Source organism: Mobula hypostoma, chromosome 18 (genome assembly GCF_963921235.1).
Source record: "Mobula hypostoma chromosome 18, sMobHyp1.1, whole genome shotgun sequence".
NCBI classification, from domain to species: domain Eukaryota; kingdom Metazoa; phylum Chordata; class Chondrichthyes; order Myliobatiformes; family Myliobatidae; genus Mobula; species Mobula hypostoma.
The window spans coordinates 42,556,147-42,628,235 of record NC_086114.1 but is presented as its reverse complement, the minus strand read 5'-3'; the positions used below and the strand labels follow the sequence as shown (position 1 = coordinate 42,628,235).

The window sequence follows — 72,089 nt, the reverse complement described above, 5'->3', positions numbered from 1 at the left end:
ACATTATAGAATGTCTCTCTGGTGCTTCCCGCTCCCTCCCCTCTCCCTTCCCCTTTTCCCAACCGTGATTCCCCTCTCCCTGTCCCCTTCCCACTCTCAGTCCACAAATCAGAATCAGGTTTATCATCACTCACCTATGTCATGAAATTAGGGTTTTTTTGCAGCAGTACTGTGCAATACATAAAGTTACTACAGTACTGTGCAATACATAAAGTTACTACAGTACTGTGCAAGAGTCTTTGACACCCTAGCTATATTGGTGGCATCCGTTAGTCTCGCGAGACCATGGATCTGCGCCTGGAGTGTCTTGCTTCAGTCTGTGTTAGAGCAGCGTCTGTTGTGGCTGTAGAGGCCCACACGGGAGTGACGGTCTCGGTTGCAGCGACAGCACTTGAAGGCACTGTCCTACAGTGTTGTCTTGGTGCTGTTTTCTCAGTGAGTGCGCTTTTCTTCAGCAACAAGCCTCAGCTTTTCTTCTCTTCTTTTTAGACCTCTGTGTAGTTCCAGCCTCCAGCGAGAGCAATGGCTTGCGATGTCCTCCCACCTCTCGACGTTCATGTTCAGTGACTTCATGTCTCTCTTGCAGAAATCTTTGAAACGAAGATGGGGCCGCCCTTGTGCTCTCTTGCCGGAGGCCAGTTCCCCGTACAGCTGGTCTTTTGGGATCCTCCCGTCTGACATGCGGTGTACGTGGCCCAGCCAGCAGAGACGGCGTTGTTGGAGCAGGGTGAAGAGGCTGGGTATCTGGGCGTGGGCCAGGACCTCATTGTTGGTGACTCGGTCAGTCCACGTGATGTCCAGGATGTGTCTCAGGCTGCGAAGGTGGAAGGCGTTGAGACGCCGTTCTTGTCTGAGGTAGAGGGTCCAGACCTCGCTGCCGTAAAGCAGTGTGCTGAGGACGCAGGCCCTGTAGACTGCAACTTTGGTGTGCGTCGTCAGCTTTCTGTTCTCCCAGGCTCTCTTTGTCAGCCGGGCGAATGTTGAGGCTGCTCGTCCGATCCGTCTGTTGATCTCGGGGTCTAGGGAGAGGCTGTCCGTGATGGTGGAGCCAGGGTATGTAAACTCGTGAACTACCTCCAGCTCGTAGTTGTTGATGGTAATGGCCAGGGGGTGCTCAACGCCTTGGCCCAACACGTTGGTCTTCTTCAGGCTGATGGTCAAGCTGAAGTCCTGGCAGGCTCTTGAGAAGCTGTCCATGAGGCGTTGCAGTTGCTCTTCAGAGTGTGTTGCCAGTGCCGTGTTGTCTACAAACAACATGTTCGGCACAACTTTGTGGGTCGAAGATCCTGTATTGTCCTGTAGGCTTTCTATGTTTCTAACATGTCCTTGATGAGTACTGATGATATATACACACATCCCTAAGACTTTTACACAGTTCTGTACATAAAATGACACTAGGTGACTGACAGGAAATGATAAAGTGACAAAGCGACTCTTGGCAAGAGGAAATCTCCTCGGTAGCGGCCGAGCAGATGAAAACCCAGTAGGACAATGTGTCAGTGTGGGTTAGAGGTACGGAGTGCAGTCGTAAGGTGGCAGTGTATCGGGGGGGGGGGAATGGAGGGTGCTGAGGGGCTGTGGAGGTGAGTGGCTGATGTGGATGTAGTGGTGGGGTGGGCTAGGTTAATGGACGGAGGTGTTAATCGGTCTGACAGCTTGGGGGAAGCAAGTGTTTTTGAGTCCGATAGTCTTGGTGTGGCTGCTTCTTCCTTGGTGGGAGTGGGGCAAGCGGTCCATGAGCAGGCTGGGTGGGATCCTTCATGATGTTATTAGCCTTTTTTTCTGGCACTTTACTATATATATATATATATCCTTGATGGTGGGTAGGCTGGTGCCAGTGATGTGCTGGACAGTTTTAAAGCCCTCCAGAGCAGATTCTGTACACACAGAGATACAGTTTTAAAGCCCTCCAGTGCAGTTTCTGTACACACAGTGATACAGCATGTTAGGATGTTACAAGTCAAAGATGAACTGCAATTACTGTCACCTGTACACCAAAGGGTCAAAATTTGGAGGGAAGTGTGTGGTTAACGGGGACACGCTAGGCTACAAAGCATGGCTGTGCTTTTGGTGTAAGATCTGGTCAAACCTCCTCAGATAGTACTGCTATCTCACAGTCCCCTGCATGGTGGCGTCATGTTGGCTTTTCAAGGCTGCTGCAGCGGTTGGGAGATGCAGAAAAGTGCGAACAAACCCCTTGACTAATGAGATGTCTTTACTGGAATGAACGGTGATTTGTATCGGAATAATTCATTCAAATAACATCCTTAAACACACACTGGGTTTTGGAGCTAATCATGTCTGCTCATCTGCCTTGCACTGGTCCCTAATTTATTCTTACATTAGAGCCGGCATTTGTGTTATGACAATAGCATTAGTCTTAGTCATCGTGCTACACGTATTATACAGCCCTACACAAATAATATGCAAAACGCACGTTGACTGATTGGTTTTCAGGAATTTACACTCAGTGTATCTAATAAAGTGGTCAGTAAGTCCATGTTCACAGTCTTCTGCTGCTGTAGCCCATCCACTTCAAGGTGTCACATGTTGTGCATTCAGAGGTGCCCATCTGCACACCGCTGTTGTAACGCGTGGTTATCTGAGTTACTGTCACCTTCCTGTCTGCTTGAGCAGTCTGGCCATTCTCCCCTGACATCTCTCATTAACAAAGGGTTTGCACCCAGAGCCGCCGCTCACTGGATGTTTTTTTTTGTTTCTCGTACCATTCTCTGTAAATTCTAGAAAGTAGTGTCCATGAAAATCCTAGGAGATCAGCAGTTTCTGAGATACTCAAACCACCCCATCTGGCACCAACAATCACGCCATGGTCAAAGTCACTTAGATCACATTTCTTCCTCATTCTGATGTTTGGTCTGAACAACAACTGAACCTCTTGACCGTGTCTGCATGCTTTTATACATTGGGTTGCTGCCAAATGATTGGCTGATCAGATATTTGCATTAACAAGAGGGTGTACATGAGTGCCTAATAAAGTAGCCACCAAATGTATTTTCTTGACATCAAGTCTTGACTCTGCTGGCTATGGCTGACAATATCAAGGTCCTTGAACGTGGATTTTTGCAACTCCAGTGTCTTTATTGTTCAGACAAACGTTCTCCACAACCTTGGAGCTTCAGGGGCTTTGGATTCAGTCTGGCCGTCTGTGCAAGTACTGGGAGATCTTGGGAGCAGGGGGCAAAGGGCTGCGTGATCAAGGAGTGAGCTGCACCAGGGAGCACACTCTGCTGATGCATAAGGCAGGCCCAGGCCAAGCAGTGGTTCTGCAAGGATCATGGATTCCACATAATTTGTCATCTGCCCTGTTGTTTTGTCATCAACCATTGGTGCAGCCTTCTCCCCGGCACACTGACTCTCTCCTCACCCTCACTGCCCCACACACGGAATCTCCCTCCTCTCTCCCAGAAACTGACTCCTCCCCCAACCACCAACTCTCCCCTCCCCTACTCTCCCCACAAACAGGAACCTGGAACACCGTCACACATGGAATCTCTCCTCCAGTACTCCCCCCGCCCCCCAGTGACTGACTCTCCTCTTCCACACACAGACTCACTGCTCCTCTCCTCTCTCCCGGTCACTGACTCCCACCATTCATTGATTCTCCCCTCGCCCACTCACCCCATTCACTGACTCCCCCCTTGCCCGCATTCCCCGAGTCACCAACTCTCTCCTTGCTTACTCTCCCCAGTCACTGTCTCACCTCGCCCACTCTCCCCAATCACTGACTCTCCCCTTGCTTACTCTCCCCATTCACCATCTCCCCTCACCCACTCTCCCCCAGTCACTGTCTCCCCTCGCTCACTCTCCCCAATCACTGACTCCCCCCTTGCCTATGCTTCCCAAACACAATCTCCGCTCTCCTTTTCTCCCCAAGTCACCGACTCTCCCCTTGCTTACTCTCCCCGTCACTAAGTCTCCCCTCGCTCACTCTTCCCCAGTCACCGTCTCCCCTCGCCCACTCTCCCCCATTCACTGTCTCCCCTCACCCACTCTCCCCCAGTCACTGTCTCCCCTTACCCACTCTCCCCTCGCTTACTCCCCCCAGTCACCATCTCCCCTCGCCCACTCTCCCCCATTCACTGTCTCCCCTCGCCCACTCTCCCCCAGTCACTGTCCCCCCTTACCCACTCTCCCCTCGCTTACTCCCCCAAGTCACCATCTCCCCTCGCCCACTCTCCCCAGTCACTGACTCTCCCCTTGCTCACGTTCCCCCGGTCCTTTCCCCTTTTCTCCCTCAATCACCTCCTCTCCCCAAATCATTGAGTGTCCCCATGAGTTTCTCTCCCTCACACCCACTCCAACTCTCTCATTCACACACACCGACCCTCTCTCATGTTCTCAGTCCCACACAATGCCCCCCAATTCATACTGCCCCACATTGTCACTCTCTCTCTCTCACTCACACGCATTCTTCTGCATCCCACCGACTCTCTCATTTTCTCTCTCTCTCTCTCTCACTCCAGTTTTCTCACTTTCTCCCACACTAAGTCTGTGAGTCCCATCACGTGGTAGTGAAAAGAGAGAGAAAGGCAGTGGACGGAGGGAGGAAGGAGTGGGAGAGGAGGGGGCGGCCCACCAGGAGGAACAGACACTGGGGCAATAGAACATGCTCTTGTGATAGAAAACCGTGTAGGGTCGTGCCTTCCCCAGCCGGGGTGAAGCAATTCCCCAGAAGATCGATGCCTCTGTACCAGTGGTGCTGAGGAGGAGACAGTCGAGAGCCCTGTTACTAGGTGTGACCAACAATTTGCCCTACACTAGTCACGTTGATGCAACAGCCAAGAAGGCAAATCTAAGCCTCCAAATCCTCAGAAGGCGAAAGAAATTCCACGTCCTGAATGACCTATTTTCACAGTAAGCATCCTACCCAGTGCATCGCAGGTTGTGATGGCAACTGCTCTCGCAAGACCACAGGGACTTGTCGAGAGTTGTAGATGCAGCCTCTCCTCCGCTGAGACACAAGAGGCTGCAAGTGCTGGAATCTGAAGGAACACACAAAGCACTGGAAGAACTCAGGAGGTCAGGCAGCATCTGTGGAAGGAAATGGATGGCCGACGCTTCAGATCAAGACTCATTCATTGATCACATACACATACGGTGGAATGTGTCGTTTGCATTAACAGCCGACACACCTAAGAATGTGCAGGGGGCAGCTTGCAAGTGTCACCACACATTCCTGGGCCAACGTATCCTGCCCACCACAATCAGCAGAACTATACAAGCAACGGCAACGAAAGAAGCCCCTTTTCTCCATCCCACCCACCTTTTCAATGTTCTCTCTTCGCTTTAAGTAGAACCTCACTCCAGGGGCATAACTGAACAGTGGATTCCCCTTTGACTATTCCAACTCCGGATGCCGTTACGGAGAAAGTCCACTGAGATTACAGTAACAGCAAGTGACCTGGCAGAAGACTTCCATTGGCCTGTCTATCAATGTGAAAAATTTGACACTAATCTGGTTGACGGGAAGGCAGCAAAGTAGGGAACGTGGATAGGAGGAATTCTCAAAATGGTGATGGAGTCAAAGTGTCATAGAGTCATAAGTTACAGAAACAGGCAGTTCAGCCCATCAAGTCAGTGCTGACTATACACGCCAACCCTATTTTATTCTCACCAAATTGCCATCAACTCCCTCGTCAGTCGACTTTTCAGGCCAAGACCCTTCATCGCATCTGGAAAGGGAGGGGTCAGAAATCAGAACAGGAAGGTGGGTTTGAGGGAAAGGAATACTAGCTGGCAGGTGATCGGTGAGTGGGGGAGGTGGGTGTGTGAGAGAGGGGGGAATGAAGTAAGAAGCTGGGAGGTGATAGATGGAAGGAATATGATAGGAGAGAACAGTGGACCATGGAATAAAGGGAAAGGAGGAGGGGAACCGGTGGAAGGTGATGGAGCAGGGAGGGGAAGAGAAGGGATGAGAGGGCCAACAGAATAGGGGATACAAAGTTTCCTGAAACTGGTGAAATCAAGCTGTTAAACGTTGCAGGTTTAGAACCACTGGCCAACAGTGCCACAGGGAGAAGGGGTGTACAGGGTCATAGGGTGGAACTGAGGGGGTTGATACACGTGGGAGTGACATGCTTGGGTTGTCAAAGGTATCTTGATCACTCTACCTCAGACTCCAAGGAGCCCTGTGTCCCATGGACTCTCCCAATGGGCTCACTTATTTCTGGGGTGACACAGTGAGCTGTTGTCTCACTGCACCAGTGACTGGGGTTCAATCCTGATCTCGGGTTCTTCCAGCGAGCAGAGGGGTTTCCTCTTCTTTTCCTCATCCACCATAAAGACATACGGATTGATAGTTTACTAGAGATGCCAATAGTAAACTGTCCCTAAAGCAACACACATTCTGCTAGATGAATTCAGCAAGTCAAGCAGCATTCGTGGAAGGAAAGGGATTATCTATGTTTCAGAAAAAAATCCTGCAACAGGACTCTTCAAAACATCTACACTACTGTGTCTGCTTAATAAAACTAGGATTGGTGGAAATTAATGCTTGCATTTCCACAGACTAACTCATTGATAGCTATATTTTTATGCTTGTTCATACTTGATGGAAGAAATTTGCAAATGATTACACCACATTGTGCACGAGTTATTGTGAGTGAGTGAGGCTTTCATCGGTCCGAGTTGATCATGCATATTGCATCCTAGAAGACTCAAAGCTCAAGCCAGGGCAGTACAACATGGAGAGCAAGCTGTCGCCCACGTGGAAGCTCCCCCTCTCCAACCATCTGATGAAATCCAAGGAACAGCAGAGACCGATACAGTTTGGCACCTGCAGCATCGCAGGAGTTGCCAGTCTGCGTTGAACTCAATGTAGGACTGCCTTAGGGATTCCAGCTCCAGATTTTTCTTAAGGTTTACTCCCGAAGTCTTACCCTTGAGTGGGTATTGCCTGAAGGCAGCAGCAGTTTGTAATCAAAGTTTTCCTTCTCCTAGATAAGCTGCCAACCCTGGCTGATGAGCCCCATCTGCCCAAAGCGACAGATTTTAAGGCACCAGTAACCCACCTTTGCCCCTTCTCCTATCAGTTGAACTGGTTCCACTATATTGGAACAATGAAGATTTCAAATTCTAAGTTTTGTTTTAATTTTCACTGTTGATCAAAAGCTTAGAAGGAAAAATTTAAATGCATTTTAAACCCTAAAACTGAAGATTTTAAAACATGGAATGAGCTGCAGACTGAGGGAATAGATACACTCAGTGGCCACTTTATTAGGTACATCTGCACAGCTGCTTAATAATGCAAATTCTAATCGGCCAGTCGTGCATAAAGGCATGCAGACATGGTCAGGAGGTTCGGTTGTTGCTCAGACCAGACGTTACAATGGAGAAGAAATATGATTTATGTGACTTTGACTGTGGAATAATCGAAGGTGCCAGGCTGTGTTGTTTGAGTATCTCAGAAACTGCTGGGCTCCTGGGACTTCCATGCACAAACTTCTACAGAGTTGACAGAAAATGGTGCAAGAAAACATCCAGCGAGCAGCAGCTCAGAGGGCCAAAACGCTTTGTTAATGAGAGAACTCAGAGAAGGAACAACATGTCGCACCTTAAAGTGGGTGGGCTACAGCAGAAGACCACAAACATACACTCAAGTGGCCACTTTTTATTAGCTTCAGGAGGTAGCTAATAAAGTGACCACTGAATGGATTTTAATGTACTTAAGACATGAGCTGCTTAATTTAATTGTTTTTCCAAGTCTGGGATCATGAAGGTCAGAGTTGTGTTTCATTCTCTAATTATCCTGCTCATATGGAAAATATTTCCTTGGCCTTTTAACTAGATTATAAGTCTGCTTGTAATGTGTAAAAACAAGTCCATTTAACTCACTGATAAAGCCTGCACCAGTTAGACAAGTAAAGAGATATCTTTTATTCACAGCCATCAATAAATGCAGGCTCTTGCTCTTTCTAAATGCCTGTCGATATCGCTCAGCGATTATATCAATGGGCAACATTCTTCATTGATGTTTATCCATTATTGCCCTTGTGGGACTGCAGTTTTGGTCCCTGTGCCGTCTCGACAAATGAGTGTTCAAAATGACCTTAGTTGTCAGACAAGACTGACCTTGGAAAGACAGAGAAGTACTTGTTGACCTTGTGGCATCAATAATCTGAAAGCTTGTGATGCCGTGCTTGTGCAATTACAACTCCAGCCCCTGGAGGGCAGCAGTGTGCTGCCACCACACTAGAAAGGCCTGCAGTACAATTCGATATTCCAGCATGCTCCAGGACAACACTGGTGCTGAACGGGGGGGGGGGGGGGTATTCAGTATTCCCGATTTTTGGATATTAATATCTGAACATGCTTTGCATTTCTTTTTAAATATGTCACACAGTATATATAAAGTTTCCAGTAAGCCGGGTGAATTTCAGAGGAGAGTGGAAACCAGGTTAGTTTCAGAGAGAGGAAATGGGGACCCCAGTGAGTTTCAGGAGACAGTGAGAACGGGGCCCCCAGCAAGTTTTGGGAGACCGTGAGAATGGGGGGGGGTGGGGGGAGAGACCCCAGTGAGTATCAGGAGACAGTGAGAACGGGGACCACGGCGAGTTTCAGGAGACAGTGAGAACAGGGTTCCCAGTGAGTTTCAGGAGACAGTGAGAATAGGGACCACAGCAAGTTTCAGGAGACAGTGAGAACAGTTATCCCGGCAAGTTTCAGGAGACAGTGAGAACAGGGACCCCAGTGAGTTTCAGGACAGTGAGAACGGGTACCTCAGCGAGTTTCAAGAGACTGTGAGAACAGGGACCCCAGCGAGTTTCAGGCGACAGTGAGAACGGGCGGGGGGGGTTCCAAGTGAGTTTCAGGACACAGTGAGAACGGGGTCCCCAGTGAGTATCAGGAGACAGTGAGAAGGGGGTCCCCAGCGAGTTTCAGGAGACAGTGGCCCCAGTGAATTTCAGAGTGTGTGGGAATGTGGATCCCAATGATTTTCAGTGGACAATGGGAACTGCGGCCCCAGGGAGTGTCAGGGGAGAGTTGGCATGAGGACCCCAGCGAGTTTCAGGAGAGTGGGAGAAAGAACCCTGGTGAGCTTCACGGACAGTGGGAAGGGGGGCCCTGGGGTGAGACACAAGATCATAAGACATAGTAGCAGAATTAGGCCTTTCAGCCCATCGAGTCTGCTCTGCTATTCCACCAGGGATGACTTATTATCCCTCGCAGCCCCAGTCTCCTGGCTTCTCCCCATAACCTTTGACGTCCTGACTAATCATGAACCTATCAACCTCTGCTTTAAATATACACAGTGGCCTGTCCTCCACAACCATTTGTGGCGATGAGTTTCAGAGGGCGGTGGGCAACATCACTACATGTCGTTTTGTTTGTGTGAGAGAATGCAAGATGCAGATGGTGCTCCAAATTCAAGCCCTAATCCAAAAATTCACAGGCGACATTTCAAAAAATTCTCCACAAAAAAAATTAACGTTATAGAAGATCAAACGTGAAATTCTGTAGATGCTGGAACTCTTGATCAACACACATAAATAAAAAAAGCTGGAGGAACTCAGCAGGTCTGATGCTGCCTGACCTGCTGTGATTTTCCAGCGATGTGTGTGTTGTTCACCATCATGGAAGAGTCATCTTCAATGCCTTTTTAGATAGGGGCAAGTTTGTGAGGATTTACTCAGTGACTAAGCTTTCTATAACTTTACATTAAGGTTGAAGTTGTACTTTCTTTTTAGAAGGATCACCATTCCCTATATCTTAATCAATTTCTTGCACAGCTCTCTGAATTTGTTTATGTATAAACCATTGGGCCTTGACTTTGAGTTTAGTCAGAATCATGTGTAAAGGGACTGAAATTTTAGTTTTTGGAACACTTTGGGTCTCTTGCTTCCATAAGCTTTCATCAGAACTCAGATGTCTGAGTTTAAGGTGGTTTCAGATCAAGCAGAAATACTGACCATCCCATTTCTGAGAATCACCACCGTTATCGCTGCTTATCATTTCTTCACCATTCCTTTCCTATCGGCTCCTCTCCTGTCTTGCCGCTCTTTGAAACAATGACACCCCTAATTTCCTCCAATTCCAATGCCAGTTCACCACCCCAGAAATATTATCTCCCAACAGATGCCTCCTGGTCTGCTGAGGACTTCCAAGATTTCTTTCCCATTAATTCAGTAACAGAAACTGAGAAGCTTCAAGCAGATAGCGCGTCCCTTTTACAGCTCAGGGCATCAGAGTTCAGAGTTCAGAGTTCAGTTCCAGTATCTTCTGCAAGAAGCTTATGCGTCCTTCCACAAACAAGTTGGTTTGGTCCAAGTGTTCAACTTTCCTCCAAAGGGGAACCAATTAGTAGGTTAATTAGTCATTGGAAAATTGTCTTGTGATTAGGCTAGGGATAAATAGAAGGGTTGCTGGGCAGTATGGCTATTAGGGCCAGAAGGAACTGTTCCACGCTGAAACTCTAAATAAAAATAAAAACAAAAGCTGAAATAAGCTTCCAATCACTAAAATCCTGAATATTTTATGTGAGTCAAAATGAACACTAGAGGGCGCCAGTGCTCCCTAATTCAGTCAGGCGGCAAGTTTGAAAGTCTCTCTAAAGATTTGGCATTGTTAAAGCAACATACATCAAAGTTGCTGGTGAACGCAGCAGGCCAGGCAGCATCTATAGGAAGAGGCGCAGTCGACGTTTCAGGCCGAGACCCTTCGTCAGGACTAACTGAAGGAAGAGTGAGTAAGGGATTTGAAAGCTGGAGGGGGAGGGGGAGATGCAAAATGATAGGAGAAGACAGGAGGGGGAGGGATGGAGCCGAGAGCTGGACAGGTGATAGGCAAAAGGGGATACGAGAGGATCATGGGACAGGAGGTCCGGGAAGAAAGACGGGGGGGGGTGTGACCCAGAGGATGGGCAAGAGGTATATTCAGAGGGACAGAGGGAGAAAAAGGAGAGTGAGAGAAAGAATGTGTGCATAAAAATGAGTAACAGCTGGGGTACGAGGGGGAGGTGGGGCCTAGCGGAAGTTAGAGAAGTCAATGTTCATGCCATCAGGTTGGAGGCTACCCAGACGGAATATAAGGTGTTGTTCCTCCAACCTGAGTGTGGCTTCATCTTTACAGTAGAGGAGGCCTTGGATAGACATGTCAGAATGGGAATGGGATGTGGAATTAAAATGTGTGGCCACTGGGAGATCCTGCTTTCTCTGGCGGACAGAGCGTAGATGTTCAGCAAAGCGGTCTCCCAGTCTGCGTCGGGTCTCACCAATATATAAAAGGCCACATCGGGAGCACCGGACGCAGTATATCACCCCAGTCGACTCACAGGTGAAGTGATGCCTCACCTGGAAGGACTGTTTGGGGCCCTGAATGGTGGTAAGGGAGGAAGTGTAAGGGCATGTGTAGCACTTGTTCCGCTTACACGGATAAGTGCCAGGAGGGAGATCAGTGGGGAGGGATGGGGGGGACGAATGGACAAGGGAGTTGTGTAGGGAGCGATCCCTGCGGAATGCAGGGGGGGGGGAGGGAAAGATGTGCTTAGTGGTGGGATCCCGTTGGAGGTGGCGGAAGTTACGGAGAATAATATGTTGGACCCGGAGGCTGGTGGGGTGATAGGTGAGGACCAGGGGAACCCTATTCCTAGTGGGGTGGTGGGAGGATGGAGTGAGAGCAGATGTACGTGAAATGGGGGAGATGCGTTTAAGAGCAGAGTTGATAGTGGAGGAAGGGAAGCCCCTTTCTTTAAAAAATGAAGACATCTCCCTCGTCCTAGAATGAAAAGCCTCATCCTGAGAGCAGATGTGGCGGAGACGGAGGAATTGCGAGAAGGGGATGGCATTTTTGCAAGAGACAGGGTGAGAAGAGGAATAGTCCAGATAGCTGTGAGAGTCAGTAGGCTTATAGTAGACATCAGTGGATAAGCTGTCTCCAGAGACAGAGACAGAAAGATCTAGAAAGGGGAGGGAGGTGTCGGAAATGGACCAGGTAAACTTGAGGGCAGGGTGAAAGTTGGAGGCAAAGTTAATAAAGTCAACGAGTTCTGCATGCGTGCAGGAAGCAGTGCCAATGCAGTCGTCGATGTAGTGAAGGAAAAGTGGGGGACAGATACCAGAATAGGCACGGAACATAGATTGTTCCACAAACCCAACAAAAAGGCAGGCATAGCTAGGACCCATACGGGTGCCCATAGCTACACCTTTAGTTTGGAGGAAATGGGAGGAGCAAAAAGGAGAAATTATTAAGAGTAAGGACTAATTCCGCTAGACGGAGCAGAGTGGTGGTAGAGGGGAACTGATTAGGTCTGGAATCCAAAAAGAAGCGTAGAGCTTTGAGACCTTCCTGATGGGGGATGGAAGTATATAAGGACTGGACATCCATGGTGAAAATAAAGCGGTGGGGGCCAGGGAACTTAAAATCATCGAAAAGTTTAAGAGCGTGAGAAGTGTCACGAACATAGGTCGGAAGGGATTGAACAAGGGGTGATAAAACAGTGTCGAGGTATGCAGAAACGAGTTCGGTGGGGCAGGAGCAAGCTGAGACAATAGGTCGGCCAGGACAGGCAGGTTTGTGGATCTTGGGTAGGAGGTAGAAACGGGAAGTGCGGGGTGTGGGAACTATAAGGTTGGTAGCAGTGGATGGGAGATCCCCTGAGCGGATAAAGTCGTTGATAGTGTGGGAGACAATGGCCTGGTGCTCCTTAGTGGGGTCACGATCGAGGGGTAAATAAGAGGAGGTATCCGCAAGTTGTCGCTGTGCCTCGGCAAGGTAGAGGTCAGTACGCCAGACTACAACAGCACCCCCTTTATCAGCGGGTTTAATAATAATGTTAGGATTAGTGCGGAGGGAGTGGAGAGCAGAGCGTTCCGAAGGAGTGAGGTTGGAATGGGGACAAGGTGCGGTGAAGTCGAGACGGTTGATGTCCCTTCGGCAGTTAGCAATAAAGAGATCCAGAGCAGGCAGAAGACCAGAGCGGGGCGTCCATGAAGAAGAGGAGGGTTGAAGACGGGAGAAGGGGTCAGCGGTGGGGGTGGAAGAGTCCTTGCCGAAGAAGTAGGCTCGGAGACGGAGACGGCGGAAGAAAAGTTCCGCATCGTGGCGAACACGGAACTCGCTGAGGTGTGGGCGAAGGGGGACAAACGTGAGGCCCTTACTGAGAACAGAGCGTTCTGCCTCCGACAGTTGAAGGTCGGAGGGGATGGTAAAGACCCGGCACGGATGAGAGCTGGGATCAGAGGGGGGAGGGGGGAGGCTGGGGGTGTCAGTGGAGAGGGGATGGTTGGGGTGAGAGGAAGATGGAGCCTCTGAGGGCCCAGGAGCTGACGGTGGGATCTGAGGGAGACGGGATTGCAGAGTATTGGTGGGGGAAGGGGAGACGGGAGTCACAACAGCAGCACATAAAGACCCGGCCTGGAGTTCAAGGCTGGAGTTGCAGTTGGTGGTTGCGTAATCACTTCGAATGTGTCCATGGTCGTTGCTGGAGTCCGGGCCCTGAACATGTCCCGAGGTGTTGGAGCCGCCGAGATCAACGGCAGGGGCCGCAATCTGAAGTTCATGCCTGCTAGCGTCGGGGCCGGCAGGCTCTGGAGTCCGCAGATGCAAGATCTTGCGATCCTTGCCCAACATGACAAAGTCAAAAAAACGGCGATTGCAGGCGTGGATCCGACGGAGGATGAAATAACGGGTAGGACCATTACAGACGGCGAAGAAAGTGTCCCGAAGGTGTGGAAGGGTCTGGGATAGGGACACCAAGTACCTCCTCATGGCGGAGAGCGTCGCCTTCAGAGCTTGACGGGAGAAGCGGCGAGAGGCAGAGTCAATAAAATGTGAGTACCTGGGATCCTCAGAAGGTCCAAATTGAGAGGCTTGGAAACGAATCCTAACACCAACTGGAGTAAGTTGGCGACGGAGGCACGTTCCAAGAAAGGATACATGGCTGTGATAGCGAGTTTGAGTCAAAGTGTGGTCGAAAAGTTGAAGAGCCGAAGAAATTACAGATGGGGAGCAGTGAGAGATGGTTTCACTGAACTCCCGTCGAATAGAGGATCTAAACTTCTTCGGTGTAGGCATCACCGGAAGAGGCTTCGCAGTAGTGAATTTAAACGCAAACAACAGGAATTCTGCAGATGCTGGAAATTCAAGCAACACACATCAAAGTTGCTGGTGAACGCAGCAGGCCAGGCAGCATCTATAGGAAGAGGCGCAGTCGAGTTTCGGGTCTCGGCCTGAAACGTCGACTGCGCCTCTTCCTATAGATGCTGCCTGACCTGCTGCGTTCACCAGCAACTTTGATGTGTGTTGCTTGAATTTCCAGCATCTGCAGAATTCCTGTTGTTTGCTATTCTAATCCCAAATTGTTCTTCCCATTTTACCATCAAATCCCTCCAGAGTCAATTGCTCCCATCACTACACTCGCCCACAGACTGGGGAACACTACTGTGGATAATTATTTTCTCAACCCACAGAAAGCATCTGAGAATCAGGTTTACCACTATCGTATATGATGTGATATTAATAAGGAACTTGTAAGAGTCAGTATAGAATCCTGTCTCATCTTTCTTTGATCTATGTTTGCAACAGGTAGCAGTCAATATGTTAAGTCCCAACTGGTGAAAGATCAGTATTCCATATCCTGATTTGATACATGTATGAAGTTTGGTATGACTTTTCATTAGAAGTGGAAAAATTTAGAAATCAAGCTTGCTTAAAATCACAGGGAGGGAAGAGAGAGAGGGGTCGGTGTGGAGAGGGGGCAGATTACACTTCTGGCTTGAGGGTCAGTGCACATGATTCGGATCAACAACCTTTCACGACAGGCTCCACTTCTCCTGCATCAGTAGCATGTCTTTCTTCTCTTCCTTTCCTTCGAGCATGTCTGCACTCTCATCATCCTGCTTCTCCCTCCGCAGGTGCCGCCTGACCTAATGGGCATCCCCAGCATTTTGGATACAGCCATTTCATGAGCACCACTGCACGGTCCATCCGAATTGACGGCAAAATTGACCAGTTTAGAGTGGTTGAGCTCACTGCCAGCTGTGGGGAGAGCAGAAACAATCAACATTTTTAAGAGGCATTTAGACAAACACTTAAGTAGGCATGGCAAAGGAGGAAACCGTCCTCATGGAGGCAGATAGGAACTGTAGATGTGCAAAATTGCTAGCATGGATACGATGGGTCAAAGGGCCTATTTCTCTGAAGCCCAAATACTCCATCAGACATAGGAGCAGATATAGGCCATTCAGCCCATCAAGTCTGCTCCACCATTCTATCATGGCTGATCCTTAATCACACTCAACACCATACACTTGCCTTCTTTTCATATCCTTTAGTGCTCTGACCAATCAGGAAATAATTAATTTCTGTCTTAAATAAAAGCACAAACTTGGCCTCCACCAGTTTGTGGCAGACCATTCCCCAGATTTACTCCTCTCTGGCTAAAAATATTCCTCCTTACTTCCATTCTAAAAGATCACCCCTCAATTTTAAGACTATGCCCTCTAGTTCTGGATACCCCCACCAGAGGAAACATCCTCTCCACAGCCACCCTACCTTGTCCTTTCAACATTTGGTAAATTTCAATGAGATCCACCCCTCCAGACATTCTTCTAAATTCCAGTGAGTACAGGCCCAAAGCTGCCAAACACTCCTGATATGTTAACCCCTTCATTCCCAGAATCATCTTCATGAACTTCCTCTGGACCCGCTCCAATGACAACACATCCTTTCTGAGATATGGGGTCAAAAACTGTTGGCAATACTCCAAGTGCGGCCTGACTGGTGTCTTATAAAGGCTCAGCATTACCTCCTTGTTTTTATATTCTATTCCCTTTGAAATGATTGCATTTGCCTTCTTTACCACAGACTCAACCTGTAAATTAACCTTCTGGGAGTCTTGCACGAGGACTCCTAAGTCCCTCTGCACCTCTGATGTTTGAACCTTCTCCCCATTTAGGTAATAGTCTGCATTATCGTTCATTTTACCAAAATGCATTATCATAGCTTTCAGTACGCTGAATGAACTCAGCAGGTCGGGCAGCATAAGTTAGAAACGATGAGTCGATGTTTCGGGCCGGAACCCTTCGACAGGACTGAAGAATGAAAGATGGGGAAGGATCTGAAGAATGCTTGTAGCTTCAGTTGAAAAACCAGTAATTTGAAAGACAAGAGGGTGGGGGAGGGGAAGCATTTATGTCATAGCCCTGAAAACAATGGGTAGTAGAAGGAGGAGGTGGAACCATGAGGGAGCTGGGGAGGGGGTAGAGTGAAATAGAGATAGAGGAAGGGAGGGGGAAGGGGCTGGAGACTACCTAGACGGTAGATGAGGTGTTGCTCCTCCAACCTGAGTTTAGCCTCATCATGGCAGTAGAGGAGGCCATGTATGGACATATCTGAATGGGAATGGGAAGCAGAGTTGAAGTGGGTGGCTACTGGGAGATACTGTCTGTTGTGGCGGATGGAGTGGAGGTGCTCGATGAAGCGGTCCCCCAATCTGCGTCGGGTTTCACCGATGTAGAGGAGGCCGCACCGGGAGCTCCGGATGCAATAGATGACCCCAACAGACTCACAAGTGAAGTGTTGCCTCACTTGGAAGGACTGTTTGGGGCCCTGAATGGTGGCAAGAGAGGAGCTGTAGGGACAAGTGGAGCACTTACGCTTACAGGGATAAGTGCCAGGTGGGAGATCCGTGGGGATAGACGTGCAGATAAGAGAGTCGCAGAGGGACCGATCCCTGCGGAAAGCGGAGAGGGAAAGATGTGCTTAGTGGTGGGGTCCTATTGAAGGTGGCGGAAGTTGCGGAGGATAATGTGTTGGATGCGGAGGCTGGTGGGGTGGTAGGTGAGGACAAGGGGAACTCTGTCTCTGTTGTGGTTGCCGGAGGCTGGGGTGAGGGCCGAAGTGCGGGAAATGGAGGAGATGCGGGTGAGGGCATCATTGATGACAGCAGAAGGGAAAACACGATCCTTAAAGAAAGAGGACATTTGAGCTGTCCTGGAACGGAAAGCCTCATCCTGGGAGCAGATGTGGCAGAGACAGAGGAACTGGGAATAGGGAATGGCATTTTTGCATGTGGCGGGGTGGGAAGAGGTATAGTCGAGGTAGTTATGAGAGTCAGTGGGCTTGTAGAAGATATCAATGGACAGTCTGTCTCCAGAGATGGAGACCGAGACATCGAGAAAGGAGAGAGAAGTGTCCGAGATAGAGCAAGTGAATTTGACGGCTGGGTGGAAGTTTGAAGTAAAGTCGATGAAATTGACGAGCTCAGCATGGGTGCAGGAAGCAGCACCGATGTAGTCGTCAATGTACTGAAGGAAAAGTTGGGGAGCAGTACCAAAATAGGTTTGGAGCACAGACTGTTCCACATAACCAATGAAGAGGCAGGTGTAGCTGGGTCCCATGCGAGTTCCCACAGCTACACCCTTAGTCTGAAAAAAGTGGGAAGAGCCAAAAGAGAAGTTATTAAGTGTGAGAACCAGTTCCGCCAATCGGAGGAGGGTAGCGGTGGTGGGGAACTGGTGAGGTCTATTATCCAGGAAGTAGCGGAGGGCTTTGAGGCCTTCTTGATGGGGAATGGAGGTGTATAAGGATTGGACATCCATAGTGAAAATGAAGCGGTTGGGACCGGGGAACTGGAAGTTATTGAAGAGGTGGAGGGCATGGGATGTATCGCGGATGTAGGTGGGGAGGGACTGAACTATGGGTGACAAAATGGAGTCCAGGTAGGCAGATACAGGTTCGGTGGGACAGGAGCAGGCAGAAACTATGGGTCTACCGGGACAGTCAGGCTTGTGTATCTTGGGGAGGAGGTAAAACTGAGCGGTGCGGGGTGTGGGAATAATGAGTTTAGCGGCTGAGGATGGAGGGTCTCCGGAGTTGATAAGGGCTGTGATGGTGCGGGAGACAATGGTTTGATGCTTTTTGGTGGGGTCCTGTTCCAGTGGTAAGTAACAGGTGTCAGAGAGCTGCCGTTTGGCCTCAGTGATGTAGAGGTCCGTCCGCCAGACTACTACGGCACCACCTTTGTCAGCAGGTTTGATGGTGAGGTTGGGATTAGTGCGGAGAGAGTGGAGGGCAGTGCGTTCAGAGGGAGTGAGGTTAGAACAGGAGAGAGGAGTGGTAAAGTTGAGACGGTTGATGTCTCGGCAACAGTTGGAGATGGTCTTTCAACTGAAGCTACAAGCATTCTTCAAATCCTTCCCCAGCTTTCATTCTTCAGTCTTGACGAAGGGTTCCGGCCTGAAACGTCAACTCATCGTTTCTAACTGATGCTGCCCGACCTGCTGAGTTCATCCAGTGTACTGAAAGTGTTGCTTTGATCACAGCATCTACAGATTATTTTGTGTTTATTATCATAGCTTACGCAGCCCTGTATTCCATCTGCCACTTTTTCCCCCGTTCTTCTACTTTGTCCAAGTCCTGCCGTAGTTGCATTGCTTCCTCAGCACTACCTACCCCTCCACCTATCTTCATATCAGATGCAAACCTTGCCACAAAGCCATCAATTCCATTATCTAAATCATTGACAAACAATGTAAAAAGCAATGGTCCCAATACTGACACGAGGAACACCACTAGTTACCAGCAGCCAACCAGAAAGGACTCCTTTATTCCCACTTGCTACCTCCTGCCTGTCAGCCATTCCGCTATCCATGCCAGTATCTTTCCTGTAACGCCATAAGATGTTATTTTGTTAAGCAGCCTCGTGTGTGACACCTTATCAAACGCCTTCTAAAAATCCAAGGAAGTGACATCCACTGCCTCTCCTTTGTTCACCCTGCTTGTTACATCCTCGAAGAATTCTAACAGATTTATCAGGCAAGATTTACCTTGACAGAAACCATGCTGACTGTGCCTTATTTTATCATTAGTCTCCAAGTATCTCAAAACCTCATCCTTAATAATAGACTCCAACACTTTCCCAACCACTGAGGTTAGGCTAACTGGCCTATAATTTCCTTTCTTTTGCCTTCCTCCCTTCTTAAAGAGTAGAGTGATATTTGCAATCTTCCAGCCCTCCAGGACCATGCCAGAATCTGGTCATTTTGAAAGATTGCACAACTCGTGTTGCCACTGCAGCACAGCAGTTGGCACAATTCTTTACAGCATCGATGATCAGATCAGAATTCAATTCACGGAGCTCGTATGTTCTCCCCATGACCACGCGAGTTTCCTCTGGGTGCTCCAGTTTGCTCCCACATTCCATAGACGTACGGATTAGGGTTAGTAAGTTGAGGGCATGCTTTGTTGGCACCAGAAGCACGGTGACAGTTGCAGGCTGCCCCCAGCACGTCCTCAGACTGTTGGTCATTGATGTAAATAATGTGTTACACCCTTTTTATGTATGGTACATGTGTGGGCACGTGGCCAAGTGGTAGAGGCATTGGACTAGCTACCTGAAGGTTGTGAGTTCGAGCCCCAGCTGAGGGAATGTGTTGTGTTCTTGAGCAAGGCACTTAATCACACATTGCTCTGTGATGACACTGGTACCAAGCTGTATGGGTCCTAATGCCCTTCCCTTGGACAACATCGGTGTCGTGGAGAGGGGAGACTTGCAGCATGGGCAACTGCTGGTCTTCCATACAACCTTGCCCAGGCCTGCGCCCTGGAGGGTGAAGACTTTCCAGGCACAGATCCATGGTCTCACAAGACTAACGGATGCCTTTACTTACATGTGAGAAATAAAGCTAACCCTAAAGATCTTAAATCTGGCATTTTGACATCCTCTGCAGGTAGAAGTGTTTCCTTCCTCAACTGTTGAAAGTGTGACTCAAGGACAGCACAGTGCTATAGACAGTGGAGTTGTCACCTTACAGCTCCAATAATCTGGGTTCAATCCCACTCCCAATGCTGTGTGGAGTTTGCCAGCAGGTTGGAGCATTGGCCATGATGATGAGGGAGGAGGTCGTTTTGGAAGGATTAGGTGCCAACGTTCAGGGATATTCAATATTCAGGAGGGATAGACATGAAGGAAGGGGAGGTGGGGTGGCGTTGCTGGTTAAAGAAGAGATTAACGCAATAGAAAATAAGGACATAAACCGGGAAGATGTGCAATCGATATGGGTAGAGCTGCGTAACACTAAGGGGCAGAAGATGCTGGTGGGAGTTGTGTACAGGCCACCTAACAGTAGTAGTGAGGTCGGAGATGGTATTAAACAGGAAATTAGAAATGTGTGCAATAAAGGAACAGCAGTTATAATGGGTGACTTCAATCTACATGTAGATTGGGTGAACCAAATTGGTAAAGGTGCTGAGGAAGAGGATTTCTTGGAACGTATGCGGGATGGTTTTTTGAACCAACATGTCGAGGAACCGACTAGACAGCAGGCTATTCTGGAGTGGGTTTTGAGCAATGAGGAAGGGTTAATTAGCGATCTTGTCGTGAGAGGCCCCTTGGGTAGGAGTGACCATAATATGGTGGAATTCTTCATTAAGATGGAGAGTGACATAGTTAATTCAGAAACAAAGGTTCTGAACTTAAAGAGGGGTAACTTTGAAGGTATGAAACGTGAATTAGCTAAGATAGACTGGCAAATGACACTTAAAGGATTGACGGTGGATATGCAATGGCAGGCATTTAAAGGTTGCATGGATGAACTACAACAATTGTTCATCCCAGTTTGGCAAAAGAATAAATCAAGGAAGGTAGTGCACCCGTGGCTAACAAGAGAAATTAGGGATAGTATCAATTCCAAAGAAGTAGCATACAAATTAGCCAGAGAAAGTGGCTCACCTGAGGACTGGGAGAAATTCAGAGTTCAGCAGAGGAGGTCAAAGGGCTTAATTAGGAAAGGGAAAAAAAGATTATGAGAGAAAACTGGCAGGGAACATAAAAACGGACTGTAAAAGCTTTTATAGATATGTAAAAAGGAAAAGACTGGTAAAGACAAATGTAGGTCCCCTGCAGACAGAAACAGGTGAATTGATTATGGGGAGCAAGGACATGGCAGACCAATTGAATAATTACTTTGGTTCTGTCTTCACTAAGGAGGACATAAATAACCGTACAGAAATAGTAGGGGACAGAGGGTCCAGTGAGATGGAGGAACTGAGCGAAATACATGTTAGTAGGGAAGTGGTGTTAGGTAAATTGAAGGGATTGAAGGCAGATAAATCCCCAGGACCAGATGGTCTGCATCCTAGAGTGCTTAAGGAAGTAGCCCAAGAAATAGTGGATGCATTGGTGATAATTTTTCAAAACTCGTTAGATTCTGGACTAGTTCCTGAGGATTGGAGGGTGGCTAATGTAACCCCACTTTTTAAAAAAGGAGGGAGAGAAACCAGGGAATTATAGACCGGTTAGCCTAACGTCGGTGGTGGGGAAACTGCTGGAGTCAGTTATCAAGGATACGATAACAGCACATTCGGAAAGCAGTGAAATCATCGGACAAAGTCAGCATGGATTTGTGAAAGGAAAATCATGTCTGACAAATCTCATAGAATTTTTTGAGGATGTAACTAGTAGAGTGGATAGGGGAGAACCAGTGGATGTGGTATATTTGGATTTTCAAAAGGCTTTTGACAAGGTCCCACACAGGAGATTAGTGTGCAAACTTAAAGCACACGGTATTGGGGGTAAGGTATTGGTGTGGGTGGAGAATTGGTTAGCAGACAGGAAGCAAAGAGTGGGAATAAACGGGACCTTTTCAGAATGGCAGGCGGTGACTAGTGGGGTACCGCAAGGCTCAGTGCTGGGACCCCAGTCGTTTACAATATATATTAATGACTTGGATGAGGGAATTAAATGCAGCATCTCCAAGTTTGCGGATGACACGAAGCTGGGTGGCAGTGTTAGCTGTGAGGAGGATGCTAAGAGGATGCAGGGTGACTTGGATAGGTTGGGTGAGTGGGCAAATTCATGGCAGATGCAATTTAATGCGGATAAATGTGAAGTTATCCACTTTGGTGGCAAAAATAGGAAAACAGATTATTATCTGAATGGTGGCCGATTAGGAAAAGGGGAGGTGCAACGAGACCTGGGTGTCATTATACACCAGTCATTGAAAGTGGGCATGCAGGTACAGCAGACGGTGAAAAAGGCGAATGGTATGCTGGCATTTATAGCGAGAGGATTCGCGTACAGGAGCAGGGAGGTACTACTGCAGTTGTACAAGGCCTTGGTGAGACCACACCTGGAGTATTGTGTGCAGTTTTGGTCCCCTAATCTAAGGAAAGACATCCTTGCCATAGATGGAGTACAAAGAAGGTTCACCAGATTGATTCCTGGGATGGCAGGACTTTCATATGAAGAAAGACTGGATGAACTGGGCTTGTACTCGTTGGAATTTAGAAGATTGAGGGGGGATCTGATTGAAACGTATAAAATCCTAAAGGGATTGGATAGGCTAGATGCAGGAAGATTGTTCCCGATGTTAGGGAAGTCCAGAACGAGGGGCCACAGTTTGAGGATAGAGGGGAAGCCTTTTAGGACCGAGATTAGGAAAAACTTCTTCACACAGAGAGTGGTGAATCTGTGGAATTCTCTGCCACAGGAAACAGTTGAGGCCAGTTCATTGGCTATATTTAAGAGGGAGTTAGATATGGCCCTTGTGGCTACGGGGGTCAGGGGGTATGGAGGGAAGGCTGGGGTGGGGTTCTGAGTTGGATGATCAGCCATGATCATAATAAATGGCGGTGCAGGCTCGAAGGGCCGAATGGCCTACTCCTGCACCTATTTTCTATGTTTCTATGTAAAATAGATTGGAGTCTGTGAGAGAGTGGGTTCAATGTGAACCCATGCAGGTCTCCCTCATGTGCTCCAGCTCCCCACACCACCTCAACATTCATCACCAGTTGGGGCAGTGAGTTCAGGGGTCAGGAAGTCACGTTGCAGCTGTATGGAGCGTTGGTCACACCACGTTTGAAAGTGTGTACTTCTGGTCTCCCCATCTAGTGGGGGCGTTGCAAAGGATACACAAGCTGTTTGCCAAGACACTGCCTGGATTTGAGGGCATGAGCACCAAGGAGAGGCTGGAGAAACTTGGACCGTCTTCTCTGGAACGGAGGCCGAGGGGAGAACCTGATAGAAGTTTGTAAAATTATGACAGGCACAAGATGGGCTGCACGATAGTTTAACACTTTACAGTGACGGCAATCTCGGGTCAATTCCCGCCACTGTTAAGAGGCTTGTACGTTCTCCCTGTAACCACGTGGGTTTCCTCCCGGTGTTCTGTTCCCTCCTACACTCCAAAGACACATGGATTAATAAGGATTAACAAGTTTGAGGATGAAATGTTGGTGGTGGTACTTGCGGGCTTCCCCCAGCACACCGTCTCACTGTTGACACAAACAACGTATCTGACTTTCTGCTTCAATATACATGTGACAAATAAAGCTAATCTTTATCTGGATAGGGTCAACAGAGTCCACTTCCACAGGACAAACGTGTCAGTTACTAGACGGCATAGCTTTATGGTGAGAGGGAGATGTTTAAGGAGGTGAGGACAGGCTTTGTTTCGAATATAGAGCATGGTAGGTGCCTGGAATAGGGGTACAAGTGGAAGTAGATGAAATAGCAGCATTTTGAGAGGGTTTATATGAGTATGCAGCGATGTGGATCATGGGCAGGTAGGAGGGAATTAGTTTGAACTGGGATGGTATTTGACACAGACATAGTAGGCCATAGAGCCTATTCATGTGCTGTACTGTTTATTCCCAAAGATGTGGGTTTAGGTTAATTGGCCACTGTAAATTGCCCCTAGAATGCAGACCCCGGTAGTGTGGGGAGAATAGGATTAGAATGGCCTGTTTCTGTGCTGTATGTACCATATTCAGACCACGGCCCTTTGCCCTAAAATTCCCACTCAGTGCCCTCAAAACTTTGATCCAAGTCACTCAACGTACCAAATACAGGAGTGAACACTAGAAACCTTCAGGGGTTTAAACAATGGCCCACTTGCTGTTTTCCATTTCACACACCCACTCTCCTCCAAGGAAGATGCACAGACACCAACCACAGGTTAGAAGTTGTCCCATTAGTTCAGAGGGACACTCTGGGCTGATATCGAACCCACCATTGCAGAGTACAGAGAGACCCTAACCTCAAAGACCGAAGCATTAAACCTCAGAATTTAACATGCTGCGCAGAAACTGTTAACTTTAAACAAACACAGAACAAGGTGACCTCCTTTAAAGCATTCTTTATTTTAATCTGCCATACCAATAACATACAAAAAATAAATGCAATTTAATAAAATGTAGTTAAGTCTATGTATTGCACAGACAAAATATTTAGTTTTTTATGCTCTGCAAGCATTTGCCTACATGGCAAAACTTCAAATGTTTCAGAACTCAGTTAGCCCAGTGCATTTTTTGCAATCCAGAGTTTCCAAACAGCACAACATAAAAGTATAACATTCAATTCCTAAATACACCCACATCAATGTTCACAGAAATTCCATGGTTTAGAGTAGTCTAGGGAATTTAGACTTCTAGGTATCCAAAAATCTTGTTTAACATCCCTTTACATTTCATCGACCCTGACCTACAATTCAAAGAGCAAGAACATGAGAATGCCATTTTGCTTTAAAACTGAATCGCAGTAATTACAGGCTTTATAAGTAACAGCATTACAAACTATGACCTTGCTACTTTTCCTATTAATTACTTCTACTTGGGTTCAAGTCCCATAACCCAAGATGTGCTCAGGTACTTTAGAATGAACTTGATCCACAACTCTCTTGAAGGTCCACCACACAGATGTTTGTACAGCATTGATACTAACAGACCGATCACAGGCAAAACTGGTCTAATTAGAGGTACTCTCTGCCTAGGCTAAACACATTTATCCAGCAGCAAAATGATATCAGATCCAATCTCGTCACCCCTCTCCTCCCCACTCTCAAAGTTAAATCCAGTTACAATACCATAACCTCTTTTTGATGCGCCAAACAGCGCATACAAGGATGTTAACAGGCTGTCGGCTTACCAGAATACTACATAGCTTGCCTTTCCATTCTCCAAAATGATACACTAGTTCAGCTGAAACCAAGTGTTGAAGACAATTGCGTATGAAGGGCAGCTCTGCACCAAAACAGCTCACAAACAACCTCAGCGAAAAGCAACTGCTCAAAGCTTTTAAAGCACATCTGCCAAATCATAGCACGTTTTTAATAGGACGGTGTGTGAAGTCTGGAGATTGCGGCATTCAATGTGTGACCAGGGTTGTAGTTCTACTGCATACAGACAAGTTTCAACAGATGAGCTAATTTACAACCACACTAACGCCAGTTGTAAATGGGGTTTGATTGTTTATTTTCCTTTACTGTTTAGCTCTTTGGTCTGCTCACAATTTGCACAATTCTCCACAGTGCTGTCAATTACTCAATGCACCTTGTAGTATTCACCATAATAAATAACGAGACAGTTTCCTACAACTAAACATTGATGAACAGAAAACCTGCCTTTTGATCATTGTCTTTAATTAACCCCATCAGTAACCTTTGCCAATGTACACAATAGCTAGTGTAGGAATGATAACAAGGGCAAGACAGCATTTCCAGCCTCTATGAGGGATTCCTGTCAATTTTCCAATGATTGAGATCATGATGGGTGATCGTGGAATTCGAGATGCAGTCAATGAGAATCCTAGACACAAGCTGATGAGCCAGCGTCATGATTTGTTATGTCCAAGATGCCACACACTGCCTCGTACTTTATGCACAAACACCAAGTTAAGAAAAATACTTCCAATCTGATTCACTGTTAATCAGATCCAATACAGTGCTTTGACTAAAACAGAAGGGGAAATCCAAAACATAAAGGAATCTTCAGGACTCACATTGGCAAAATAAATCTGGATGGTAGAAGAGTCAAACAAAAGTGAACTCAAATCTATTTATAATTTTAGTTATATTGAGTGCATTTTACTCTACCTAATGTTCTATGGGATCCCACCTGGACTTCACAGCAGAGAGAAGCTGGGAGATTTTCATTCAGCTGCACCTCTAGATGGCAGCACTGATCACCTTTCTGAATGCTGCAGCCCATCTTCTAATCATGGCAACTGATGGATACAAGTGCCCAGAAACTAAAATGAATCAATTATCTAATTTAATCTAATCATGCATTTAACCTTCAATTCATACTCACATTCCAAGAGATTCAACCTCAGTGTACAAGATCATAGACACGTCTTTAAGAAACTTCTCCAATCCTGAAATTTCAAGATAAAAACTTTCTACACAAGTAAATGATTCTCCAAGCATGTCTTCAATTTACTGCTCAGAACAGATAACACTCCCCTCTGTATGTTGTCCTCCTATTATAGACAGAAGCACATGAACTGTGTAAATATGAGAGCTAAGCAATTCTTTGGTGGGCTGTTTTATGAAGATATTAACCCACTCCTTTTAAAAGCTTATTAAAATGGGTCATATATGATTGCACATAGGTGTTTTCATCTTTCATACGCTAATATCCATGGTAAGATCCCAGAGACTATGCGATGCAGAATCCTTTTTACCTCCCCCCACCCCCCCCACCAGTTTAAACAAAGCTTTCAGTCAACTATTTGCTACTTAAAAAGAGTAAAAGAACAATGCGACTGGAAGCCATGACACAGGAACGTCAAGTCTGCATTGCTGATTAAGACAGAATTTTGGTGACTGAAATGAAAACCATAAGGGAAATTAGTGTTTCAGCCAAGCTGAACTGACAGCATATTAGAACAAAAAGTCTAAACTTCACATCATTGCATATATTAAACAAATTAAGCAACCCAACTGGAAAAGCAAACATTATATATATATATATATATATATACAGTAAAATGTCACATCAAACAAGCACTTAAAATGCAAACCACTAGAGTGATAATAAATGTTTTAGTGTTTCTGTGCAGAGTGGACCACCTGGTACTCAGAATAAGGGACTGAACAATACTTCAGACGTTGCCCTAATCCCTGATAACATGAAATAGTCTGAATTATCATTCAGCGTTTTAACTGACATTTTAATCAAAACGGCATTGTTTAAAGTGAATGATCTGGATAAAGGACTAACAATCAAGAGATAGTATCAAGTCAGGTGTTGCATAGATGGAGATCACTGTACAGACTGTTAGAGCCGGGTTAAAAATAAACTGCCCAATTTCAACTCAAACTCACAGAACTTCATGTAAACATTGAATAACAACTCCCAGTGATGAGAATCAGTGCATTAGACTATCACTGCCTTCATAACAAGCATCCACTATTCAGATGCTCAGGATAGCTCAAACAGGTTCATTTTGGTTGCAGTGGGATTGTAAAAGCCGAACTGAACTCTCAACCATTTCAAGTATTGCATCTAGCTCTTTAATTCCACTATGGACGGAGTGAAGCCTGGTTGCGGAAGGAGGAGGGTTGGGTATGGGGTTTGCAACCCCATCCCATTAAAAACCTCAAGCTACTGAAACAGCAACAAAAACTCCTAAGACCTCATCCCCAAGAGAGGAAGGATCTTCACCTACAAGACAGGGGACTCTGGCAAGCTGCTGTTAGCAGCCTATGCTCCAGTAGGAGTGACGGATTAAGTAAGGTATTTAAGTACTAAACACATTATAAAGAGGCTTCCTTCTGAATCCATTAAATACCCATTTGTTACAGAATAGAATAAACTGAGGTAAATATCTTATTCTGGTCCACTGCATTTGTTATAGCCTTGGCTGTAGCCTTGAGAATTAGTGGAAGGTTTTATTAGAAACATTCGACTATTCACCTGAACACAAGTGCAATCAGAACAGTGATTTCCACCTTTACTTTGCTCGGGTATTTTTTAAAATGGCAATATGTTGATGCCCAAAACCATTCAACATGATGATGACACTTCTGAAAAAGACAGTGATACCCGGACAGTAAAGCATCATATGATCCATCAGCAGTACCTGCTGCTAAAATCCTCTGCACTTTAGTTTCCTTCCCCATTTTGTGCTCTGCACAAAGACACCCAACCAGGTGTGACAAGCCAAGTTGCCTCCTGGCCACCCCCCACAAATTGCATGGATCCTCTTTCAAAGCCACATTGCATTAGGGACACAGAATCAGTAACGTATTGAACCAGGCCCTGTGAATAAGCTCTTCACAGTGCAGTTATTTATAAAGAACCCAGCTTCTAAGTCTCCAAAAACAAAGCAACTATCTTATGCACATTTTGGATGCTAGGTTTCGTACCAGAACTCTGGCAAGCCTTCCTACACAAATTGAACATTCCCCTGGTGCTGGCTCATCCAACTTACATGCTTAAGAGTGTCAAATGTTAAATATTCCATAGACAAAGGAAAATACAGATTTAAGCTACTTGCCATTCAGGTTCAATTCAGCATTCCTATTACTGCCCAAACTTAGCAAATGCTCAAAACCTTGGAGTTAATTTCTTGCCAAACAGACACTATTTGTGGAATTCTTGCCGACAGGTTCAACTGATGACTAACAGAATTTCAGTCTTCACAATTCTTCCTTTCCAAGTCACCCAGCAAGTTCAGTTTTCACATACAGGATGAAAAAGTGCAGTCCATTAACGTGCAAATAGTTTGTACAGAATCACTGGGTCTGTTAAAAGCTGTCAGGTGCATAACAGAGGTTAACTTCTTAAGGTGATGCACAGACCTGTCTTGTGAATAAAACCTAGCATGTTAATTGCATTTATGCAAAACTTTGGTCTATTTCCACTGTCCTTTAGTTTGGGGAAAGGGTGGCAGGGGGAAAAAAAAATCAGTAGTTAGCCATAGCAATGTCAGTAAATGTTGAATCATTGCCTTTCGACTAGGTAACTGGCAAAATCAATAGATAATCTTGGAAAAATTTAGTGAGCTTTATATCCGGACACTCAAACAGGCAAGATTCAGATGATACAAAATGAAGGGGAACAGACTAAATTTGGTGTAAAAAGATGAACAATTACAATCCACACATTAGGTTTTTCAAATCGTATATACAAATATGGTTTCCCAGTTCAAAATATATATACATTCGTATAGTCAGGTATACAATGCTTTCAAAAATTCAATTGTCCAAAGCAAGTTTTGCCTTTGATATGGTGTGGTTGGGCCATGACTACTGGACAGTACAAGAACTTTCTGTCTGACAACAAGCACAGGTTGATGAGGTAACAGGCTTCGGAGGAATTAGGTCAAGATCTTCATCATCCGGTATTTCATCTAGGTGGTAGCCGTCTTTCAGGAGCTGACGGTTCAGGTCCTGATTTACTTGCTGCTGAAATAAAAAGTAGTTTTTTTTTATTTTCCCAGCACAGAAAAAAAACAGATCAACCATTTAGTCCTCCACTCATGCAGGGAATACCTAATAAAATAAACAAGCAAGCTTTCAGCATAACCCTGTAATGTGAAGGCCACTCCGAATATCTTAATTCTACATTTAATTGCATCACTATGGTTTTAAGATTATGAACCAAAACGGTCAGCTCTGCAACAGTTGATGGACCAAATGGCCTCCTTAGTGGCATAAATATGGAAGTATACAAGGAGTGAAACAGGTGACAAGTACACTCAGTGGCCGCTTTAATAGGTGCAGGAGAGGAGCCTGGTGTGGTCTCCTGCTGCTGTAACCCATCCACTCCAATGTTTAATGTGTTGTGCATTCAGAGATGCTCATCTACACATCACTGATGTAATGTATAGTTATGAGTTACTGTCACCCTCCTGTAAGCTTGAAACAGTCTGGTCATTCTCCTCTGACCTCTCTCATTAACAAGGTATTTTCACCTACAAATCTGTCGCTCACTGATTTTCTTTTTTGTTTTTCGCACCATTCTCTACACTGTAGAGAGTGCTGTGCTTGTAAATCCCAACTCAAACCATCCCATCTGGCATTAACAACCATTCCACAGCCAAAGTCACTTAGATCACATTTCTTCCTCATTCTGAACAACTGAACCTCTTGACCATGTTTGCATGCTTTTACACATTGAGCTGCTGTCAATGATTGGCTGATTAGATACTTGCATTAACGAGGTGTACAGAAGTATCTAATAAAGTGGCCAATGAGTGTCTACAAGCCAGGACATTGGAACTTTCTGATGACCTCTCCCATTCCCAAGGCTTTTTTAAAAACCACAGAACCCTCGTGTCGAAACAGTTGGATTTCTCACACTGCACTCTCCAAATACAACCAATTCCCAGGGTCACAAATCTTCACGCAACAATTTGATCCAAAACCCTTTCTACCTTCCTTTTACATTCTTGCCACGGGATCTCATTCCCACTCCAAGCAACAAAATCCCACTCCTGAAGCCAAAAGAGTGAAACATGTCTGGTGGAAACAATGGGCTCAGAACCAAGTGTGGCTGACTCACTGAATGAATGCTTCAATGTGTGTGCTTTGAAAGTGAAATAAACTACAATGTGTGAAGTGACTGGCAACCTAGAACAGGAATGAGAAAACACTTAAAACCCCAACTATACTGAGCAAGGATGGAAAAGCACTAAACACCTGGCCACTGCAGGACTGCTGGGTCCCATAATAAGTACCACACAAACACAAAAGGCAGGGAGGGTGCATAGGATGATAACCTTTAAACTTATTTTCATACAAGTCTTTATTCTTTACAATTGTTGATAGCTTTTTTTGTTGCAAGTTATGCCAAACCAATATACCACAGCAAATCCCTAATACATGCCAGCGTATATGGCAAGTTGGTCCTTTGATAATGGACCATGGATAGATGGCAAAAGCTCACAATTTCTGTTTTCTACTAAAAAAAAACTGACAAAATTTCAATGAAAATAATGAAAGTACAATTGACAAAATAAACAGAAACCACGTATGAAAGTTTGGTAGGAGAATCAACCATAGTTGAGAAGTGAAGGAAGAAAATTGCAGAGTTACAGAAGGGAGAGCTGAAGAAAGTGACGGAATTGCTGTAAAACACTGCACCAGGACAATGAACCAAATGGTTTTGTGCAGCAATGACAGAATTTTATACTGTAACTCTGAGGTCCTCATTCACCTTACCTCTGCTGATGAGTAGCCCGACGACGAATAATATTTGGATTCAAACTCGCCATCACTGGAAAACCCAAAGAAAACTGATTGTGATACATCAGATTTATTAAACATGCTTTTAGAAGAAATCAGCAAGTAGAAATATTTCTCATAAAGTCACTTATCATAAAATTTAAGTGGTTCTAATGGAAAAAAATCCATTTCTAACATAGACCATCACCCATGTCACCACCCTACATGTCATTATTAGCAGCTGATTAATGGAGCTGACCTCCATTCAGGCACCTGTTCCATTACAAATTACCTGGCCACAGCTGACAGTAATAGAAAACCAGCTCAATTTCTCAACCCTGTTCAAAATCAATACAAACATAAGCAAGCTGAGGTGGAAGGACTAGCTGCGCTTTCATTGTAAAAGCTTTCAAAGTCTACAGAGCACCTGTGGAACAGTAGTGCCCAAAACAGTGAGATAGCAGGGGGTGTAAAATCATACCATTACGGTAAAAAAAAAGCACTGCTTCAGGCTCAAGTTTGTTCCCACAAGCCAGCCTTTTTAAATTCTGCAATGACTTTGAACCACCTCACCTTCAGATTTTTAAAATAACTACTTCATCACTTCCAAATTTACCTCCTCGTCTCTATTCTATTCGCAGTCTTGGTGATACTGTCAAATTAAGAAAACCCGTGAAAACTTGAGTGCACAGCTGAAAGGTAAATGTTCAATTAAGAGTTAACCCTTACCTGTCAGACTCCAAGGAAACTAAAGATTCTTCTGGATGCTGCTTCAAAGCAGAATATCCTTTATTGAATTTTACTAACCTGTAAATGACAGACAATTTTCAGAACAAATAGAAAAATTCAACAAAATCTGTTGGCCTGCTTGAATCTTTTACTTTCATTGCTCAGTTATTACAGTTGCTTGCCAACTCCCAGGCTGGAAAAGCAACACCTTTTGCAACTTCATTCAGGTGAAGCACTGTCTATAATTGTGATTAGTTCCTACTGGAAAGATTTGCATTTATATCATGCCATAGATAGCCCTAAAACACTTCTATAATGTAGAAAACCTGACAGCCAATTTTGCACACAGCAAGCTCACACTGGTGACAACCACATCAGTCACAGAGTAAGAGGACATCTCCTTAGGACAGAGATGAGGATAAATTTCTTTAGAGGGTGGCTAAAAAAGGTGCCCTTAAACAGTAAAGCCTACAAAAAAGGTAGTGGATATAGCCCAGTCCATCACAGGTAAAGCCCTCCCCACCTTTGAACACATTTACAAGGAGTGCTGTCACAGGAAAACATCATCCATTATCAAGGACAGCCCCCACCCCCATCTGGGACATGCTCTCTTTTTGAAGCTGTCATTGACAATAAACTGGACTGGTCAAAGAACACTGTCTACAAGAAGGGCCAGAGCCATCTCTATTTCCTGAGGAGACTGAGGTCCTTTGACATCTGCCGGACAATGCTGAGGATGTTCTACGAGTCTGTGGTGGCCAGTGCTATCATGTTTGCATGTTTGCTGGGGCAGCAGGCTGAGGGTAGCAGACACCAACAGAATCAACAAACTCATTCGTAAGGCCAGTGGTGTTGTGGGGATGGAACTGGACTCTCTGACGGTGGTGTCTGAAAAGAGGATGCTGTCTAAGTTGCATGCCATCTTGGACAATGTCTCCCATCCACTACATAATGTACTGGGTGGGCACAGGAGTACATTCAGCCAGAGACTCATTCCTCTGAGATGCAGCACAGAGCGTCATAGGAAGTCATTCCTGCCTGTGGCCATCAAACTTTACAACTCCTCCCTTGGAGGGTCAGACACCCTGAGCCAATAGGCTGGTCCTGGACTTATTTCATAATTTACTGGCATAATTTACATATTACTATTTAACTACTTATGGTTCTATTACTATTTATGGAGCAACTGTAACGAAAACCAATTTCCCCCGGGATCAATAAAGTATGACTATGACTATGAGGAAGGAGGTACAGAAGTCTCAAGTCCCACACCACCAGTACAGGAAATGTTATTACCCACAACCATCAGGGTCTTCAACCAGAGCAGATAACTTCATCACCCCAAATATTGAACTGATTCCACAATAATCTCACTTTTAAGGACTCTACACATCTTGTTCGTGCTATTTATTGCTTTTTTTGTATTTGCACAATTTGTTCTTTTGTACATTCGTTGTCTTTGTTATGTGCAGTTTACTCTACTATGAATGTCTCCAAGAAAATAAAAGTTCAGGGTAGTATTGGTGATATATACTGTATATACTTTGATAATAAATTTACTTTGAACTTTTATCTTTGGTAAATCGAGTAAATTTAACGTGGAAGTTGACAGGTTCTTGATTAGCAAGGGTGTCAAAGGCTACAGGGAAATGGGGTTGAGAGGGATAATAAATCAGCCATGATAGAATGGCAAAGCAGAGTCAATGGACAGAATGGCCTCATTCTGCTCCCAAGTCTTACGGTCACTGGTTTTATTCACCGTGACAGAGGAGCAACAATGTACAAAGCTCCATTGATAATTCCTCCTGAAAACAAAGTGGTGAAATGTTTTACATTCACCCAAGAGTGAAATGGATTTCACTTTAATGTTACAATTGAAAGATCACATCTCTAACAGCACAGTGGTTCTTAGATACAGGTAGCACTCTAGTGTAATATTTGTGTTCGAGTGTCTGAAGAGGAATTTAAATTCAAAATCTTCTAGCTCAGAGACAAGATCTAAGCTGCATCCAACTATCATCAGCTGCCAACTTCAGTGGGTCAGGAGTGTGACTGAGTTACTAACATGAGCACACAGCCAGTTCAAAGTAATTTTTTGATAAAATATTTATCTTAGACCTTTTCCTGGTAGAAGTTGACAGGAGAACAAATTTGCATTTTCTCAATTAAAAAGGATCTTTAAATCTACTACAGATTTCAAATTTGCTTTTAATCCTGTAAGATTTCAATTTGAAGATATTGCAGAGAACATAAAAATTAAAATTCTATATGAACTACACAGAATCTTTAGATGAGTGCAAATTTTGACAAACCTAAATTTAACAGATGTCAGAAATCACACTTCACAATGTATTAAAGCAAATCAGAAGGTTTAAAAACCAATTGATCAGAGTTTATTTTCTATTTCAAGGTTCGCCAACAAAAATCAATTAAAATAATGAGATAACATGCTTCATTTGAGACCAACTATGATTTACACAGAATATTTTTCTCCAATCTGAATGCCAATTAAAAGCTTGAAAGAGAATAAAATTTTGGAGCAATGGTTTACCACAGGATGTGTCTTGAATGAAGAAGCTAAATGGAGAAATGATTTGGAGCTTCCCTCCATATCGTTAGTTGAAAAGCTTGTTTTGAAACAGATAAGAGGTTATGCAAGAGATGTCCTCCACTGATTAAAACTGTCCATTCCTGTAAAGTAAATGCAAGAACAACACACACACAAAACACTGGAGGAACTCAGCAGTTCAGGCAGCATGTATGGAAATGAATCAACAATTGATGTTTCAGGGTGAGACCTTTCCTCAGGGCGGGAAAGGAAAAGTGAAGATGCCAGAACAAAAAGGTGGAGAGAGGGGAAAGATGACAAGCTAGAAGATGATGGGTGAAGCCCGGTGGGTGGGAAAGGTAAAGGGCTAGAGAAGGAAGAATCTCATATGAGAGGAGAGTGGACCATGAGAGAAAGGGGAGGGCAGTAGGGGGAAGTGATAGGAGGCCAGAGCAGGGAATGGGGGGGGGGGGGAGAGAAAAAAAGGAAATAAATTACTAGAAGGAGAAATTGATGTTGACACCATCAAGTTGGAAGCTACCTAGATGGAATGTGAGGTATTGCTCCTCCACCCAAAGACTGGCCTCATCGTGGAAAATTAAAAAAAAAGAGGCAATGGACCAACATGTCAGAACAGGTTCAGGGATAGGAATTAAAATTGTTGGCCACCAGGAAACTCCATTTATGGCGGATGGAGCGGAGGTACTTGCAAAGCAGTGCCCCAACTTACAGTCGGGTCTCAACTATAGAGAGAAGGCTGCATCGAGAGTGCCGGATAAACAGGTGACCCCAGATTCACAGGTGAAGCGTTGCCTCACCTGGAAGGACTGCTTAGGGCCCTGAAAAGAGATAAGGGAGGAGATGAAAGGACAGGTGTAGCATTACTGTCACTTACAGGGGATAGGTTTATGGGGAGAGACAAATGGACAAGGGAATCACAGAGGGAGCAATCTATGCAGAAAGCAGAGAGTCAGGGTGGGATAAAAGACATCTGATGGTAGGATCCTGTTAGAGATAGCTAAATGCAAAAAACCATTCCTTAATGTACTCAATACAAATCAGCTTTCAATGGAGGGTCCTAGCAATGCGGGTCTGACTGGAACATCATTTGCACAAACACAGAAGGTATTCTGCAAATGCTGCAAATCCAGCATAACACACAAAATCCCGGAGGAACTCAGCAGGTCAGGCAGCATCATGTTTCGGGCCAGGACTCATCATCAGGATGGGAAAGGAAGGGGGAAGAAGCCAGAATGAGGTGGGGGGGGGGAGGAGTACAAGTCAGAAAGTGATGGATGAAACCAGGTGAGGGGGTTGGGATGGGATGAAGTGAGAGGCTGGGAGATGAGATACAGAAAAAGGTAAACGGCTGAGGTAGTAACCTGAGAGGAAGGGAGAATGGCCCATGGTGAAAGGGAAGCAGGAGTGGCACTGGTGGGAGGTGATGAGCAGGTGAGAAGAGACAAGAGGAAGCCAGAATTAAGGCATGGAAAAAGAGAAGAGGGGAAGGGGAAGAAATTACCTAAAGTTATAAACTGATATTCTATTGATGCTCGGTCATTTGCACAATTTCACTGATTTATCATTTCTGGAGCCCACTAAGAAACAAGGAAAACCCCCAATTCCTGCCCCTTGTTCTGACCGTGCTCCAATATTGAAATCCAGAGGTGCAGCACCAATTTCCTGCAGTCATCCACAGGAATCTGGGTGCCAAATCAGTGCCGTCTTTAACAATTCCATTCCTTCCAATATAGGATGACTATGAGCAAAATAGACATTGCAGGTAATTTAACCGTTAATCAAAATAATTTGTCAACTTGAAATGCAACTTGAGTGCCATTATCAAAATCTTTTTACGGACAGCTTTAGTAGCTTTTAGTAATTAACTGAAACACATTGACAAATTTATACAATTCAATGTGAAGTGCTTGTTGTAATCCTTGGAAAGAGAAACCAAAGCAGTAATGAAATGAAACTCAGATCATCTGTACGACCACGAACAGGACTCAGCACATTATGGATTTAGGATTATAAAAGGCAGAGTCACGTAACACAAGATTGAGAACTACTAGAATGTTGACCCATTTCAGAGTATTGTACAATTGCCTCCCAAGTCCATGATGAGATTTACAGACCACACTCTTCCCCTCAGTCAGAAGCTTGTGACAGATAAACATCAAAACTTATCCATTAGATACAAAGTTAAAATTTGCAGTGCAAGATGGAGTTAAGGCTAACCACAGCTTCCAGATGCATTCCAGCCACACCTTGAAAGATCAGCAAGCCCCTATACAAGCGATAAAACTGACCTAACCTCACAGCAAGTACTACCTCTTATACATTAACCTTCAGAGATGTTGCAACCAAAATTGCAAAGACAATGAGTGCCATTTAGAACATTGACTCCACATCTACACATACATTTGAAACATTAAAATCCTTGTTTATTACAAGGCTATTCATACTTCACTGATAATTTACCCTGCTGTGACAAAGCAGCTACCATTCTGTTCAACATGATCAAAGCCATGGGAGAAATATAATGCTAAATATATTTTCAGAACAACACACTGTAGACATTTAGTGTGCAATCATAACTGAGTAGTCTTTTCATATGCCACTCCTCACCCTAAGTTGGTGGATGGAGAATTTACAAAGACTGCACAAATTGGATTAATCCAAGTGTGTCGATCAGCACAGCTATAGTCAGCAACATCCATAACAGTTTCACAGACACGTTGAACGGACTGGCCCTCACTCACGCTACATTTGTGATTATGCTACTGAAATACCTTGAGCTCACCTCAATGTTATCAGACATTTTCCGGGTGTAATTTTCAACTTCTACATCATTTAAATAAACCAAATTGAATGCGTCTTTATTACAAGCAAAAACTCAGACTGCATTGTTACTATAACTGGGAGGTCAATCTGAATCTCAGCTTCACACAGAATGAAGGAACACTGAAAACCCCAAACCCATTGAGACAATGGCCAAACACAAGATCCTCTGCAGATGCTGGAACTTCAGAGTAACATACAAAATGCTGGAGGAACTCAGCAAGTAAGGCAGCATCTATGGAAAGGAATAGTAATAAGGACCATATATCAACTGTTTCTTTCTTTCCACAGATGCTACCTGATCTGCTGAGTTCCTACATTTTGCACGTGTTACTTAGAGCACCTCTTTTGCTTCAAGATAGAATAGCTGACAAGCTACTGCTCCACAGTTCCAGGACCAGGTTTATTCCCGACCTCTGATATTACCTGAGTGGAGTGTGCACATTCCCCATGAACGGTTTTCATCAGATTGCAAAGACAAGTGGGTATTATGTCAAATGGACACGAAGTTGCCCCTGGTGTGATGGTGGATTCTAGGGGGAAGGTGATAAAGAATGTGGGACAAGCTTGGTGGTCCAAAGAGCCATTTTCCATCTTGTGTGACTATAAAGCACTGCTTGCAGATCACATTTGTTCTGTGGCCGAGGAGTAGGGAATTCTAAATCAAACTTGGTTGTCAGGTTATTTCAGCTTTGCTGAACAATTTGTTCTACTTCAACCACTTGTACAATCTTTTCCTAAAATGGTTTCCATTGGGCAGCAAGTGAGAAAATAGGTCTACTTTACCAAAAAAAAACTACCATTCATTGAAAGGCTATAACCACAGTTCAACATGTACAGAATTTAAAATGGTGAACAAAATGAACAAGTAACTCTGATAGCCATCTTTTGCTCAATAATGTAAACTTGACTGCCAGGAACTTTAATTTGCTTTTTAAGACCACATGATAGAAGAGCAGTATTAGGCTATTCAGCCTATTGACTCTGCTCCACCATTTGATCATGGCTGATTTATTACCCCTCTCAACCCTATTCTCCTGCCTTCGTCGTAACCTTCCATGCCCTTACTAATCAAGAACCTATCAACTTCTGCTTTACATATACGCAATGACTTGGCCGCCAGTTGTTTGTGGCAATGAATACCAGGTTCACCATCCTGTAGCTAAAGAAATTCCTTCTGTTCTAAAGTAACATCATTCTATTCTGATCCTAGACACCCGCATTATAGAAAACATCCTCTCCACATCCACTATCTAGGCCTTTCAATATTTGATGGGTTCCATGAAACCATCCATCATTCTTCTAAACTCCAGTGAGTACAGGCCCAGAGCTCCTCATACATGAACCCTTTCACTCCTGGGATTATTCTGATAAACCTCCTCTGGACCCTCTCCAATGCAGCACATCCTTTTGAAGGGGCCAAAACTTTTCACAGTTGTTTTTGCACTTTACAACACGATAAAACATGTACTTAACCATATGCACCTGTTCCACTTTCTGTTTACATTTTGCACAACATTTAAAAGCTCAATTAAAACCAGTGTTGTTTCCTTCTCATTTTCTTATGGGAGAATTCTGTAGATTGGCTGCCAACTCCACAATGACATCACAGTTAATGGATGGCAGGGATCTGCTGGACAGGTGCCCAGGAGAGGACAACTCCATGCCAAAGATAACCCAAGATGCTTGAGCAACCTTCATCAAGGTTCTCAATTACCCAAGTACTTAAGTGCTGACTACAAATCCTCAGCCATTTAGTTAAGACTAGGGAGCTATTAATACAAAATAGATGCCAATTAATTCAATGCAGAATTTAGCAGAAAATTCTTTGGTAAGAAACTGGTGAAGATGTGGAATTTGCTACCACAATTGATAATAAAAGGGAATAGTAGTGGGGTGTTCATGGTGGAGAAAGGGAAGATGTTTAATATAAAAACTAAAATGACAAAAACATCAAAATCCCTATTGTAGGTACAAGCAAAAGTCAGCATTATTCCAAATAAAGATCGTTTCCTCTGACAGGAAAGGACATGTGTGGAACGAGCTTCCAGTAGAAGTGGTAGAGGCTGGTTCGATATTGTCATTTAAAGAAAAATTGGATAGGTATATGGACAGGAAAGGAATGGAGGGTTATGGGCTGAGTGCAGGTCGGTAGGACTTGGTGAGAGTAAGCGTTCGGCACGGACTAGAAGGGCCGAGATGGCCTGTTTCCGTGCTGTAATTGTTGTATGGTTATATGGTCTTTTCAGTTGTCAATGCAGCCAGGTAAAGGTGTCAAAAGATGATCAAGCATGGAAGGGAAAAGAAACCATGAAGAAATGAGGATGAGTGAGAGCAACAAAGCCACAAGTACATCTCTGCAACCATTTCATAACACAAAATATCAAGGCATCATGGAGTGTGCAGTCTATTGAATCAACAAGTTAATGCCATAATACAATGGAGAGAGAACTGCAAGACTGCGTATGTTCAGGTGAAGTATAGGGATGGGAGTGGGTTAGTGTGGAGCTGTAGTCATTGGGACATTGCAGGCTGTTTCTCTGAAATACCTCCTCTAACACCTTCAGAACCAACTTGACTGCCCTGTAACTGCTGGTGGCTCCAGCAACTGAAGGACAGTGTGAGATAGTCACTCAACCAATGCTTATTGCAAGTTTTTTTCTTTCATTATAAAGAGTTAGTTTTCACTCCAAATTAAATTGCCAAGAATATCACTCCTCAGCATCACAGGAGCTCTAGGTCACACTGGAGCAGAGCAGGATGACTCACCTCTTTGTCCCCGACTTTGGCTGATGCAACACCGGACCACCAACCATTGCCTTCTTCTTAAGGGCCCTCTTGGCCAATTCCCGGTGCTTCTCTGCAAAAGAAAAAGAGAATTTAACCTGCAGAAAGCTACACTGTTTCATCCAAAAGCGCCCAAGAAGTCATAGTTGAATATAATCCAAGGAAAGACAAAATTCAAGTAGCACAGTTCAATACAATAAGCCAGTTTTTCTGCTAACACCCCAGACACAGGAGACTACACATGACACAGACTACTGGAGGAACTCTGTGGATTGAACAGTAGCTGTGGAGGATGAGATTTGTTGAATGTTTCATGAAATATTGACAATTCTTTCCTCCCACAGATGCCACTTGATCCAGTGAATTATTTTACCAGACTGCTTTATATAAATTTATCCTTTTGAAGAAAAGGACCACAACAAAGGTGGACCACAATGAACTACTAGCACACGAACTCTGCAGACACTGGAAATCCAGTGCAACACAAAATTCTGGAGGAAATCACTTGCTGGCAACATCGATGGAGTGGAATAAATAGTTGATGTTTCTGGCCGAGACCCTTCATCAGAACTGGAAAGGAAGCGGGATGAAGCCAGAATTTTAAAAAAGTGTGGGAAGGGAAAGAATACAAGCTGGAAGGTGATAGGCAAGACCAGTTGAAAGGGAAGGTGGCTGGGTGGGGAAAGAAGAGATGAAATGGGGGGGGGGGGGAAATGATGATAAGTAGAAAAGATAAAGGGCTGAAAAAGGACTCTGTTGGGGAGGACAGTGGAACATAGAAGAAAGGGAAGAGGGGAAGGGAACCGGGGTGAGAAAATAAAAAAGTGAGAAGAGGGTAAGAAGGAAGAAATTACCAAAAGTAAAATGATTGAAACAATATTTTTCAATTTTGCTTAGCTATACATTTTTCTGCTGTTGGGATTTCCAAGATAAAACTTTGGGCATTGGCATTCTGACAATCATTATGGATTTTCCTTTAACTCCTATCATCAGTCAACAATGCAGCATCGGACTGTACAGTCATGTATTGACAGACGACGGGAAATATGCCTTCTTATTTCATGGACATCAAGGACTTGGAGAAAAGTAGAAGGATCAAAAAATATAAAATCTGCCATGAACTTCCATACAATAGAGAGTGAAGCATAAATAGTCAACAAAAGCTGGCCTTCCCGGTTATGCCCACATCCAATATTAAACTAAGAAAGAGGCAGTATGGTAGCATAGCCATTAGTTAACGTTAGTGCCAATGACCCCGGTTCAATTCGCATCACTGCCTGTACGGAGTTTGTATGTTCTCTCTGTGATTGTCAGTTTACTCCAGATGCTCCAGTTTCCTCCCACATTCCAAAGATGCACAGGTCAGTTGGTCAATGGGTGTAATTTAGCGACACAAGCTCATTGGGCCGGAGGGACCTGTTACCGTGCCGTATCTCTATTTAAATTAAAACAAAATCCACTTAACCATATATCAACTCAACCTTCAACATACAAATTTAATTAATCTGCACCTTTTCTATTCCTTACCATAACTGTACCAAAAGAACCAAAAATTCTGGAGCAGTTTTAAAGCTTGCGCAGTCTATCATGTTTTATAACCATTCAAATAATGATCCCCAGCCTCCAGTAATGAAGAACATCATTCCTTTTGAAGTTTCAAGATAGATTTCCAATTGCTATAATACATTTCCCTTTGTTAGTTTCTCATTTATTGAATGGTTTAATTGTTTTACTATCCTTTCAAATTAATTAAAGTGAATGTGGGTGGTTTTGTTTTAAATTTATGCATTTGAACACTTGAAGCCAGTGATTTATACCTCCATAACATTCTGTGAGAAACTAAGAATTTGGCCCAGAACAGCATTATGATTTTCTGATTTTGCAGCATTTTCACAAGTCTTCCTCCTCAGAACAAGTTGGGAAATATTGTTCTTTTAGAGTCAGTTTTACAGAATGAAAATGGCCCCTCAGCTGAACTCCTCCATGCTGACCATGATGGACCTTACAAGCTGGAATCTGTCTTTTTGTGACTGCAAAAGAGATATATAACATTCCTAACTCATGTTGGGTGGCACGTGGTGTCGCAGTTAGTGTAATGTTAGTACAGAGCCAGCAAACCGGGTCCAATTCTGCTGCTAAACAGCTGTACATTCTCCCTGAGAGCAAGTGGGTTTCCTTTTGAGTGCTCTGGTTTCCTCTCACATTTCAAAGATATACGCGTTAGCACGGGCGTAACTGGGCAGCGCAGGTTTGTCGGGCAAAGGCCTGTCACTATGCTGCATCTCTAAATAAAGGGAGTATGTTTTCCAACAATTCCCCTTAATGTCAGGTCCAAGACAATCAAATGTTATTACTGAACACTGCAACGTATACCCACTTAGAAAACAATTCCAACTCATGAACACAATATCCAATCAAACATGAATGGTGATCTAACCAGCCCAAGACCTACCAGACATCAAACTCCCATCATCTAAATATTGGTAAGTAAAATTCAGTTAGATCAATGGCCATCAGTTCAAACCGAGATGGGTTTGAATGAACAGTAGTCTCAAGATGAATGGCTTTTCATTGTTAATTTTCCCCTACAAAAGGTTAATTGTTCCAATGATGAATTCCATATTCTTCTTAACCTACCCCCTTCCTGCTTATACCTCTCCCCAACACCTGGTGAGACCTATTTAAAACCGATTCTTTTATCCATGCTAATTCTTTAAGGACTCTCTTAACTTCATTGACTCAAGATGCTACAAACCATGAATTGTGTAAAGTCATTGTTTTGGGACAGATTCCTCTAACAATAACAAGATTACAAGAATATAATCTAATCCTCCTCGTGACTGCATGGGTTCCTGAGTGCTCTGGTTTCCTCCCACATTCCAGAGATGTGCAGCTTAGTTTGTTTATTGGTCCCATGGGTGTCACTGAGTGGTATCGGCTCATTGCACCAGAGGGGCCTGTTACTATGCTATATCTCTAAATAAAAAGAGAACATTAATAAAAAATAGATTCCTCAATCTATTAATTAGGGATAAGCTCAAGTTTGTGCACAGAATTCCTTAGCACCCATGGATCCATTAGACTCACAAACTAACCTGACTGGCATACAACACCACCCTCTGAAAACCCAGTTCTTCCCCACCGGCAAGCCCGAGGTGGCCTCATCAGTCACTTCAAAACTCAAGGGAAACAAGTCATCTCCTTCCCAAAGGCAGAGGAGTCCCTGATGCTTATCTTACTATTTTTATTTCTATATAAATGGTCTATGTTTCTCTAATGAAGACTAAGCTGTTGGATTTCTCATTTTCATTGAGGTGGTGGCCATATGACCTGTCAAGTCTGTGCCAGCTCTTCCTGCAATTCATCTTCTCTGACGTGCCCAGCAAATATCCGACCTTCCCACCACCCCCCATACCAAGGCTAATTTTCAGTCACTAATTAATATAACAATCAGCCTGCCTTTGGAAGATGGGAGGAATTAGTCAAGGGATACCCAAAGGAAGAATTTGCAAACTCCACACAGACAGTACTGGAGATCAGGATCGAACCGGTTTGCTGGAGCTGTGAGATGCAGGTTTACCTCCCGCCAGCCGTGGCATTGTGTCTAATTTTGTGATGCTCGAGTCTGAGATAAATAAGTCAAAGCACAAATTCCATACTTTATGAATCCAGTGTTGACTCACCCTACATAGGCAGTGCTGCAGTCCGCCAGTGGATTAGACAGGTCACTGGCATTGTGGCCTTTGGCAAAAGACTTCAGTAACTTAATTCATTACAACCAGGGATACAAGACTACAGTTCTGTTACTCTTCACTAACGTCAATAAAACCATAAGATACAGGAGTAGAATTAGGCTATTTGAATAGATTCAGTCCATCAAGTCTGCCTTGCCATTTCATAATGGCTGTTTTATTATTTCTCTCAAACCCCATTCTCCTGCCTTCTCCCCGTAACCTTTGATGCGCTTATTACTCAAGATTCTATTAATCACTGCTTTAAATAAACCCAATATACCCAACCTTACCAAAAGCTCTCCCAGTCTCCCCACGCTAATATAAGCAAAAACTACAGCGTAACAAATGCTAGAAATACAAATCAAAAATAGTAAACGCTAGAAACGCCTGGTAGGTCAGGCTGCATCTTTCCAGAGAGAAATGGAGTCAAGTTTTCATGTCACTGACCCTGCATCGAAACACTGGCACTTTTTGGCTTTGGTTTCATGAGCAGGAAAAGCTTTACTTCACTGATGTCATAATGCAGTGAAATGTGACATAACCCTTGCAGAGAGTTTGCCTACATTTTGCTCATTCAGTTCTCCAGAACATCAAGCAGCCAGTGGAAAACCAAGGAAACAGATAAAATGACTAACTGTTGAACTCCAGTTAGTGACAATGGGCAACCTTTGCCCTGTCCTTACGAGAACAAAACCTGGTGAAAATTCAACGAGGCTCATGTTCCCCACTCTAATTAGCACGAGTTAGAATTAACAACTCTATTGTCAAGACAGGCGAGGCTCAACAAGATAGGCAAAATGATCAGCCTTTTCTTTTATTAAAAACAGCTTATTTGTTTATTTTCTGTGGCAGGAGGAGAAATATTCACATAAGCAGCAAGCCTGGAATTCAAGAACTATTCAAGAGGAAGTATCTTGCAACTAACATGCAGTTTAGTCCAAGGCAGATGATCAGTAACTGTCAGACTGTCACTTAAAATATATACATTTGTGGCTCTGTATGAAGCAGTCCTGTTTAGTGGCAGTCATAGAACCCTACAGTGTAGAAATAGACCCTTCAGCCATCTAGTCTGTGCTGAATTATTAATCTGCCCAGTGCCATGGACCTGCACCAAACCATAGCAGTCCATACCCCTCCCATCCATGTACCTATCCAAATTTCTTTAACATTAAAATCAAACCCGCATCCACCACCTGCACTGACAGTTCGTTCCACACTCACTACTCTGAAGCTCCCCTCATGTTCCCCTTGAACATTTCACTTTACACCCTGAACCCAGGACCTCCATCTCTAGTGCCACCCAACCTCAGAAGAAAAGGCCTGCTTGCATCTACCCTATTTAGAGATGCAGTGTGGAACAGACCCCTCTGAACCACCAAGCCACTGATTTTAACCCTAGCCCAATAACAGAACAATTAACAATGACTGATTAACCAACCAACCAGTACATTTTTGGACTGTGGGACAAAACCCACACAGACAGAAATGAACATACAAACCTGCTTACAGAGAACACCAGAACTGAACTCTGAAACTCACTTCCCCCCGCCACCCAGCTGCAATGGCATTGCGCCAACTACTACACAAATATGACGCAACTATCCATACCCCTCAATTTTGAAAGCCTTTTCACTCTCTTGTTGGGACCTCTATATATTAAGGAAACTTCCCTGAACATATTTGAATAATTATCTCATCCAGTACTTTTATAGCATGGGAATCCCAGTGAGTAGTCAATATGACATTATTAACAATTAGCTATATGGCTGCTTATAAAATACGAGAGAAGTACTGTTCAAATAATGTTTAGCTTCCTCATTACTAGCTATCAAGCTGTAAATGCGTAGCCCTAATGAACAGTCATGACCTGAAACATCAACTGCCAATTCCCCTCCATAAAGGCTGCCTGACCTGCTGAGTTCCTCCAGCATTTTGTGCATGTTGCTTCAGCATCTTTAGACTCCTGTGTAAATATTTTGTCACCTTACTCTCACTTGCCAGTTCAGTAACCTAACCCTTTACTTCAGCCCCATCAGCTTAGACTGAAGAACAAACAACGATCCAAATTGTATTTAAATTAGGTTTATCAAAGCACCAACCTTACAGGTTTCTTAGTTTGCAAAGTAGCATAACTAAGCTGGGAGCAGCACGAGGTGAGGCACAGCAGTCTGGGAGGTGCAGCCGAAGCTCGGGAAGTTGCTACCATTTGACAGAAGCTGGAACGAGATGGAGGCAGCCGCCTAGGGAGAGACAAATGGGAGAGCAAGAGAGAAAAAGAGATATCAAGGAAAAGAAAGAAGAGCCAATGTAAGGGAGAGAGAGAGAGAAAGAAAGAAGTAGTGCCATTGATGAGAATAGTTCCTGCCGAGCAGGGTGTATAACAGGAACTTGAAGTGAGGAAAAACAGTTGTTACAACAAATTGTTCAGAGCTTTGTGGGTAGCTGCAAAGATTAATATCTTGAACTTGGACACTTCAGTTAGGTAGATCATTCAACTGGTGGTTCCTTCCAGGAAGAATATTTAAGATACCATTTGCCTTTTTTTTAAATTTATTTTATTTAGAGATACACGGTTAACAGGTCTATCCAGTCCAATGAGCCTGCACCATCCAATTACACCTACATGACCAATTCAAATGCTAACTCGTATGGCTTTGCAATGAGGAGGAAACCGGAGCACCAGAGGAAACTCGCATGGTCACAGGGAAACTCCTTATGGACAACGGCAGAATTGAACACAGAACGTTGGTGCTGTAATAGCATAATGCTAACCACTGTACCACCCTGTTTCTAGCATGGATTCCCACTTCAGCTCAATTCAATAAGTTGAAAGGCTGAGACCAGAAACTCAACCAAGTGGACCACTGGCAATAGAGGAAGAGAGCCTAGAGTGCTGCAGAAGGCAGAGCAAAGATGGATGACAGCTAACAGAGTGACAGGCTGCTTTATAGCTTGCTATTTGAGCTGCCATTCTCTGAATTGCCAATTACACAAGGTAAATAATACTAGATTATTATTTCTGAATAGACCAAGAGCAGATGTTGACTTTCCCCAGTATCATCAAAGACGCACAAACAACTATAAAGGTCCACACACACACACACACACAGAATGCTAGAGAAAGTCGGCAGATCAGGCAGCATCTATGGAAAGGTCTCAGCCCAAAACGTCAACTGTTTACCCTTTTCCATAGGTGCTGCCTGACCTGCTGAGTTCCTCCAGCATTTTATGCGTTACTTTGGATTTCCAGCATCTGCAGACTGAATGTTTGTAATTATAAAAGATCAGCAATTATATACATTACCCAATACATGTTGTAATCCCTGCAATGCTCACCAAGCAAGGGCCAAGAGTTTGAGTGCGGGCCCAACAATGCCACAGACAAGGCAGGCAGAACAAACACTTCTGAATGATCACAAAAACAGGTCTGGGAGCAGGATCTCAAGAAGATTCTTCTGACTACCGCACATCCACTATGAGGAACCAAAGATTCCAAACGTGGACTGCACTGCAGCCTAATACTTCTCCCTTATTTTATATAAAGGAACACAAATAAATCATTTACTGAGCAATAACAAATTAAACCTTTCTACTTTATGCTTGCTCCATTGGCTGGGTTATGAAGAATTGACTTTCTCTGTGCAAAAAGCATTGTGAAACACTCCCATCCTAATCTGGTAATTTCATATGCCAATGAGTTAACCACGAGGTTCATTTGGCACAGATCCCATTTTGAGCTATTATTTTAACCTACAGGATAGGCAACCAATGACTGATACTTAGAATGAGAGGTGGCTCTCAGAGACCAAAATAACAGGCAATGTGATGAATTGTATTGACTGGCTGCATCACGGCCTGGTATGGAAACGCCAATGCATTCAAACAGAAAATCCTACAAAAAAAAAAGTGGATTCGGCCCAGCCCATCAAGGGTAAAGCCCTCCCAACCATTGAACACATCGACATGAAACACTGTCATAGGAAAACAGCACCCATCAGAGACCAGCACCACACAGGGCATGCTCTTTTCTTGCTGCTGCCATCAGGTAGAAGGTAGAAGAGCCTCAGGACTCGTACCACCAGGTTCAAGAACAGTTACTACCCCTCAAACAAATGGAGATGACTTTACTCACTTGCCCATCCATTGAGATGTTCCCACAACCAATAATTTCACTTTAAGCACCATCTTATCTCATGTTCTCATTACTTATTGTTATTTATGTTTGCACTTGCAGTTGTCTTCTGTACTCTAGTTGATCTTTCATTGATCTTGTTATAGAATCTATAGAATAGTAACTGAGTATGCCCACAGAAAAATGAATCTTAGAGTTGTATATGGTGACATATATGTACTTTGATAATAAAATTTACTTTCAACTTTGAAACCGAGTTACTCACAAGACCAATTGATACTGAGAGACTGGTACTTCAGTGAGGAGCCAAAACCAGCACATCCTGCATTTTTGTAATGGGATGTTAACAGAAATTACCAGTTACATTAATTTATCAAATTTATCATACTCAAGTGTAAACTTGAGATAATCAATTAAACCAGTGACTGCCCTTGCCTAATGCACCTTCACTTTCAAACAGAACAAAGGCGCATTATTTGAAGATTCCAAAATCCCACAGCTGTATGAGGAAACAGACGGCAGTAGGAGACAACTACAAATAGGTGGCAACAGAATGCAGAGTGAAGTTGCTGGCTGCACGGGGTCTGGGGTGATGACTGTAGCAGATCCAAAATTGTCAGTCACACCACTGCCGCTCCTTGTCACACATCATACCTACCGGGTACTTTCAATTAATGCACAGGTACACGGGTTCTTGAAACTCTAATCAATTGCCAAGTACCTACGTCTCAAGGGCTGATGCTGCTTGGCCTGCTGAGTTCCTCCAGCATTTTGTGTGTGTTGAAGCAATTTCAGACAGCTCAGGGCAGGATAATAAATCTGAACACATCAGCCACCCACGTACATTCAAAAAGAAAATTCAAAAGGCAGAGATCTTGACTTCTGTAATTTTCTAAAAGGTATTAATTGTTCAAGTACCGAGAGGGCTAGCACAATGATTGTTCCCTCCACTCCTTTTCCTTTTGTGTTTCACACTTTAGAAAAAGAAACTCAGTGACTCTTCCATAAAACCTTGACATTCCAACCTGAACACTGAGGATGCATTCCGCTCGAACCAAGCCTGGATCCTTGAACTACCTTCTCACTGTTGGCAACAAGTTACCGTATTAATCAGATTTATCTTCAAACTCCCCCCGCCTCCACCAGAAAGGACATAATTTATTGCTCAAATACCCACCACAGCTCCTGTCAATGAGCAAACAGTGTGCTGTACTGTGTTCTGCAATCATAATGGTTTGGAAAACACATCACTGACATAACGTGCCAGGAATTTGTCTCAACAAGTCAGAACAACAGTGAATCATTTAATTATTAATCTATTGCAACACAGCAACTTCAGAACATTTTGCAGTCATCCATTTCATTACACAAATCTGGGTGCAACATTTGCCTCCAGTTTCTGTAAACAATTCTAAATGTCCTAGTGACTGAACACATTTGATAGTAAGGACGAAAAATTCCTCCATGTTTTTCCAGCGTTTGGGCTCAGCTCTTCTGGAGCACAAGTGATCAGGGAGCTGAATATTCACTGTTGTGTGACACCAGCCCAGACTCAATCAAATGACACTGGAGAGGTAGTAATGGGGGAAAACAAAGAAGATGGACAAGCTTAAGTATTTTGCGACCATCTTCATTGTGGAAGACAACCAACACAACTTGCCAGAAATTTAATTTCGAGTGTCAGGGAATAAAGTGAGTGCAGCTGTTATTACCAAGGAGAAGGTGCTTAGGAAGCTGAACGTTCTGAAGGTAGATAGGTCACCTGGATCAGATGGACTACACCCCAGGGTTCTTAAAAAGATAGCCAAAAAGAATGAGGAGGCATCAGAAGGGATCCTTCAAGAATCATTAGGTTCTGGAATGGTTTCAGAGGACTGGAAAATTGTAAATATCACTCCACTCTTTAAAGAAGGAAGGCAAAAGGCAGGAACTTATAGGCCAGTTGGCCTGACTTCAGTGGATTGGAAGATGCTGCAGTCCCTTATTAACAATGAGGATTCAGAGTACCTTTTGGCACATGATAAAATAGGCCTAAATCAGCATGGTTTCCCAAGGGAAATCTTGCCTGATAAATCCGTTGGAATTCCGAGGAATTAGGAATAAGACAGTTAGTGGATGTTGTTTACTTGGATTTTTAGAAGGCCTTCAACAAGGTGCCGCACATGGCTAAGGAGGCCAAGTCATTGCACGCATTTAAAGTGGAGATGAAGTTCTGATTTAGTATGGTTTTTTAAGGTTACAGGGAGAAAGCAAGAGAATGGGTTTAAGGGGGACAATAAATCAGTCATGATGGAATGGCAGAGCAGACTCAAATGGACTAACTCTGCTCCTCCGTGTTTTGGCCTTGTATTGCTCACATTTGAACAGCATCAAGGTTTAGCCATTCTTCCATTGCTACAGGGCTGGTTGAATTAATGAACCTATTCATTACAGTCATACAGCATGCTGGTACTATCAAAGCTCACACATTAGGAATGATCTCAAGCCCACAGTAATAGAAGGCTGCCATTCTTTGAAATCATTTAGTATTTGGACAAGGAGAAAATATTACTGTTTACTATTAAAACTTCAAAAAGGCAGCATCCATCATTATTGACCCCCACCACCCAGGAGGTGGTACAGAAGCTTTAAGGCACTCAACATTTTAGGAACGGCTTCTTCCCCTCCGCCAGATATCTGAATGGACAAAACCCACGAACACTACCTCGGAATTTTTCTCCTTTTGCAATATAATTTTTTTTTACTGTTTTTTGTATTGTAATTTATAATACATTATATGTATTACATTGCACTGCCACCTTAAAACAAGAAATTTTATGACATAATGCCTGTGATAATAAACCTGATTATAAGTTACCATTTAAATCTGGAACTAATGCTAGTGCCCATAAAAACTACATGCGAGCAACGAGCTTGTGACTCACGCAGTTTGAGGTGTATCGATGGGGTTCTGGTGCTGGTCGGCAGCTGCTTCTTCTCGTTCATTTTGAAGGACGTCTCGTTTTTCCAGTTTTTGTTATGACCCTTTAAACAGAACAAACATGAAGAGATGAGGGGGAAAAGAAACTTCACAGAGCAAACTCAAAACACAAAAGATTCTGTAGATGCTGGAAATATTGAGTATCATGCATAAAATGGAGGAACTCAGCAAGTCAGGCAGCATGTAGGGGATTAAAAAGACAAAAAAAACTCAAACCAGGACTCAAAAGTTCTCAACTTGAAACAACTTGTTCATTTCCATCCACAGATACTGCCTGATGTGCCGAGTTCCTTCAGCATTGTGTGTGTGTGTGTGTGTGTGTGTGTGTGTGTGTGTGTGTGTTGCTGTTTATAGAGCAAGCCACCTTCCACTAACAGGACTCTGACATTTGAACTGCTGCTTCATCTAGTAAAATAAAGGCCAAAGGATAATCTGAATGCAATTTCAACTCCACATGCTTGCCAATCCCTGGAACCTTACTTATCAAAAAGCCACACACACACACACAAAATGTTAGAGGATCTCAGCAGGTCAAGCAACGTTGATAGAAATGAACCAACAATCAACGTTTCAGGCCAAGAGCATTCATCACTGGGAGCACCAGATACAATGGACAATCCCAACAGCATCCCAGGTGAAGTGTTGCCTCACCTGGAAAGATTGTTTGGAGCCCTGAATGGAGGCAAGAGTGAAAATGAATGGGCAGGTGCAGCATTTCTATTGTTTCAGGCAATACATGCCAAGAGGGAGATGAGTGGGGAGGGGCGAATGGATAATGGAGACGAAGTAGAATCAGAATCAGGTTTATCATCTCTGACATATGTTGTGAAATTTGTTGGTTGTGGCAGCACGACAGTGAAAAACATAAAATACTATAAATTACAATGATATAAAGTTAAATAAGCACTACAAAAAGAGTTAGAATAGTGGGGTAGTGTTCGTTCAGAAATCTGACTGTGGAGAGGAAGAAGTTATTCCCAAGATAAGGTTGGGTCTTCAGGCCCCTCACTGATGGAAGTAGTGAGAAGAGGGCATGCCCTGGAGGGTGCTTAATGATAAATGCCAGCTTCCTGAGGTACCGTCTTCTAAAGATATGCTCAATGTCAAGAATCCATTTACAGAGGGAGGGACCAAGGGCCAGGTTGTGAGACTGGCTTTGCCAAGGCTTCCAACCAGGTTGAATGAGCTACAATCCTGTCAGGTCAAAACCCACAACCAATCCATCGCTTTCGAGTTCAACTGCCATTCAACCATATGACATGGATACAGCCAACCAAAACAATGTCCCTCAAAGGTTAACTTTGTTATCAAAGTATGTACGCAGAATGCTACTCCGGGATTTGTCTTCTCCAGATAGCCACAAAACACAGAAAATCCCTATGGAAGTCATTGAGGCCCCCCTCCCTCACAAAGAAATAAAACATCAAAACTTGCAAACCCAAACCACACCCTCAACCTCTCCTTTGCACAAAATCTAACAGATCGCCCACCGGGACACGACAGCTGAACCATCAAACCCCTAACCCCAAGCCCCTCCCACAAAAGTAAAATTGCATCATCCAACCCCTCCTTCACTCAAAAAAAGTAACCATCTCCCACCAGCCAATTGGCAACCAGAAAGAAAACACAGAAAAATTGGAGGACACCAATGCCAAGGTGCAAAACAGAGTACCAACAGGCACACACAGCACAGTCATGAATAGTTATGACAGCAGAAAAATCATACAGTCACACAAAAAAAATAGCCCAAGTCTCAGAGTGTCATGGCCCGTAGATTGATGGTGCACGGGATGCTGTCCTGGAGTCACTTTGTTCCAAGAACAAGCGTGCAACAGTACTCAATGTGCACTGGTGCTGCCACAGACACGTGCAATCCAGCTCATCTTCCACCGGGCGACCACTAGAGTGCAGCCTCGATGGAAAGAGCCAGCCCCAAGCCATTGCGGACTCAAGCCCTCTCCCACACCTCCTTTGCAGCTCCTCCCCTGGGCGGCTGCAACAGGCCACCCCACAGCATGAGCGACTGGTCTGCGGAACAATAAGGCCACACAGCTCCCCGCCGTCAGTCTTGCCAATAAACCAAACTTTCAGTATTCTACTAATCCAATAGGATCTTGCCATCACAAGGAAAAACTTCATAGACAGTCAATTACACAATTTGTTAGCCCGCAAACCACCTGACTCCTTCCTTGGGTGGCGACAGAAGGCAGCAACACAATATGCCTGGGTCCAGCTCCACTGCCTTTGAGTAACTTGCCAGTGGGACAGACTAGCAACACTTGATGTTCTCAATATTCAGCAACTGCAAAAAAAGGTTCAATGGATGAACATTACACCTTTGTTTGGACCCAGAGAGGCTGCTACAACCGTGAGTTCCGCCATCTCACTGTGATGCCTTGGCAACAGATTTGAGGGTGAGAGAAGCTGTTAATTTAGTGTTTTTTTTAAAAAGAATGATCTCACTTTAGCTTAATGCCTTTAATTATTCATAAGCATTTTAATGTGTTCTTAATGATTTTTTTGAATAATTAGTTTGTTAATCTTCATTTTAATGGTCTTTAAAATGTTTCTGACATTCAGAGACATTTAAAATCTACTAAAATCAATGAAAACTGTTATAGCCAACAAAGCTCCATCTAGCTGTAAATCACTGATTGTGTGTCTTCAGGCTCCTATACATTCTCACTGATGGTAGTAATGAGAAGAGGACATGCCCTGGATGATGGGGACATTTTATGATAAATGCCACTTTTTTGAGACATCCCCTTTGAAGATGCCCACAATTCTGGACACTAGCGCCGTGATGGAGCTGGCTAAGTTTACAACTGTCTGGAGCTTGTTCAGACCCTTTGTACTGATCCTCCATACCAGATGGTGATGCAACCAGTTAGAATGCTCTCCACAGCACATCTGTAGAAATTTGGAAGCATCTTTGCTGACATACCACATCTCCTCAAGCTCCTAATGAAATATAGCCACTGTCTTGCCTTCTTTGTAGCTGCATCAATATGTTGAGTCCAGGTTAGATCCTCAGAGATTAACACCCAGGAACTTGCAATTACTCACACCTTCCACTTCTGATCCCTCTAGGACTGGTATGTGTTCCCTCGTCTTACCCTTTCTGAACTCCACAATCAGTTCTTCGGTCTTACTGACGTAGAGTGCGAGGTTGTTGCTGCGACACCACTCAACTATCTGGTGTATCTCACTCCTGAATGCCCGCTCATCGCCATGCGGTATTCTGCCAACAATAGTTGTATATTCAGCATATTTATAGATGGTACTTGACCTGTGCTAGCCAGGGTCGTGAATGGAGAAAGTAGAGCAGTGTGCTGAGCACACACTGAGGTGTGCCAGTGTTGATTGCCAACGAGATAGTGATCTTATTTCCAATCTGCACAAATTGCGGTTTCCCAGTTAGGAAGTTGAGGATCCATTTGCAAAGGTACAAAGGCTCAGGATTTGGAGCTTTTCAATCAGAACTGCAGGAATGATTTGCTAAACACTGAGCTGCAGTCAATAAACTGCATCCTGACATATTTGCATTGTTCAGGTGGTTCAAGGCCGCGTGAAGAGTCAATGAGATCGCATCCGCCGTAGACCTATTGTGGCAACAGGTAAATTGCAGCGGGTCTAGTCCTTGCTGAGACACAAGTTAATTCCAGCCATAACCAACCTCTCAAAGAACTTCATCATCGTAGATGTGAGTGCTACTGCATGATAGTTGTTCACGCAGCTCACCCTGCTCTTATTGGGCACTGGTATAATTGTTTCCCTTTTGAAACAGGTGGGAACTTCCAGCTGTAGCAATGAGAGATTGGAAGTGTCTTTGGACATCCCCACCAGTTGGTTGGCACAGGTTTTCAGAGCCCTGCCAGGTACTCCATCAGGGCCCGTTGCCTTGCAAGGGTTCACCCTTTTGAAAGACAGTCACACTTCGACCTCGGAGACAGAGATCACAAGGTCACAGGGAGCTGGAGAAATCCTCATAGCTATAGTTCTATTCTCCCTTTATTCAAAGCTTGCATAAAGGCGTTGAGATCATTCGGGAGTGAAGCATCACTGCCACTCATGGTGGTAAGTTTTGCTTTGCAGGAAGTAACGGCCTGATAACCCTGTCAGAGTTGGTGTGCATCCAATTCTGCTTCCAACCTCATTCAGAATTGTTCCTTTGCTCTTGAGATAGCCCTCCATAAGTCATCCCTCGTTTTCTTCTATAGTCCCAAGTCACAATGCCACAGATCTAGCCCTCAACAGACTACAACCCTCCTGGATCATTCACAGCTTTGATTTGGTTATGTACCGTATGTTCTCATAGGCACATACTCATCCACACAGGTTTTAATGAAGTCGGTGACAACTGTAGCATACTCATTCAGACTTGAAGATGAATCCCTGAGTACAGTCCAGTCCACCAATTCAAAGCTCTTGCATCTCCCTTGTCCATACCAGAGCAGAGCAACATCCTCTCTTCCACCACACCAACAACCAGTATCCGTTCGAGTTTCATCGACTGAATAGCGACAGATTTTTTAAAAATAAATAAATTGCAAAACGATGTTACTAACTGTACAGACCATTGAAGTACCTGTGGATTTCAGCTATAGCAGACTGAAGCGTGAATATTTGATTGTTTCCACTGGTGCTGCTCACACAAGTCACCTTCTCGATGACGCCCCAGTACATCTTTAGAAACTTGCTGGAATCATTGGTGACATACAAAATCTCCTCAAGCTCCTGATGAAATACAGCTACTGACATGCCTTTTTCGTAATTGCATCATCAAAATGTTGGGCAAATGTTGATCTTCAGAGATGTTGACAATGAAGAAATTGAAGCTGCGTACCCTTTCCACTGCTGACTCCTCAATGAGGACTATTGTGTGTTCTCTCGACATCCCCTTCCTGAAGTTCAAAATCAATTCCTTGGTCTTAATGTTGAGTACAAGGTTGTTATTGTAACACCACTCAACCAGCTGATCTATCTCCTTCTTGTACACTCCCTTGTCACCATCTGGGTTTCTGCCATCAAGTGGTGTCATTGGCATATTGCTAGATGGCATTTGTGCTGTGCCTAGCCACACAGCCATGGGTGTAGAGAGAACAGCACAGAAAGCTAAGCACACGTCCTTGAGGTGCACCAGTGTTGATTGTCAGTGAGGAGGAGATGCAAGGACAGCAAAAAGTAGATTTGTCTGAGAGATTTGAGAATAATCCTAGGGGTTAGGAGCCAAGAGGCAGAATTAAGCAGTATAATACAGTTAACACAACCCAGATAGCTGCTGTAAAACTTGACTATTGGATGCAAGAACGAAATCAATTCAGTTTCTAGTGACATTCAATCTATTTCAGCATTTAATGGCTTTCATTTTAAAGTTATGTAAGGAGAAAATTCAAAGATTATGTAGAGAGAAAATTAAAGGGTTGGACTGCTTCAGCCAAGCAGGACAAACAACAGGTCCAGTAAAATACAAAACAAACAGCTTGAACTGTGCTGTACTGTTCTACGTACTATGTCTATAAACCCAAAGGCCTTGTCCCAAGACATACTGAAAACCTGTGGGAGGAAACTAGCAAATAGAAGTACAAGCACTGAGTAGGAATTGGGGAGGGGGGGCATGGAAATGTGGCTGAAGTACATTGATACAAGGCAATGTATAGGAGTTATGTGCTAATCCATCAACCATGTTACTAATTTGGAATCTAGACACAAGGTAGATCCTTGTTTATTCATTTGAGATTTGTTCATCATTGCTGAGACAACCCACTTTTATTGCCCACTCTCAGCAGCCCTCAAGGTCCTTCTGGTACAGGAACTTGCATTTTTTTTTTGGCTGGGGAGTTCCAGGACTGGCTATTTCCAACAGGCACCATCATTGGGGTAGTAACTTCAAAATACTCACTTCAACTTTACTTTTGACCCTTAAGTTCCTTCCTCCCCCCGCCATAAACACACTAGAGTGTACAAGTGTCATTTTGATCCTGAAGGGTTTTTATTTACAGGATTACTGTATGGAGATTTGTATTAATACCTTACATATTAAATATGTGTTGCATTAGTGACCAAGTTACTTTCTATTTGTGCCCCTAGTCTCAGTAATGCTGCTGCACCCAAGACATTTGATGAATCAGTAACTTTATTTGGCACTCCCAAGCAGAGAACTGCTCTGCACACTGCAAACCATAGATGCAAAAGCAGCTGTATTTAGACCCAGTATAATACCAAAAATAAAAGGAAAGGCACGTCGCATCCGGCGTTTCTCCGGTTAGCGGACGATTTCCCTCCACGCCTCTCTGACGTAGTGGGGAACCGCGTACGAGGCAAGTTATAGCAGTGGTTTGCCATTACCTCCTGCCGGGTGAGTTTCCAAAGAGATCACCAGCTCGTAACCCAGCACTGATGGAAAGCGTGCAGGGAAGCCGGCTGGAAGCATTTTGAAAATTATACCAAATCTAAGACAGCTTTATTGAGACTCAGTATAGTGCCAAAAAAAAGCATTCTGAAAATTATATCATACATTATATATGAAAAACTCTGATAAGGTTTACAAAATAAACTCAGCAAAAGGTGCATCTCTGCAAAATTCAGAAGGATAGAACTGAAAGTGGTTGTTAACTTTAAACTGTATTCATCATTCAGGGACAAAGCAGATACACCTGTTTTATAAGGGATCCACATGCAGATTCAGATTTATCTCATGTACATCAAAACATAGCGAAACATGTCCTTTGCGTTAACAACCAACCCACCCAAGGATGTGACCGGGGGGGGGCAGCCCACAAGTATTGCCACACATTCTGTGCCAACATAGCATGCCCACAATGCTTGGCAGAACAGAACACAAGTGACGAAACAACTCCCGTTGTTCCCTCCCACCCACCCACATACCCACGTGCACACACAGCCCTTCAACTCCAGGACAGGCTTCAAATTTGGCCTCCAGTGGCCTCCACCTCAAAGAGATTCACAGATTCTGGGCCCCACAATGAGCCTCCAATCTGGACTTCAGGACTTATAGGTACGCAATATTTTTGATCTTAAGATAGCAAGTACAAAACAGGCACTTCATCTTTAAATAACTAAGCCGAACAGGTATCTCTGAGCTTTCATCTTTGGATCTACATTCTGGTGTAGGAAAGTGGACATAATAAAACTGAAAATTTATCCAGTAACAGATAATTCAAACACCAGCCTATTACCTGAATTCAGGTTTGCAGAGAATTGAGCTTGCACCCAGCCTCCTAGCCTCAAGTAGTCCTGTCCCGAATGTCTTGATTTCGCATTCATGTACTCAAACTTTGCTACCTCCAGAATCATCCACCATAATAAACCTACAAGAGTGCTGCACTTTCACTAGGTAACTGCTCCACGAGGGGCGACTATGATCTTCATCTACCGAAGTCTCTAGCTTGGGGATTCCCTCCCTAAGCTACCGACTCACCCTTTAGAGACTCTACCTAATATGTTACCAATCTCCACCTTAACTTCTTGAGTACCTATTCATTTCCGTTATTGGCTTGCGGTCAAATATTGCTTGGCATCCTCCCAGAGAGATATAAAAAAGTCAAGGCCTTTTACAAATACTTGTTGTTACTGAAGATGGCCCCGTCAACAGATGTCTGGCATCACTTTGTACTTTAGTGAAGGCAACAAGGTACCACAAACACTACGGCTACACAGCAAGTAAAAAGAATCCAGCTAAACAGCTGGTGGTTAATTAGGAAAACTGCATAAGCTGTTAAAAGTAACATCTTCGTGGTGATTAGTAGAGCTCGGTATGGGTCCAAAACATAACGCACACCAGTTACTGAGAATTAACCAGAAAATGCAGGGATCATTAACGGATTGATCAGAGTCTCATTTGCAATTATGCCCACTGTTCATCATAACTAGTAACCAAACCTTTCGGAGGTGAAAAGAATCCATGCACAAAGAGAAACAAAGAAAATGAAGTCAAGGTGAACGTTGGAGCAGAGGAAACAAAAGCAGGGAGCTCTAAAGAGTGGGCTGTGTTAGAAATACAAGAGGGAGAATGGAGAGACTGAATGGACAGAGTAGACACTGAGCTGAGAACAGCAAGAATAAGGGGAGGCACGTGGCTATGACAAGAAACAGACTTTGAATTCAACTTAAGAACCCATCTGTCTATATCCAACAGTTTGTTTTTAAATTCTTAATTAGTGGCAGACAGAAGCCATTTCACCAACACACCTGTTCTCTGCAATTGCATACTGGATGAAGTGTTATTTGAAATGGTAATGCTACCATCATCTTACTGGAAGCACTTAACTCAGAAGTACCTGTAACCCACAATTCATTAAATAAAGTACCTGACCCTCTCAGTATATATACAAGGGAGTGAACATACCGCACAACAACTTATTTTCTCCTGGTTTTCTCTCACTTCACTTTTAGTATCGGAAATTACATTTGGACTTCGGACTCAAAGCAAACAGAAACTGTCATTTTACTGAGTTACGCAATAACGAATTACATGGAGAAATGTACCATACTATACACAGCTGGCAGTTAACTGCATTTTGGGGATTTATTAAGGGCGTTCAGATTTATGGGACAAAGATGGCATCCGTGAACAACAGTACCAAATATGACATCAAGACAGTTCACAAAGCATCTCCTTTCATCTCTTTTTATTTCAGATGTGGTTCTGCTACCGTTAGAGCCTGTAACCTACATACTGGCAGTATGTTTTCAGGCTGCTCGGGCAATCTGGCGCTTTGCCAACTCCGAGAGGGTTCCACAAGGCTGCGAACCACGCAGCCTGGAAGCCAGGAAGCTTGGAGACAGGGCGCAAGCCCATGATCAACTCCATCTCCCACCGATTAAAGCACCGAGGAAGATCAAAATTATCCAGGCAGGTATGAGGGTAGGCGAGGAAGAAGTACAAGGTGGTAGGTGATAGGTGAAACCGGGAGAGAGGGGAAAAGGTGAAGTAAAGAGCTGGGAAGTCGATTGGCGAATGATAAAGGGCAGTAGAGGGGGAAATCTGACAGGATAAGACACAAGGCCATGGAAGAAAGGGAAGGGGGAGGAGTACCAGAGGGAGGTGATGGGCAGGTAAGGAGATACGATGAGAGAGGGAAAAAGGAATGAGGAAATAGAGAAGGAGGTGGGAGGGCATTACTGAAAGTTTGAGAAATTGATGTTCATGCCTTCAGGTTGGAGGCTACCCAGAAGGAATACAAGGTGTTTCTCCTCCAACCTGAATGTGGCCTCTTCATGGCAGCAGAGGAGGCCATGGACTAACATGTTGGATGGGAATAGGAAGTCGAATTGAAATGGGTGGCCACTGGGAGATCCTGCTTTTTCTGGTGGACAAAGCATAGGTGCTCGGTGAAGCAGTCTCCCAATCTACGTCAGGTCTCACCGATATACAAGAGGCCACACTGGGAGCACCAGATACAGTAGATGACCCCAACAAACTCACACATGAAGCATCACCTCACCGAGAAGGGCTGTTTGAGGCCCTAAGGGAGGAGGCATAGGGGCAGGTGTATCACTTGTCTGCTTGCAAAGATAAATGCCTGGAGTAAGATCTGTAAGGAGGGAGAAATGGACAAGGGAATCTTGTAGGGAGAAATCCCTGCAGAAAGCAGAAACTGGGGGTTGGTGGTGGGGTGGGGGTTTGAAGAGATGTTCTTGGTGGTGGAATTGCATGGGAGATGGAGGAAGTTACAAAGAATTATGTGCTGGATGAGGAAGCTAGTGGGGTGGTTGGTGAGGACAAGAGAAACCCTATCCCTGGAGGGGTAGTGTGTGGATGGGGTGAGAGCAGACATGCACAAAATGGAAGAGATGCGGGTGAGGTCAGCACTGATAGGAAGAAAAGCCTCTTTCTCTGAAGGAGGACGACATCTCCTTAGTTCTGGAATGAAAAGTCTCATCCTGAGAGCAGACGCAGTGGAGACAGAGGAATTGAAAGAAGGAGTGGCCTTCCCCCCTCTCCCCAAGTAACAGGGTGGGAAGAGATATTGTCCAGGTAGCTGTGAGAGTCAGTGGTTTATAAAACACATCAACGGATAAGCTGTCTCCAGAAATAGAGACAGGTGGAGAAAGGGGAGAGAGGTGTTGGAAATGGACCAGGTAAATTTGAGGGCAGGGTGGAAGTTGGAGGCAAAGGTGATGAAGTCAGTGAGTTCTTCAAGAGTGCAGGAAGCAGCACCAATGCAGTCATCGATGTAGCGTTGGAAAATTTGGGAAGTGATATCAGTATAGGCTTGGAACATAGACTGTTCCATGTAGCCAAAAAGACAGGCACAGCTGGGCTCACGCGAGTGCCACTTCCCCCCTGGCACTTATCCTTGTAAGCGGAACAAGTGCTACAGCTGCCCCTGCACCTCCTCTCTCTATACCATTCACGGCTCCAAACAGTCCTTCCAGGTGAGGCGACACTTCACCTGCAAGTCTGTTGGGGTCATATCTACTGTAGCCGGTAAGACCTGACACAGAATAGGAGACCGCTTCGCCGAGCACCTCCACCTTGTCCGCCAGAAAAAGCAGGATCTCCCAGCGGCCACCCATTTTAATTCTTCTTCCCATTCAGACATGTCAGTTCTGGCCTCCACTACTGCCATGTTGAGTCCACACTGAGGTTGGAGTGCTCCTATACCTTCTGGTCTTATACAAATTTCAGGGGCTAATTACAGCCAAACCTTTCTATTTGGCTTTCTGTGAATAGTTACAGTGGAAGATTAAATGGGGGCATCATAAAACAAAATATTTGCACTTCAGCAGAATCTTAAACTTAGCAAAACATCCCAAAGCAGTTTGCAGGAGCCCTGTCAAATGGAGCATAACACCCAGTTCTCAAAGAGATATTAGGTCCAGTCTTGTAGATAATTCTGATGGTGATCATAGAGGAATGGTGTGCAGAGTGACGTCAGGAGATAGGAACCTGGGCAGCTAATGACAAAGATGTCTTTGGTGGAAATGTTTGCCTCTGACTTCCCAAACTGGGAACAAGAACAACTAAAGATTTATTTGATCAGATTCCTGTAAAGTGCTTGGGATGAGTTACGGACCTTAAGGAGCAACACAAAGGCAAGTTGTCATTCTCCACAATTTTTTGCTCTTTCAGTGCACCATTTACTCCCTCATAACCAACTCATAAACGGCCAAAAATAAAGATTAGCTTTATTTGTCACATGTACATCAATACATCCAGTACAATGCATCATTTGTATCAGGTTAAATCAGTGAGGATTACACTGGGCAGCCTGCAAGGGTTGCCACACTTTCAGTGCCAACACAGAATGCCCACAACTCATTAATCCTAACTATAAATGTGGGAGAAAACCACAGCTTCCGGAGGAAACCTATGCGGTCATAAGTCCATAGTTTTGAGTTGAACCTCGATCAGTGACTGCTAGCACTGCGGTAGCAGTTATAATGCTATAATGCTAGTTATAATGCTACCATATCACCCAGGATATGTTCTTTTGGCCATGACATGTCTGGTCATCTGCTTTACCTACAAAGTTCTATAATCACGTACTCAACCATCCATGCACTTGACATGGAGTGAAACAAGTTATTCACTTCAGTCTACTTCCTATGAAAGCATCGCAAGAACACTTGCACCATAGTGCACACAATTCATACCACTTAAAGTCAAAACTAATGTTACAACAAAAGAAAACATGCTGTGGAATTTAAACCTAAACTTTAAAAGAAACGATGAGCACAAAAGATTCTGCAGATGTTGGACGGACACGGACACGGGCATACACCTAGAGGAACTCAGCAAGTCAGATCCCCTGAAGGGGATACGCCCAAAACATTGACTCTTTATTCCCTTCCATAGATGCTCCGTGACCTGCTGAGTTCCTCCAGCACTTTGTGTGTGTTTAAAAAGAAACAGTTAATGATGGCAGCCACAAAACTACTGGATGAAAACCTCCCATTCAACAAAGCCCTTCAGGGAAATAATTCTGCTATCCTAACCTAGTCTTGTCTACATTCATTTCCTGACCCACCAAGGTATTTGACTATTAAACTGCTTCCAATTCCACCAGCAGGTCACACGTTTAAGGAGAAATTAGAGATACATAATAAATTTCACCTAACCAATGTCATCCAGATCCCTAAAATTAATCAGTTGTGCTAACACTCTTCCTAAAATTGAAATGTGACATTATCAGCCTTCTTTCTATGCCTCCAGGGGATAATATACTTCCACCTTCTCCGTTTACTTTCAACTGAAAACACAAACTGTAGAACTGTTTCCATCTGCTCTCACCAACAAGAATCACCACATATTCACTACTGATTTAACTCATCATTTTGGCTACACTCCACAACTTTGCTGGAAATTACAGAATTTTGTTTGTCCTGGGCTGGCTGGTGGCGCAAAGACATCAGCGCCGGATCCGGGAGCCGATGTTCCCGTGTTCGAAACCAGTCGGGTCCGCTCCCGAGTACGCTTTCCATCCATGCCGGGTTGAGTGTCGAGGTCGCAACTCGACCTTGTAAAGGGAAAAATACTGCGAAAGTGTCTGTGAGAGGAGTGGCCCGCCACACAGTCTCTCTCTCTCTCTCTCTCTCTCCACGCCTTGTAAAAAAAGCCATGAAAAAGATATCATCACAACACACACGTGGACACACACGTGGACACACGCACAGACATGCAGGCACACGCAGCGGCGCATGCACACACCAAAAAAAAAATGTGTTTGTCGTACATCACAGGGAACCAAAAACTAGAGAGCACAGTAGTAAGGTGAGAGGTGAAAAATTAATAGGGACCTGAGGGGCAACACCTTCACGCACAGAGTGGTTCATATATGGAACAAATACCACAAAAAGTAGCTGAGACAAGTACAATAATACTCAAGACATTTGGACAGCTACAAGGGGTGATTGATAAGTTTGTGGCCAAAGGTAGAAGGAGTCAATTTTAGAAAACCTAGCACGTTTATTTTTCAACATAGTCCCCTCCTACATTTACACACTTAGTCCAGCGGTCATGGAGCATACGATCCCTTCTTTGTAGAAGTCGGCGTCCAGGACCTCCAGAAAGTGGTCCGCAGCAGGGTGATTGATAAGTTTGTGGCCTAAGGTAGAGGGAGATAAGTTATACAGCTCTCGTTACATGCACATGCAGTTCAACTCTGAGTAATTATGCGGAAAATTTTAAGTTAATAACACATCTCCTTCTACTTTAGGCCACGAACTTATCAATCACCCTGCTGTGGACCACTTTCTGGAGGTCCAAGACGCCGACTTCTACAAAGAAGGGATCCGTATGCTCCATGACCACTGGACTAAGTGTGTAAATGTAAGAGGGGACTATGTTGAAAAATAAATGTGCTAGGTTTTCTAAAATTGACGCCTCCTACCTTAGGCCACGAACTTATCAATCACCCCTCATATATGCATAGGGAAGGTTTAGAAGGATATGGGCCAAATGGGACAACTTTGGTCTGCAGGGACAAGTTAGGCTGAAGGGCCCATCACGAAGCTGGATTACTCTATGACTTGAAGATTAACTTTATTTCTCAGGTGTACATTGAAACATACAGTAAAATGTGTTGCTCACATCAAATTAAATCAGTAAGGATTATGCAGGGCAACCCCACGAGTGCCTATATAGCATACCCACAAATACCACAGACACCCCCTATAACAAGCATGCAACCAGAAAAACAGTGGATCCAGGCACTGTCATTTTACACAAGTAATCCTGACCAAGTGGCCATCTTCAGTGCCTATCATCAGGGGAGTAGATACCTCACTTAAACAGCAACAAACTAACTACACAGAGAAGGAGACAGAATTGCAAACAGAGCTTCAGACCAATTCTGCTTATTACATTAGACACATTCTAAATTCAATTAGGCACTAATCCAAAACTCGCCAGAGGCAATTAATTAGCTTTAATTCACCCAGCCCAGAATTCAGTCAGAACACAACATCCCATTTAACATGCAAGAAAACTCGAATAATTCTGTGCTCAAAGAGATAAAAAGACGACACTGAAATAGAAAAGAGCTGATGAAAGAGCAGTCAAGTCAGCGCATTATAACTGAACGAATAGAAACACGACAGAAGGAATCTTATTGCCAAACTGGTCATTCTACAAGGTAGGACAGTCACATCATCCAAAACTCCTGTCGGGGAGTACGCTCTCATAACCCCGCCTGTACACCTCCATCCCCCCGAGTCCGAGGAGCTTCTCCCGCTCGGTAACTGACCCCGAAACCCACCCCTGTACTCGTACCCCTTTCCCCCAGTACCCACGTCCTAGAATCCCCTTCTCCCGCTACCCATAGTCAGCGCCTCCAATCCTCCCTCCGCCGGTACCCGCACCCCAATCCCCCCGGAACCCGTCCTCCACCCGCGGTACCCGGCCGGATCACCCATCCGCAATAGCCACCCCACAACCCCGGTACTGTACCTGCTCAGCTGATCTCTTCCACCCGGTACCTGACAACTCCTTCCCTGGTACCAACTCCCTCAGCAGCCCTTCCCTCCATCCCCGATCCCCTCCTCCCACTATTACCGAGGGCCCGGGCTGCTGCGATCCGTCCAATGGACAGTAGAGCTCCGCAGGCTCCATCGCGTCGGCGCTGCCTAGCCGCTCACCACCAGGGAGCCATCGCACACTTCCGCATCCGGAGCAAAGGCTACCTACCGATGAACTGAAGAGGGAACATATGGACCCCCTTGGTCAGCTGATGTAGGGTGGCACTACCCCCCCGCCCCCAAACAGCTGATGGCACCGCCCCTTGATCAGCTGACTGAGAGATGGGCACGTCTACTTGCTCAGCCGCTATTGCCCCCGCCCTTTGGGAAGCTGATATAAGGTGGCACCATGGCTTGGTCTGATGTAGAAGTTTCCTATCCCCTGCGTCAACTGATACAAAGATGGCCCTGACTCTTGGTCAGAAGTTGTCGGAAAGGTCTCTCTACCCCCCACCCCCTTATCAGCTGATTGGGGGATGGTTGCACCTACTTGGCCGGATGATTGCTGGATAACCCCACCATTGGTTAGCTGATATAGGGAAAGCCTACATCCCCCATCGCCATCCCTCCACTTTCCTGCATTCATTCCTTGGTTTCTGCCTTTCGCCTACCAGACCAGCATTCAGTACAGACCCTTCATTGCTCTGAGATTCTGGTGATGAACTGGTCTCCTGAACTGCTGCAATTCTGTTTCCTTGTGAAAACGGGGGAGTTGTCTTATGTTTAAGAAAAGCCGGAACATCTCATTTACAGACATCCCACCCTGTGAAAACTCATTTCAGGGAGGTAGCACCAGCACCCTCGGTGTATCCTTATTATATTGTCTTATGCAGAAAATGTGACGTTAAAATATGTACTTATATTATCATGGAGTCTTTTTTTTATTCTATTACAACTTTAAGCAAGTCTACAGGGAGTTTGGCCTCATCACGTAGGACATCAATAGAGTAGCTCCTTAGCAGCTAGCCAGCTAGTTTAAATAATGTTAGCTATGCTAATGAATGAATGACACCTGTTAAACTCACCTCAACATGTCTTTTACAGTCATTTAACCCACCACGGGCAATAGAAGAGTCACTGTTGCAAACAGTGCAGCAAGCAACACTGTCATTATTTTTGACCCCTATTAGGCAGAGGTACACTTTAGTGTAGTCTGGGTTGAAGTACGTTTTACTTCAGGACACTGCAGGACACTAAACCTAACTGATGGACAATGAAAGAGAGAGAGAGGTCAACTATAAAGCCCGGCCACAGAGAAAACTGATAGGTCTACTTAACACAAAGAGAGACCAATCAGGATTCTCTCTCCTCTATCAAAAAAATCGATTTCTGGGATATTGTGTATAATTTGCGGGTGTCAGGGAGCCGCTATCAATATGTGGGGACACTCCCAGAACTTCCGGGAGAGGTAGAATGTCTGTCATAGAGTATGTGTGATGTCTCTGGGTCTGTACTCCAAGGAGTTCAGAGGAAAGAGGGATGCAGTGTTGGGAAGGGAACCTCACTGAAATATATGAGACACCAAAAACAGTCCTTTACGTAATTACCTTATCACATCAGACCAGCCTCTTAAAGTGAAGCCCAACCCAATGTTGGCGGTTGTGAATTCTGTACATTTCCACTAATTACATTACCCTACACCCTCTGCTTCGAAGCCCGGTGTCATGTCGCACTTTATGTTTATAAATCTAGGCTGCTTGAGCAAGAGAGATCCTGCATGCTGGAATCTGGAGCAACATGCTAGATGCAGGAGGAGCTCAGCAGGTCTTGGAGCTTCTATGTGAAGAAATGGACAGTGGACGATACAGTTTGAGATATTTCATCTGGAGTGGTGTCATAAATTTACCAGGGAATTCAAAATGAGCAGGAAGCTCAAGCTGAAACATGGAAGCACTCCCACGGTCTGGACTCACTTTCTGGAGGTCCAAGATCCGTCTGCTCCACGACCGCTGGACTAAGTGTGTAAATGTAGGAGGGGACTATGTTGAAAAATAAATGTGCTAGGTTTTCTAAAATTGACTCCTTCTACCTTAGGCCACAAACTTATCAATCATCCTTCGTATTTATCAGAGATTTCATTGTACTGCTGCCATAAAGTTAACTAATTTCACAACATATGTTGGTGATATTAAACCTGATTCTGATTCTGAAACTTGTTTTGTGGAATGACTGGAAAAGCTGAGCCAGGTTCAAATTCCATTTTAATGAATTTGCCATTCACTACTGAGTAAGCCATATTACTTGCATTGTGTTAGTTTTTGCATTGTAAACCTCAAGACTACCTAGTCCCACACATCAAAGTTGCTGATGAACGCAGCAGGCCAGGCAGCATCTCTAGGAAGAGGTACAGTCGACGTTTCAGGCCAAGACCCTTCGTCAGGACTAACCTAGTCCTAGTCAGGACTATCTAGTCCTATCACTTCCATCATTTTTAGACTTTTCATCAACAGCTGCTCTTTTTAAAACTGCAACTTTTTTTTTATCTTTGCCACTTCCCTGTTCAGTCCATTTATTCTTGTCTGCCTGACATGCTCTTTGTATGTGTCCTACTTTGTTGCATTTTCTGCAAGTTTTGCCTTTAAACTTGTCTTGGTCTGGTGTATGTGAGCCACTGCCACAATGGTAACACCATTTGTTCAGCCAGGAAAGTTTCTGTTTGGACATTGCAGGTTCATTCATGCTCACTTTCATTCCTGATTACAACCCAATTGTGTCTCTGGCTGCTGTTTCCATTGATGAAGTGATTTCAACTGTTTTTTTTAATGTGAGCTGTGCTTCAGCTGGGAGCTGTTTTTGAAAACTTTCTCATAAGGTTTCACAAACTCAATGATCTCTCAGTGCATCATTAAGCCCATCACTGAAATGACAATGCTCAAATGAGTTCTTCAATTCAGCAATGGAAGTTGAAGTGGACTCCCCTTCCTTTTGATTCTGCTTTTGAAACCTGAAGTTTTCTGTAATCATCAATGGTTTCGGTTCTAAATATTCCTGCATTATTTTCATGCTATTAGCAAGGCTCATTCTGGCTGGTTTGCTTGGAGCAGTTTAATTCCAAAGCAAAATGTATGCTTTCCCATTTATTGCACTCAGCAAAACTAGCACTGCTTCTCATCAGCTATTCATTCCATTTGCTTTAAAATATACTCCAATTTGTTCAGTATACAATATCCAGTTATCTGTTGTACAATTGAATATATCTATTTTTCCGATGTAGCCAGTCTTTCCATCTTTTTTTATTATTTTTATCACCTGGTACTCACTGTAAATGAACCAATGAATTACGTCTGTGTTCTGCCCTTTTTTTAACCTGACCATCTCTTTCTTCCTTCCGATGGAAAAAAAAACATGCTGCACTTTTTTTTAAACTCATACATCTCTTACAAAGAAAAAAAGTGCTGGACTTCAAAAGGTAGTTAGTCATCTCGGGGGTTCATTTGAAAATTTAATCATCACCACTGTTATGTTTTGTAATTACAAAAACATAAAACTCATGGAAAGAAAAACAGAGCTGGGGATAATGTGTCTACTTCATTCTTACTTTAATGAGGTGTTCACATATGAGATGGTGGCATGATGACATGTGCCATTCACATACTATTACATATAATCCATAATTAATTATGTAAACAACAAAGAATGCTTAATCAAACAATAGATTTGCAATATTACTCAAATATTACTGAAATATTAAGTACACAACAAAATGTACCTGAGGGGAATACCGAATTCCATTTATTTATAAGCAGTAGCAACACACATATTGCTGAGGGTACTCAGTGGTTCAGGCAGCATCTATGGAGGGAATGTAGAGCAGTACAGAACAACATCACACTCTGCAGCCCATTATGTTGTGCCGAACTATGTAAACTACCAATTAAATGCTTAAGTAAGCTGATCCCTTCAGTCTACACAATGTCTATATTGCGCCATTCTCGACACATATATGGGTCTATCTCAGAGGCTCTTAAACACCTTTTTCATATTTGCCTTCACCACCACCCCGGCAGTGCCCTCCGCTCTTGGGTAAAAAAAAATCCCTGCACATCTCTTTTACCCCCCCCCCCACCTTAAATGTATGTCCTCCTTAAAAGCTTGCTCAGGATAACCAGTGAAGGGTCTCAACCCAAAAACTCCAGAGTTTTTAAAGGCAAAGTGCAGGTCCTTGTACTTATCAAGGGAGTTCACTGCCATTGTGACTATTGCTATTTAAATCCTCCACCCCCCACCCCCACCATGCTAGTGCTGGTGAAGTGCTGCAGGAACTCTGCGGCACAATCTGTAGCCCCAAAGCCACTCACCCTGAAGGAGTCTTCATTGTTGCTGGTGACTTCAGTCATGCCAATTTAAAAACAGTCCTGCCAAAGTGTTCAACCAGCATGTTAACTTCGCAACCAGAGGAGAGAATGTATTAGACCTGGCTCATACCAACGTTCACGGACCTACAAGGCTATCCCTTGTCCTCACTTCAGATACTCAGACTACATACAGTATCTATCTTTTGCTAATCTCTGCATACGGACCACCGGTTAGACGAGTCAAACCAGTTCACCGGGAGAGCAGGAACTGGCTAGATGGTGCCAACTCAGCACTGCAGGACTGTTTCGAAAGCACGGACTGGAGAATATTCAGTGAGGCGGCTACCCAAGACCATCACATCAAAGTGCGGGATCAGTGACTAGCCACATAGAAAAATGCATTGAGGACATTACCGTGATTGAACATAACACTGCCAAGGCAAACCAGAAACAATGGCTGACTGCAGAGGTTTGTTCGGGACCGTGACACTGCCTTCAGATTGGGGGACAGGACGACTCTAAGGTCAGCAAGAGCTGCACTTTTCAGCCCATCAGGAAGGCAAAGCTTGAGTAGGCACAGGAAATTTACAGACACCTTTGTGTTGCTGGGATGTGTGGCAAGGTACACAAATCACAATCAATTACAATCCACCCTGCATGCCAACGACAGTGCCACCTCCCTTCCTGATAGGCTGAACGGTTTCTATAGACAACTTGACCAATTGAATGATGTTACATTGAGGAGAGCCCTCTCTTTTCCTGAGGAACAGGCACCCTGTCTGGCCACAGCTGAGGCAAGGAGGACCCTAGCCAGGGTAAACCCATGCAAAGCTGCAGGGCTGGACAACATTCCTGGTCAGGTGCCGAGGGACTGTACCACTCAGCTAACAGAGGTCTTAACAGACATCTTTCGCATCCCTCTGCAACAGTCCCCTGTCCCTGCAGGTTTCAAGGCAGCCTCCACCATTCCGGTGCCAAACAGAGTGACAGTAACTGGTCTAAATGATTACTGACTTCAACAATCATGAAGTGCTTTGAGTGGCTGGTAATGGATCATATAAAATGCCACTCTCCAACTACGTTGGACCCTTTCCACTCTGCCTACTGCTCAAACCTATCCACTGACGATGCCAAAGCCTCAGCCCTCCGTTCCGTCCTGTCCCACCTAGAAAATGGAGCCTTGTATACCAGGGTGTTCATCAACTTCAGGGTTGAACACGATCATCCCTCAGAGGCTGGTGGGTAAACTGTCCTCACTGGGACTCAACACCCCTCTCTGAAACTGGATCTTGAATTTCTTGACGGAAGGACCCCTGTCAGTCCGAGCAGGCAGGAATATCTCAAGCTCCATCCCGCTGAGCACTGGTGCCCCCCAGGATCTTGTGATCAGTCCGCTGCTGACTCACAACTGTGCTGCCAGATTCAGCTCACACCACATCAAATTCACAGTTACAGTACGCTGGATGAACTCAGCAGGTTGGGCAGCATCAGTGGAAACGATGAGTCGACTTTTCGGGCCAGAACCCTTCGTCAGGACTGAAGAATGAAGGAGGTGGAAGGATTTGAAGAATGCTTGTAGGTTCAGTTGAAAGACCAGTAATTTGAAAGACAAAGGGGTGGGGGAGGGGAAGCATCGACGTCATAGGCAGGGAAACAATGGGTAGTAGAAGAAGGAGGCGGAACCATGAGGGCCCCAAACAGTCCTTCCAGGTGAGGCAACACTTCACTTGTGAGTCTGTTGGGATCATCTATTGCATCCGGTGCTCCTGGTGTGGCCTCCTCCACAATGGTGAAACCCGACACAGATTGGGGGACCGCTTTGTCGAGCACCCACTCCGTCCACCACAACAGACGGATCTCCCAGTAGCCACCCACTTCAACTCTGCTTCCCATTCCCATTCAGATATGTCCATACATGGCCTCCTCTACTGCCATGATGAGGCTAAACTCAGGTTGGAGGAGCAACACCTCATATACCGTCTGGGTAGTCTCCAGCCCCGTGGTATAAACACTGAATTCTCCAACTTCCGGTAATTCCCTCCCCCTCCCTTCCTCTATCCCTATTTCACTCTGCCCCCTCCCCCAGCTGCCTATCACCTCCCTTGTGGTTCCGCCTCCTTCTTCTACTACCCATTGTTTTCCTGCCTATGATGTCGATGCTTCCCCTCCCCCACCCCTTTGTCTTTCAAATTACTGGTCTTTCAACTGAACCTACAAGCATTCTTCAAATCCTTCCACCTCCTTCATTCTTCAGTCCTGACGAAGGGTTCCGGCCCGACACGTCGACTCATCGTTTCTACTGATGCTGCCTGACCTGCTGAGTTCATCCAGCGTACTGTAAGTGTTGCTTTGATCACAGTATCTGCAGATTATTTTGTGTTTACAATACCACAGTTCTTGGCCTCATCACCAACAATGATAAGTCGGCATACAGAGAGGAGGCAGAGAGGCTTATCAAATGGTGTGAGAATAACAACCTGAATCTTAACGTTGGCAAGACAAGAGAGATGATTGTGAACTTCAGGAAGAGGCAAGTCGACCACTTTCCATTAGACAACACTGACTCTGCCATTAAGAGAGTGAAGAGCACAAACTTCTTTAGTGTGCACATAATGGACGATCTAACCTGGACCCACAACACCTCCTCACTG

At 44.5% G+C, this 72,089-nt stretch overlaps 1 protein-coding gene across 5 annotated transcripts; it reads right to left on the bottom strand.

Annotated features, from left to right (window-relative positions):
- Positions 1-24,084: 24,084 nt before the first annotated feature.
- On the bottom strand, positions 24,085-69,595 carry fam219b (family with sequence similarity 219 member B). Of its 5 annotated transcripts, none has more exons than XM_063070810.1 (6): positions 69,442-69,595; positions 50,604-50,703; positions 39,796-39,886; positions 31,638-31,715; positions 30,906-30,960; positions 24,085-29,147 (listed from the first exon to the last, which is right to left on the bottom strand). In XM_063070810.1, exons 1-6 carry the CDS (start codon positions 69,478-69,480, stop codon positions 28,989-28,991), a joined length of 522 nt encoding a protein of 173 aa, XP_062926880.1. In that variant the 5' UTR covers positions 69,481-69,595; the 3' UTR covers positions 24,085-28,988. The 5 variants fall into 5 exon arrangements, with proteins under 5 accessions (XP_062926880.1, XP_062926881.1, XP_062926879.1 ...); XM_063070811.1 differs by lacking the exon at positions 69,442-69,595 and adding an exon at positions 65,313-65,362; XM_063070809.1 differs by lacking the exon at positions 69,442-69,595 and adding an exon at positions 65,181-65,307.
- Positions 69,596-72,089: the final 2,494 nt, after the last annotated feature.

Excerpts from the sequence above, each read along its gene's own strand:
- fam219b (XM_063070808.1), bottom strand. The coding sequence starts at position 65,237 with ATGGAGCCTGCGGAGCTCTACTGTCCATTGGACGGATCGCAGCAGCCC. Across the intron at positions 50,704-65,174 it reads AGCCCGGGCCCTCGGTAATA|GGTCATAACAAAAACTGGAA; the intron begins GTGGGAGGAGGG and ends TTCTGTTTAAAG. Across the intron at positions 39,887-50,603 it reads ATCGATACACCTCAAACTGC|AGAAGCACCGGGAATTGGCC; the intron begins GTGAGTCACAAG and ends TTTCTTTTGCAG.